The following is a 72,089-nucleotide window of genomic DNA, read 5'->3' on the forward strand; positions in this document are numbered from 1 at the left end:
TTATTTTTATATTTTATTTTTAAAGTTTTGATAACACTTTTTCATTAAAATATTATGGATAATACTTGAAAATGTGATTTACTTACATTAGCGCGTGCAGGTTTGGTACACGGATCCATAGTATAGGCAGTAGTAGTAGTAGTAGTAGTTTTTTGTTGTTGTAGTTGTAGTGGTAGTAAGAACGGTTGGAAGCCCCACAGGGCTCGTTTTCTTCCGCCTTGACTGCCATGATATTAAATTAACCTCAGCTGTTTCTTCAATTTTCTTCTTCTTTAATTCCAACAAAGTGACAATTTTCTTCTATTAATATAATACACAATACATACACCAGAAGGTTTGGACAATCGCAAATTGCAAAGATCAGAAACTTGTATTTAGTTCCTATGGCTAGGGACGAGGGCGAAAAAAATATACTGTTCAGAAGACACTGTCCACAGTGCAGGAACTAGAGTGGGTCGGTAGATCAGAGTGAGATATGGTGGATTGTGGGTCGCAACGGGTATTGTGCTATTGACCTACGATCCACTAACCCCATCAGAGAACTCGACGCACTTCACCCATTTACCCACCAACCCACTCCAACTCTCATCTGATGGTGGGATACTTGGTTCGTTCCCAAGACTAGTAGGCTTGAGGTGGACAACATCGTGCTCGTTGGTTTTCTCGGGACACTCCAATTTCTTCACAATTACTCATTCCACTTATTCGTCCATCATAATTCACTTGCTTTAATCGTGGTCTCCTTTAACATAACAGGCATAATCGTGGAACATTAAACGCAAAGATCTCGAAAAAACAAAAGTGTTAATAACAGTATGTCTGAAGTGCCTAAAGGATATGAATAGTTGTAATGAAACTTTCTGTATTGACAAAACTCAAAGAAAAATGAATACGTGTTTTTTTTATTTTCTGCGGAAAAATCGGTTTTAGGAAAAAAAACACCCAAAAGTTTGAAATTTGACAACCGAAAAAAAAGGACCGAAGCGAACGAAAGTGTGCAAAGGTATTCTAGACCCGAAATAAGGGAATATGTATTTCATATTTTCCTGGAGAAAGCGGTTGAGTGAGCACGGACTCCGCAAAACGTTTGATCATCAAATATTAAAATTGCTAATAGCAGTATGTCAGAAGTGCCTAAAGGTCATGAAGAGTTGAAACGAAACTTTTTGTAGAGCCAATACGGAAACAGGAAACGAATATTTATTTCTTTTTTTCATTTTCTGTGGAAATATATTTATATTGCAAAAGCACCCAATAAAAATTGTGAAAGTTGATGCCGTAAAGGCAAGAAGATGTGGGTTGAAGTGAATGTAATTGTGCACTGATATTGTATACACAAAATGAAGGAATATGTGTTTCGTATTTTCATTAAAAAACAGTTGGGTGGGGCGCAAACCCTTCCAAACCTTTGATTACGAATTAGTAAGAGGGTTAGTAAATATACGTCAGAAGTGCTTAAAGGATATGGAGAATTACAAGGAAACTTTTGTATGTGCAATACGTAAAATGTAAGCGAACATGTATTTTTGTTTGTGTGGAGAAGCAGTGTTTGTGTGGAGAAGCAATTGTCCGTTTTTCCAATGTTAGAGTGCGCAATATTCAGTCTTTGAACTTGAACTTTTAAAGGTAGAAGCATGACCTACACACAAAATTCACTGTATTAATACTATCTTTTAGGCCATCTATCTATTGGTAAAAGTTTACTGTTTTAACACTAGCAGTTTCGTACCTATGGCGTACTTTATAGTATTTCAGGGGGCACGTTTAACCCTTACCATATTCCTTTGCATAAACAAAAACACGTGTCGATTTCTGTTTACTCTTGGTGTCAGATTGGAAGCAAATCGAAAGGGGACCATTGAAGAACACGAATTGCCTTATTTTACTTATACAAAATCTACACAAAATATCATTCGCTTCGATCCACTCCTTCCTGTACTTCTACGATTATATTTACATTTTTCGGAGGAGGTCTTGGCCCCAACACTGCTTCTCCACACAAAATAGAAACACATGTTCGCTTATTTTTTGCGTATTGTTCCTACAAATGTTTCATTGCAATTCTCGATATCCTTTAGGCACTTCTGAAGTATAGTTATTAGCACTTTTGATAATTGGTACTCAAAGGTTTGGAAAGGTTTGTGCCCCACCCAACTTTTTTTTTCACTTCAGTCCAACTCTTCTTGTCTTTAGGGATCAACTTTCACAATTTTTGGTGGGGGCTTTTGCACTCTAAAAGAGTTTTTCCGCGGAAAACTAAAACAAAAAAAGAAACAATATTCGTTTCCCTTTTGCGTATAGGAACTAAATACATGTTTCTGATGTTTAGCAGTTTGCGATTGTCAAAACATTCTGGCGTATGTATTATATATTATAGTAATAGGACAAAATTGCCACTTTGTTGGAATTAAAGAAGAAAATTGAAGAAGCAGCTGAGGTTAAATTAATATCATGGCAGTGAAGGTGGAACAAAACGAGCCATTCAGGGCTTCTAACCGATTCCTACTACTACTACTACTACTACTACTACTACTACTCTTACCACTACTACTACTCTTACTTCTACTACTACTATTACTGCTTATACTATGGATTCGTGTAGCAAAACTGCAAGCGTAAAGTAAGTAAACCACTTTTCTGAGTATTATTTATCTTATTTAAAGGAAAAAAGTCTTATGAAAATTTAAAAAAATAAAAAAAATAAATAAATAAATGTAAAAGTAAAAGAAATTCCTTGACAAAGTTTGAACCTTCATCAACAGCAATTATAATTTCTACCCCTTTGTGCAAGTACAATGGACCGCGAAAACCGCCAAAATCAGCACCTGGATTTCTGCTGTATTTCTGCAACGTGGCGAGAAACGGATAATTAAATAGAACCGCGTATTTAGCTAATATGAGTAGGGTCGATCGTGAATTATACATATCCTTCTGAACACTGGTGAATTTGTCTACGTTTTACTTTCAAGGCCTTCATTACCCTTCCTTTTTCATTTGTTTCATTTTACTTATCTCAGATGAGTATCTCTAGGTGAAAAAGAACTGTAGGCGTCTTTTGAATATTGATATTTGTAATTGCAATAATAGCAATAGGACTTATACTACTACTTGGCTTTCAAGCAGACACCAGACCCCCCCCCCCCTTCTTTCGAGGCTAGAAAAGAAAAAAATAAGGAAGGATGAAACAGAATAAAATGAGAAAAAGAAGGTACAGCATCAAAAATACTACAAGAAGCATTGAATTACTCTTTCTTATGAGGAGATTTGTATTTTTTGCAATATATGTTGGCGAGGTGAGCGAGATATCCTGAAAGTGTCAGGGAATTTGAAATTTCTAGACAAGTTCCCAGGAATTCTCAGAATTTCTGCTACTAGTCAGGGAGATTTCAAGCTTCCGAAAGCATACTGACCTCTCTTTTATCAAATTCTGGCTACGTGCCTGTTTTAAGACACACAGTCTATTATGTTTCAGACCCCATCAGGATTCTGCCGCCTACAGTCGCAGATTTGTCCAGGCCGGCCAGATGCCGACCAGGATTTCCGGCGCCGGACGCCGGCGTCTTTCAGCGTGATTTTTGAACGCGACGAATACCTCGCTTGCCGAGCAGTAGGCAAACAGCCGGACCACAGTTCAGGATAGGTGCAGATAGATTTAAGCTGAGTAGCACTTTGCATAAAATTGTTGTTATTTTTTTTCTCATAGTTTATTCTTGTTGCTCTTTGTTTTTTGTTTGTTTTGTTCTTGTGCTGTGTTTTTTTTTGTTCTTTCCTTTTTCCCTTTTCCTTTTCACCTTTTTTCTTTCAAACATGGATACCCAATAAAGATAAGAAAATAAATAAATAAATGGCAATGATGATAACCCGTTCCGGTCAAAAGTTTCAGATGCCGGATCTGAAAGACGGGCCTGAGCAAAAAAAAAAAAAAAAATAGCCGGAAATGAGCATTAAATGCCCCGGCGCCGCCGTCGGAAGGTTGCCTTGCCGAGCTGACGGCAAACAGCCGTAAATTCACAGTAAATGCTCCGGCGCCACCGTCGAAGAGAGGCCGGCATAAGGAGTCGGCAGAGGGTGTGAAAAAGGCCTTTCCAACTGTTTTGATGACTTGACGGTCGGCAACAGTCAGCAAAGAGCCTGCAAAGGGATTTTATTTTACCATTTTCGACCGCTTGCAGCCTCGGCAAAAGGTCGGCAACTATGAACAAGTAGATCGTCGTGCAGGTGCGGGCGGGTGCCCTCTTTCCGACCTAATATCAGTGTCGGAGTCGGCGTACATTTGCAAACGTCACCGACAATATCGGTGGAAGCCCCAACATTATCGTGGCCGGTGATATGCGAAGTAAGCGAAACACATAATATATTCTGCACTATGTTCCTAAAAGTCTTCTCCATATATTAAAACAAATAAAAGTAATAATAACAGGGAAAATAATTTTTTAAAACAAGGACTACAAAAACCGTTCTGAAGAGGTGTGGAGAACGGTACAAAACTTAGAAAAAACAGGCCTATGCCTAAACATGTCTAAATTTAACAGTGCCATTTTAAATAGATGTCGTAAACATATTATTTTCGTTTCGATGAGAATTGATGCTGCTGTACAGTGCAAACTATATTAGTTTTAATTTTGGTTGAAACACTGTTACATATTGTATGTATATTATTTTGTTTTCCATGCAATTAACACTAATTTCATAGTAGGTTAAATGATAAGATTCGAATTAGTAATTTTGTTTTACATTGCTCCATACATACACTGGCACAAATCCCGGGGGGATGAAAGGGACATGTCCCCTACAATCCTAGAACTGGTGGGACACTTCCCCCAATAATCCGATTTGAAATGTGTTTTGGGGGGAGAAATTTGATTATTTGTGTCCGGTCGCCACAAAGGAAAGTGAGATGAAATTAATGTCCACTCAGAATAAGCCTCAAATCTGTCCACCTCCCAATGTTGCAGACAACTCTGCTCCCCTGATTCTCCACAGCATTGTTTTCGACTACAGAAATATTTTGCACATCGCTATATATATAAAATATGGGAACGATCTTACCCGTCTCCCCCAATGTTGAAGACAGATTTGCACTGTTGCATACATACCTGTCTTTTCTCGTTTCTTTTTGTCCATCAACTCAAAATCCTGGACAAGGCTTGCATAAACTTCTCGCCATTCTTTTTGCTTTTCAATTCTGTCCTTGAGAGAGTCTGTTATCTTATCCCATATGCAAGGTCTACATTCCACAAATTCAATAAGGGTTAAAATATCGAATGGAAAAATTCTTGCCATCTCTAAAAATCTAAGGAAAACTAGAAAGGTAAGAATACAATAATACGCAACCTTTTCATCCAGTCACTGTCGGTGGCGTGCGCAAGCTACGATTTGAGTACATTGAAGCCGGTTTCACCGCCGACATTATCGGCGCTTCCACCGATATTATTGTTGCCGTGTGCAAACGCACTTAGGAATCTTCCCCCTTGGTAAAACCTGCCGGAATTGGAAGCAATATCAAAGAAACACTGCTTCGAAAAGAGAGGGAGCAAACATGCATAAATAGATAGTCAGAGTCGAATTTAGGTTTAGTGGGGCCCCAAGCTGTTGAAGGTAATGGGGCCCTTTATGTTTCCAGATCATCATAGGCACCCTACATACAGAAATGAAGAAACTAAAACAGATAATTTAGGAAGCAGACTAGCAGAAGGAGCTCCATTAATTACATGAACGTAGGCTACACAGCAGGAAGCACTGTTGCTATATATATATAAATTTTATTTTTTTTAATTTTCTTATATTTTAGAAATGTATATCCAGTTTTTCTTTAGATTTTGGGGCCCCCAAGAGAGCGGGGCCCTAAGCTATAGCTTCTTTAGCTTATACGTAAATCCGGCACTGTAAATAGTATACATATACAGGCGCGGATCCAAGGGTGGCTATAGAGGCTATAGCCCCCCCCCCTCCCTTGACGCTCAGGTATACACTGGATAAAATGGGCTTCACTCCTGTTTACTCTGGATAAAGAGGCAAACTATGGTTTAGCTCCTCCCTCGATCATATCCTGGATCCGCCACTATATATATATGTAATATAATATGTGTTGTACGATGGAAGCTGATGAATCAGCTTTATATTATTCTTTTGACAGGTAAACAAAGAATATTTCGGGGATTAATTTACCCTAAAGATTGTAATAATGTATCTTATCTTTTCTCTTGCATGTACACCTTGTCTCAAAAAGGTTGAGCGCATTCTTTATTGCTGTTTCGAGGCAAAAATTTTCTAAGTCCAACTTCGGGTATCTTCGGGAAAAAGTAAACCAGGTTCGAACCTCGAAGCCAACCTTTGCAATCGGGAAAAATCTTGCAGATGTGTTTTTCTTCTTTTAAATATAATAAGACTTGTTACCAATTATATATAAAAAAGCAACATTGATTGAAATACTTAATGATACAATATTTCGAAACTGTATTAATGCCAGCACATGCTTGTTTGTCATTTTGCTCTCCATATTTAATGGAATATTTAGATACGTAAACGAATCTTTCCATATGTAAAAGAATGGTTAAAGTTAAGACATAGAACATTATTTTCTCCTGAGTACTAAAATAAAAGTCAAGGTAGAACAAAAACAGCATTTGCAGTGGATATGAATGTAATTATTATCTTAAATACCGCTATATGTCGCTAGAAGTATTATTCGTGGAGCGCTTGTGATAGCTCAGTGGTACGCCGTTGGATTTCGTAAGGTGGAGGGTTCTATTCTCATCTGAGTCAATTTTTTTTATGAAATTCTATTTTCCGCAATGCATGAAAAATTATATAAAATAATTACATTAAAATACGTCAGTTGTATATATATATAACATACAATAATTGCAGAACAAAGTGATTATTATGTTTAAAATATAACAGGTGTTCACAGTACGTTGGTATTCTATGATATATGTGAATGTTAAATACAAATTAAGAAAATAATATCATCGCAATGAATAAATTATGTAGTGTATTTATTTGGAGCTATTTGTCATCGGAAGTTACTTCTGAATTTTCTCATTACAGCAAGTGATTTACGCTTTCTGAAAGGTAAAGAGACTATTCGGGTATAAACAGAAATTCTTATACAAACTCCAATCTTCGTTACAGACACAAAACTCCAGATCCCCAAAACTATGTAAACAGGAAATTTACGAACACGAAGTCATGTCTAAGAGACTTATTTATACTCGAGAAAGAAGGCAGAATAGGATTTCTTTCCAAAGGATTTCAGTTCAATAATCTGCAAGGCTTTTGTATATGGATGTGGTCCCTTTCTCTCCGCCAATATATATAAAGTAAAAGCGATCGATATTAGTGTCGAATCCATAGTTCTTGTTGTTGCAGAAATTAATAATTACAACTCCGAAAGCGTTAAAGTCCAAATTTAACTCTCATCGTAAAGCTCCTTTGTGGTTAAGCGTATAGCGTACACGCTTTCGGTGTGGGAGACCCAGATTCGGCCCCCAGCGAGAGCTCATGTAGTTCGCGTTAATTAGTAGGTCTACGTCTCATATAGCCTCACTGCTGACGGGACGTTAAACTCAAAATCAATTCAATTGATTCAAAACCCATTATTATGACGGGCGATAAAGGATGAAAAATAAAATGTCTCAAGTGACTGAGATTAGTGTCAAATCCATAGTTTGAGTTCGTGACACTGTTACAAACACAATGTTATTTAATGCCACGTTTTGGTATGAGCGACTATGCCTCCTGGATTTTGAATTTACAGGAGCAACATCAAAAGCATTGCTCACACAGCTCTAAATGTTTTGATGTATGTATACGTGTATATTCCAGCGAAACTCCGGAATGTCTGGAGCAAATTTTACCTACCATGGGAGACATATTACTTTCAATCTAAGGAAAAAAATATTGTGAAATTCAGATACCTCAAGGGATTGAAGTTGGAAGAGTGGCATGTAAAAATAGTGTAAAATGACTGATTGTAGAGTGTTATCCATTGTTTTCTCGGTCGTTGAGATGAGTAGTGAGGCACTCAATGGCGTTATATCCAAATTCATCCCCATCTTTACAGGATGAGGGGCTTGGAGATATGATTAATAAAATGTAAAAACTTACTTAAATATTTGTCGAAGTAATAGTTTTCTGGGGTCGCGAAAGCGTTTCTAATAACTTTGGAATGTAGTTTGTAACCACTTCAAGATGGGCTCTTTAATCAGATCAATTTCTCACCTTAAGAAGAAATTACCATCTCAACTAGCATATGTATCAAGCTAGCCTTTGCAATCGAGAAAAAATTGTGTAGATGTATGTTTCGTCTTTTAAATGATATACTAAATGTAAAATCAGAGATTGAGTTGGTCGGTGGGTCAAATGGGTCAAGATTCATGAGTGGGTCAGTGGATCGTAGGTCAGCAAGGCGTGACCCACTGCGAAACACCATCACTGTGACTCACACTGACCCATTGAGCCACCAACCCATTCTGCTCAGTGCCTTCTAGATAGCATTTTCTGAACACTGGCAACTTTGTCTACGTTTTACTTTCAAGACCTCCATTTTTCTTCTTTTTTCATTTGGTTGTAATGAAGAAAGAAGTTCAGGCTCTTTTGGATTTTGATATTTCCAGTTGTAACAATGGCAATAGGACTTACTGCTTGGCTTTTGAGATGCAGGCTATGAGTTTTTAGAGGAGCTAACTACTGGAAAAAATTGGTTTATTACAAATATAACCTCTTAAGTCAGTAGAGAAAATGGCGTGGATAATGGATCAAACTTAATAACGATGTATTTTAGTGGGTCGGAGTTGGTCACAATGGTTCAGAATTGTTTATAGTTGGTGGTGGGTCAGAGTGGGTCATGGTGGGTGAATGGGTCACGTTGGGTGTTGAGTCATTGTGGGTCACGATGTGTAGTGGGTCAGTATTTTGTGGATCAAGGTTTCATTGACCCACACCATCTCTTGTCAACATTGCACTAAAGAGGAGAGTTTCCGAAGGTGCGCGTCGGCGATTTTCTCAAATTTTGCACATAGATAGTACCCCACCAGAAAGCAATAAATCTCGAAACGGTTCACAGTACCATCTCACAGAACTCGAGATAGAGGGATTTGTTTGAATGGCTAAAATAAGACCTCAATAATTTATCCTTCTACAAGCGAGATTTTCTTCATCGATTCCGTGGCGAAGTCAGAAGAATATGCGGCAAGTAAATTTAAGGTTGAAGGTTCGTGCCCACCTTGGGATACTTGCTTTTTTCCCCTAGTGTTTTTTACACTCACCTGAATATAAACAAATCAAGAATATGGGCGATTTAACATATTTTGGGGGAGATATTTTGTGGTTCGTTGGCGTTTCGTTGAGTCTCTGCCGCTGGTGGTATAATTTTCAAAACTGAAGTGGGGCCACCACGGATCGTAGCTGCGGGATCACCAACTTTTGGCGAAATGTCGCCAGTTGCGCATCGGTGATCCACTGACGCTTACGACATGGGGGCTTGTATCTGAAAACTAAGAGAATAAAGAAGCATGGTATCCATGAAGCCCGTTGACACTAATAAAAGTCTGAAACGATGAAACAGATGTCAACACCGGAAAACATGTATTTTATAATTTCAAAGGTACCCCGTGTCGAGGAAAAAGATTTGCCCCAAGGTTCCCCGGTGGGTCTCAGGAGGGGTGCAACTCAAAATTTGAAAATGGTAAGGGGAATCAAGTAGTATGTCATTTAAAAGTATTACTAAATTTTTTTAAAAAATGGTAAGAGTCCCGAGTCTTTATGCTAACTTGTGCAAAATAGCGAGCGTTCAAGATGGTAATAAATCCTTCATTGAAAACTCCTTGACCACCTCTACAAATGTGAAACTGTGAAACTACCCAGAAGAGGTAAACACTTGTCTTACCATTGCAAAAGTATAATACACCAAGGTAAAACAAGAAGCGACCCATTATGGGTTTATTACATCACTAATATTAAATTCTACGTTCCACGATTGTGTCTTGAAGCTAAAGGACAGGGTGATTGCGAATTATGAAATTAATGGTAGAATATAGAATTGACCCACAACCAACTATGAACAACTCTGAACCATTGTGACCAACTCCGACCCACCAACGTAATCAACTCTGACCCATGATCCACGTCCTACTCTCCATTGACTAAAGAGGTTACACTTGAAATAAAACAAGACTGTGAAATTTTCACTTATCGGAGTTTGAATTCCTACCGTCAATCGCTCAAGCACCGCTCTGTTACAAAACTGGTGGATCTGACCTTTACGATATACAATGGTAAAGTGTTTCTCATCTTCCAAATTAAGATGAATTTAAATTTATCATATATAATTATTTCTTTCTTGGCTTACATATACATTTCAGTAGAAAACAGGATGAAATTTGAAAGTATCAAATCAAGATAAAGTAGACCAACGTAAGAAGAAAAGAAAGAAAAACTAGTTTTCCATATAATTAAGCATGCCGTACTAATTTAAAATGCTCATGGAATTAAGCTTGGAATACAAATGTTATGTCTATTTTTCTCACAACTTTATGGTTTGATTGCCTTATGCTCTGAACGATCCATATATTAAACACCAGCTTCAGCAATTATTATATTAGAAAGCAGTGGGTATAAAATGCAAAGGACTGTAGTTTTCATTCCTCAATTAGTTTCTTAACTAATATCAATCGTTTTCGATAATTTTTACAAATCAACCCACCACCATTTTCCAATATATAGAAAATCCCCCCCCCGCGCTCATAAAATACATTTTTAAGAATGCCAGGACACGTTCTGTTTATTTTTAGTAAAGAGTTGTATACTGAATTTAAGCTCTCTAAGTTGAACGGCTTGTAAGATACTTAGTTTTTCGCAAAAATTCGGACATCTACTCCCCACTAAGGATATGTGTTATAATGAAAGTGATATGCGTATGATAACTTTCCAGTTGGGATTGGGGCCTGATTATATACCAAATGTCATTTCATTTGACTTTGCAATTTGACGGTGATAATCACGCAGACATAGTTACTTTCAGTTTTTTATACTAGGTATAATAATTCATATATTACAGGTGATTCAAATTTTTTTTCCAGCAGTTAGCTCCTCTAAAAGCTCATAAGCTGTATCTCAAAATTGAACTCCTATTGCTATTGCCACTCTTACAATTGCAAATATCAAAATCCAAAAATACCTGAGCTTTTTTCATTAGAAATGAAGATTCAGAAGAAGAAAAATGGAGATATTGAATGTAAAACGTACAAAAGCTCACCAGTGTTCAGAAGATGCTGTCTACAATGCGCAGAACAGAATGGGACGGTGGGTAGTTGAGGGTCGTTTCGTCCAAAGGATTTTCGTCCAGAGACATTTAGCCCAAACACATTTGGTCCAGGGACATTTGGTCCAAAGGGCAATTTCTCCAAAGAACATTTTGTCCAAAAGACAATTGGTCCGAAGGACATTTCGTCCAAAAGACATTTGGTCCAAAGGACATTTCGTCCAAAACACAATTGGTTTAAAGAACATTTCGTCCAAAAGCCAATTGGTCCAAAGGACATTTCGTCCAAAAGCCAATTGGTCCAAAGAACATTTCGTCCAAAGGATTTTCGTCCAGAGACATTTAGTCCAAACACATTTGGTCCAGGGACATTTCGTCCAAAACACAATTGGTGCTAAAGACAATTGGTCCAAAGAACATTTCGTCCAAAACACAATTGGTCCAAAAGATATTTGGTCCAAAGGGCATTTCGTCCAAAAGACAATTGGTCCAAGGGACATTTCGTCCAGGGATGTTTAGTTCAAAGCACATTTCGTCCAAAGAACATTTGGTCCGGTAACGCTTGGGGGTCAAGGGTTTGCTTCTATTAGAAGAGTAAAAGTGATGCATATAACATTATGACTCACAAGTAATACCTCCCAAGTGTAGCACTCCGATTTTGAAAAAATAGGCAGGTAGATACTACACACAAAATAAACGAATACGTGTTTTTCTGCGGAAAAGTGGTTTTAGGGGGGCAAAAGCCCCTACTCAAAATTTTGAAAGTTGACGCCCGAAAGGCAAGAAGAGGTGGACCGAAGTGAACGAAATTGTGCACATATATTGCAGACGTAAAACGAGGGAATACGTGTTTCGTATTTTACTGGAAAAAATGGTTACGTGGGGCACAGACCCCTCCAAACCTTCGATCACGAAATATCAAAAGTACTAATAACAGTATGTCAGATGTGTGTAAAGAACATGAAGAATTGCAACGAAACTTTGAGTAGGGACAATACGAAAAAAATAAATAAATACGTTTTTTTATTTTCTGCGAAAGAACGGTTTTAGGGGGCAAAAGCCCCCATCCAAAAGTTTGAAACTTGAGGCCCGAAAGGTCACAAGAAATGAACCAAAGTGAATGAAATTATGCAGAGATATTGTAGACATAAAATCAGGGAATACTGGTTTCGTATTTTCCTGAAAAAAAGAAAAAGGTTTGGGTTGGACACAGACCCCTACAAAACTTTGATCGTGAAACATCAAAAGTGGGAATAACAGTATGTCAGAAGTGCTTAAAGGACATGAAGAATTGGAACGACATATTGTGTAGGGACAATACGCAAAAAATAAACTAATGCGAGTTTATTTTCTGAGGAAAAACGGTTTTAAGGGACAAAATCCCTCACCAAAAATTTTGAAATTTGTGGCCTAAAAGGCAAGAAGAAGTGTACAGAATTGAATGAAACTGTGCACAGATATTGTAGACGTAAATTGAGGTAATTAGGTTTCGTATTTTCCTTTAAGAAAAAGCGGTTGCGTATATCACGGACCTTTTAAACTGTTGATTACGAAATGTCAAAAGTGCAAATAATTATACGTCAGAGGTTCTTAAAGAGTATGGAGAATTGCAACGAAACCTCTTATAGGGACAATTCGCAAAACAATAAACGAAACGTGTTTTAATTTGTGCGGAAAATAGTGTTGGGGCCTAGGCCTTCTCCGCAAAAAAGTAAATATTACCGTAATAGCGCAGGAAGTAGTGGACCAAAGCAAATGAAATTGTGGGTAGACATTTTAGAGACCCTATGTAAAATAAGGTCTTTCGTGTTTCTGAAGTATCCCTATCCGTTTTGCTTCAAATTTTGCACATCAACAGCAAACAGGAAATTAATCGACACGTGTTTTTGTTTATGCGGAAAAACATTATAAGGGTTAAAGGTGCCTCCTGAAATGCTATAAAATACACTATACTGTTTGTGCTTGTTGTTGATCTGCCAAATTTGAAGAAATCAGATGGAGAAACTTGTGAAACACGAAAGGCCTTATTTTATGTATCCAATATCTACATACAATTTCATTCACTTCGGTCCACTTCTTCTTGGCTTTCGGGCTTCAACTTTCAAAACTTTGGGTGGGAGTTTTTTGCACCCTATAACCCTTTTTTCGAAGAAAATAAAAAAACCCGTGTTCATTTATTTTTTGCATATTGTCCATACACAAAGTTTCGTTGCAATTCTTCATGTAAATTTAGGCACTTCTGACATACTGTTACTAGCACTTTTGATATTTCATGAGCAAAGGTTTGGAGGGGTCCGCGCCACACCCAATCATTCTTTCTAGAAAAACACGAAACCCGTATTTCCTCATTTTTCGTCTACAATATTTGTGCACGATTTCACTCATTTCGGTCCACTTCTTCTTGCCTTTCGGGCGACAACTTTCAAAATTTTGGGTGGGGCTTTTGCCCCCTAAAACCGTTTTTCCGCAGAAAATAAAAAAAAGTATTTACTTATTTTATGTGTAGTATCTGCCTGCCAAATTTTTATCAAAATTGGAGTGTTACACTTGGGAAGTGTTACTTGTGTAGCTTCTTATTTCTAAAGGAAATTTTGAAATAGAGATTTATTCCGCAATTTTCTTTTCGAAAAAACAAATATATATTGAGATATTCAGAAAAAACGTAAACTCCTGAAAACTAAATGGCCACCTTTCTTTGCTTTAATTACTAATTTTACAAAAATACAGTTTTAGCTTCGCAGAAATACAGTTGTAGCTTCGTTGGTTAAGGAATTCACCTCCCAAAATGATAAACAACCCTTTGAAGAGCATACTCCCTCTTCATTTGCGGACAACATTGCCTCCGCATGGTCATGTGAATCTTGTATTTGGTTTGAGACTTTGCAATGGATATCTTAAATGTACTGTGCTGTACCGAGAAAATTAATATGAAAGCAAAAGTATATACTATATTTGCATAAGGAGTAACACTGAAATAAAAATACAAGACAAGTTAACAATTCTGGTTTGTCATACAACTCACTAATTATGTAGAAACGTCTGCCGAAGTTACACACTATCAATAGTCTACAAATAGAAACCAGACTTGTGGTTAACCTGGAAAGATACGTATATTCTAAACGAAATGTTCCAACTTTCAACTTATATTTGTCAATCACTTTTCACAATGTTGCAGCCAAGAATGTGACTGCTTAAGAGTATTATCTTTGGACACTAAGAATATATTTCACATATGTGTATTTTTCTATTCTCAGTATTTCTTCAAAGATACTTGACACATAATTTTTCACTTTTCTAACACAAGGGTTTGAATACCTAATATTTAACTTACTCAAATTTAAACTCCATTAATTTTAGTTACCGGTACTTATTTTAAAACTATTTCATTCACAACATGAAAATTTTAGATGTCATGTTAGCAGTTATTACAGCAACATACTTCACACTACAACCTTTCCCTCACTCCTGTTGTTCGGCCATGTTGTTTTCAGGCATTTACGTTTTTCTGAATATCTCAGCATTATTTGTTCTATCAAAATGAAAATTGCGGAATAAATCTCTATTTCAAATTTCCTTTAGAAATAAGAAGCTACTGAGTCATAATGTTATATGAATCACTTTTACTCTTCTAATAGAAACAAACCCTTGACACCCAAGCGTTACCGGACCAAATGTTCCTTGGACGAAATGTGCTTTGAACTAAACATCCCTGGACGAAATGTCCTTTGGACCAATTCTCCTTTGGACGAAATGTCCTTTGGACCAATTGTATTTTGGATGAAATGTCATTTGGACGAATTGTCCTTTGGACCAAATGTCTTTGGATTAAATGTCTCTGGACGAAACGTTCTTTGGACGAAATATCTTTGGACTAAAAGGGTGGCCACCGGGTGGGCCTGTGTGAGTCACGGTGAGTGGTGTTTCGCAGTAGGTCACGTCCTTTTGACCCACGATCCACTGATCCACTCACAAATCCCATTTCACCCACTTACCAACCGACCCACTGACCCACTCCAACTTTGATTTTAACATGTCTTGTTTCATTTAAAAGACGAAACATACATCCACATAATTTTTTCATCAATTGCGAAGGTTGGCTTAATATATTAATTTTAATGGTAATTTCTTCTTAAGGTGAGAAATTGATATGATTAAAAAGCCCATCTTGACGTGGGTACAAATTACCTTCCAAAGTTATTAGAAACGCTTTCTCACCCCGAAAACTATGAATTCGACAAATATTTACGTAATTTTTTAGATTTTATTTTTAGCTCTCCCAGGCCATCATCCTGTGAAGATGGGGATGAATTTGGATGTAACCTCCATTGGGAGCATCACTATCCATCTCAACGACCGAAAAAATTATGGATAAAACACTAAGATCAGTCGTTTTACATTATTTTTACATGTCACACCTCCCAACTTCCATAACTTCATACTACTACAATATTTTCTTCTTAGATTGAAAGTAATATGTCCCCCAAGTTTGGTAAAGGTTGTCCCAGACATTCCAGAACTACGCTCTCCTTATTAGATGTGCTGGGGGATCTTACTCTTACTGGAAGTTGAACTTAAACTTAAAGGTCATCAGAACTGCTCCCAATGAACTTGGCGACCACGAAAGATATGGATTGTATACTAACATTGGTTATTTTCAATTATTTCTACATGTCACAAATTTCACAAACTCATTCATTGTGTTAATGAGGGCTTAACTTACATGGCATCTGAAGTTCCAATCTTTACCTAAGAGACCCCCAAAATTATAGATTCGACACTAATGTAGGTCTTTTTTTATAATTTTGATGTCAGTCCCTTTCATTCCTCCTAGGACAGCAAACGGATACTGCCACTGCTAGGACTAAATTTGATCTTAAATGGCATTAAAATTGCTACCAATTAATTTAGCGAACAGTGCTGCATTTAGAAGCTCGGCGTCCCTATGCACTTTTGTTCTCGGCGCCCCCAATAACTGCACATTTCTCCGTCCCTTGATCCCTAACTTACAAATAAAACTTAATTCGAATATGCTTAATTAGTGAATTTATTGCACTTAAATACCACTCACCAGATGCTACAGCTACAATTACATAACAAACAATAAACGGGAAACATGTTCTAAATTATTTTCAGATTTCTTACGCTATCATTAAATATATTAGAATAGTAAAAGAGGACTGCTCATGAAATAGTATATTTGCTCTCGATTTTTTAAACTTTTTCATACGAAAAAAATTAAAATTTTAAACTTTGCGCTCTTCAAATATGTTGCCCTCTAGGCACGGGCCTAGTTGGACTAATGGGAAATGCGGCACTGAAAACTTACGTTTCGACTCTAATATTGGTTGATTTCGATATTTTTTTGTCGCTACGTAACCACCCTGGGTGCTAATGGGAGCTTGATTGGACTTGAATTAAAAGTATAACTGTTTACCTAAGCGACCACGAAACTATGGATTCGATACAAATATCGATCCTTTTCTAGCATTTTTGATATATATCCCGACAGTACTTTTTTCCAGATTGTAAGAAATATGGTTAAAATTGCTCTAGACATATCAGAATTATGTCGAAACACACACATACATCCACTTTCATATATATAAATACAGAGTAAGCGAGCGAGAAAGTGAGAGAGAGCGACCAAAGGCATCACCACTTCCACATTGCAAAAGCACATATCAGGTATTGAATTGAAAATCTATGTAAAGACCTTCTGCTGTGGCATGCTTCATAAGAACAATTCCAGTCTGCTCACGTGACCTTTGGGGTTCATGAATTTCTTGCGAGCGTTCCGACTTTGGATTCTCTGTTTATACCCTCTTTTTATGCCTCGGATAATTTTTCAAGAATATCAATGACATGCTGTAATACGAATGTTCAGAAGAAACCCCTATATGACAAATAGCTGCAAATAAATACACTACATAATTTATTTATTGCGATGATATTATTTTCTTAATTTGTATTTAACATTCACATATATCATAGAATACCAACGTACTGTGAACACCTGTTATATTTTAAACATAATAATCACTATGTTCTGCAATGATTATATGTTATATATATACAACTGACGTATTTTAATGTAATTATTTTATATAACTTTTCATGCATTGCGGAAAATAGAATTTCATAAAAAATCATTGACTCAGATGAGAATTGAACCATCGACCTTACGATTTGAAATCCAACGGCGTACCACTGAGCTAACACAAGCACTCCTCATATAATACTTCTAGCGATATATAACGGTATTTAAGATAATAATTACATTCATTCCACTGCAAACGCTGTTTTTCTTCTACTTTGACTTTTATTTTAGTACTCAGGAGAGAATAATTTTCTATGTCTTAACTTTAACCATTCTTTTACATATGGAAAGATTCGTTTACGTATCTAAATATTCCATTAACACTGCAGTGGTCGCGCGTTCTACTATTGTAGAACAGGTGTTTTATTTTTAGAACCCTGGGCAATTGGCAACACACTCGGTCATGAGCGGCTATGTACCTTTCTCACCCAACATTCTGCACATTCTAGTCTAGTTTCAGCGCTTGTTCTTGCACTTGGTCCGATTTGTTACATGATTTTCATTAGTGTTCTACTATTGTAGATCGCGCGACTATTGGCGTACTAGTTTGTTTCGTATTAGTGATTTATTTCGTTTTACATTTTCACGTTATTTTTGCGGAATACGTCCATGTATATATTTGAAATGTCAGAGTATGACAGAGAACAGGTGCGTCTTTGGTTAGAAGAGGCAGAAAGTGACGGTGAAAGTGTAATCGGGATTGAAGACATGGATAAGCTCGAGGAAGATTTTGTTGAAGAAACAGTTGAGTACAGTGATACCGAAAATGTACGAGACAATATACCGGAAGAAGAAGAAAATATTCCAGTGCAAGCCAGTCTTGAAGTCATGGGTCCTGATACACCACCTTCTCTCGAGACACGTGCGTTTTCTATCGTAGAGATAGAAATGTAGAACATCCTCACTGGTGTGTAGATTCCATAATGCCAAGAAACTCACGAACTCCCAATTTGAATACCAACTTTTCTTAGGCTTGTTCCACATAATTTTGCCATAATTTTTATGCCTAATTGGTGATGAACTGATGGTGAACATAGCTGGTTTAATGCTCTTAATATATTTAGTGAAATAAGAACGATGAGAATATCAGACGTTATAATTTCCTACAGGATGTAGCTTTTGAGTTGCCAAAACAAGCAATAAACGAACGTTTAGCCATGGAATCCTTGCCAAAAGAGCATCGATGCAGAAGAAGACTTTCTGCTGGGCTTCAGCGAAGCTGTTTCATTACCACAAGACAGAGCTTCCGTGGTAGGAAAATGTTACCATTGTGGCTGTTATCCCAACAAGTCAACAAGAAAAAAACTTATTGAAAACTATGGGTGTGTCCAGACTAGTGTTGTAAATAGAAAAAAAACGGTTCGTATTTTTTCAGAAATGTACGTTTTTTTAAGAAAAAAAACATTGCCTCTCGTTTTTTTTCTAAATTTCGTTTTTTTTCAAACAGTCATTTGTAATGCATCTTACGTATATTTAAGTATGAAATATTTTTATGTAGGTGTAATCACCGTAAAATGCAACATAAATTAAACGCTAGATACTGATACGCTACAAATATTTTACAATTTACATGAATAGCATACCTATTAACAATTCGGGTTTCAGCAGTTTTCATCAATATCAACTAAGAAATAAAAGTAGAAATGAAATTTTGTTTTTTCGTGAAAGCAGGCCTTTAATAAGTACGAAAATAATGTCACGAACAGTATAAAATTCCAATAACCTGTCTAAAGGTAAAGAATAATACTAATTTGCCTAATAGTATTTTTCTAAATGTCATATATAAATAATTTGTCGACTAGATATATATGATATGCAGAGCCGGCTCTACCATATAGATTTTGTTTCGGGAGGGGCTTTGCTAACTTTCGGGGGGGAGGGCTTTGCCTGAAAATGTGAAAATTCTGCAAGATATTACATATACTTTACTATAGTAAGATTTCGGGGGGGGGCTTAAGCCCGGAAGTCCTCCTAAATACGCCACTGTATATATACAACACGTGCATTTGCGTGGAACGGCACGCTTGGATGGTCCGGCAAAATCTGTCATAAGTATATTATTTAAATTAAATATTTCTTGTTGGAAATAGACTTCATGATGATGGTAGTTACATTTACTAAGCTGACCTTCTATTTGAATACTACATTCATAAATTATGTTTAGGTTGCATTAGTTTAAGGCCACATGGACAATGCTAAAGCAAATGGGCGAATAAATCCGAGCACAAATTGCTTGATTGTTGTCAAATGCAAGAATTCAATTCTCGAATAGTAATGAATATCTGTTCCATTTAGTAAGTTATCACAGTTTTGATATGAAAGTAATCTTGTTTTTGTCTGAAGCAAGTTCCTTATCATTGAAGATAGAAACAAGTTTTTTAAAAAATGTTAGAAGATGTAGAAGAAAAATCAAGAAATAAAGATAAAAGAGCTAGTTGCACTGGAATTGCAAACTGATACATTGAGATTGAAGCTCAATAATGAATTCTATAGAAAGGTTACCATCTTTCCTCTGCAGGTGTGTTTGCTTTATCTTTCACTATCATAATAGATTAACATTTAAAGGAAAAAAAAAACAGACACAACGGAATTGCATTTTTAGTAAGTATTTAAGCCTTTCTAAGTACGGCTGCACTTACCCTCACCTTTGTTGTTCATGCTGGAGTAGCATACTTAAAATCATGACTTCTAAGATTTGTTCTTTTTGGAGAAAGGGGGAGGCGGCAAATTATGCCATTACACGAGGAGACAAATTGAGTAGGACCTGAATATAGGATGACTCAATTTGAAGTAATGCAGGGTGTTTCAAAATTAATATTAGGGTTTTGAAACTTTGTAGTATTTATTACAATTAACTTACAATTATAAATATTATATCAGATGAAAGAGCAACTCAAACAGTTTTGTACGCACGCATGTACATGCATTTTTCTTCTGTCTGCCGTCAGAAAGAGCAAGTAGCGATGATGGAGACTAGAGAGCAGAAAGCTTTTTGTGTTTTAATAAAGACTGACCTGTACAGTGCAACCGTCTGTGTGAAGAATATTAAGGAGACGCTTGCAACTACGTCTTTATTGTTTGCAGTTGCTACAGGTCTAAAACCTACAGACTACGTGCCAATTTCGCAAGTGAAATATTCCTGCATAACAATGAAGATTTTCTGGATCGTGTCGTCTACAGTGATAAATCGACTTTTCAAATAAGAGCTAATGTGAACACTCATAATGTTTGCATAAACGAAACTCCCCTAAATTGAATGTGTTTTGTGCCGTATGGCGGAAAGTTTATGGGCCTTTCTCGCCTATCGACTAGATGTGCGCCGTGTGATGAATGAATCTCACATTGAACACTTGTAAGAAAGACTGTTTGAGGTGCTCTTTTACTTGATGCATTGCTTATAATTATACGTAAAATGTAATAAGTACTACGAAGACTTAAAACCCCAAAATTTATTTTGAAACACCCTACATTTCTCACCAACAGTGTTGGAATTAAGATGTAAAAAGGAGAGAAAATTTTCCTTATAGAGTTATTGTTTACAACGATATTATTATTAGTTGAGACTATAACTACAACAACAACACGAGTTAGTAGTCAAAAAATGTAATCAAATGTGTACTCGGTAGCCCAGGTGGCCAAAGTGGCACACACAGGTGTGTCACTTGTTTAATCCGCTCCAGGGTGGACTCTAATTAAGATATCGGGATATTATTCTTGCTAAATGTGGTTGGACTATAGTTTATCATATTAATTTCTTTTTCTTCTGGTGTCGAATTTCCTTTACTTTTTTTCCCTGTAGCTTTCTTCGTTGTAGAAAGACATCCTTAAGACTTGCCAGGTAGATACCTCGAATGGATACCTAACTGTTGACATCAATTGGACGGGCCTGCGCGCAGTGTTCCTGTTAATTAATTAAAAATCTCCTATATTTGTCCTATATTAATTAAAAAATTAGAAACTTTTGTTTATAAATCCGTACCTATACGTCCGAGTGCAAGTCAACTTACGCCAATCGAACATTTGTCCTTACTTAACAAACAAAAGTACAGATCGTTACAATGGGGTAATTAGGGGACGCATGTAAAATTCGTATTTAGGTTCCAGCCCCTGATTTTTCTAATTTTTCCTTACTTTTCTGTTCACCGTAATATATTTTTGGTAATTAGAAGCTTTGTTCCTTAAATATCGCCATAATAGTAGTAGGATATATTAGTGGTGTACCAATGTTTAATTTAAGATAGTTTGCGTCTGTCTGGTTGCAGTGTTGCCAGCTACAGAATATTTTAATTCCAGATTTTAGGGGGAAATTTTGGAAAAATTATATGTTTTGTCTCTATTATTTCCATCTTGTTGGCTATATCGGAACAAACGTACCAGTATCTGGAAGTCTTGTCTTTACTCTACACAACGCACTATAGAAAGTTTCAATAGGATAAGTAAATTTGAGAGTTACAGTGGACCATGTTCTCTAATTGAAAAGATAACTTTTTAAAGGTAGAATGAGATATTTTTTTTTATTGACATGCTTACTTTATTAGATATTGTCACAAAACTTGTAGGATATATTAGAGGGATACCAAAGCTTATTTTAAGATAGTTTCTGTGTGTCTGATAGTAGTGTTGCTAGCTACAAAAAAAATTTAATTCCAGATTTTAGGGGCAAATTTTGGGAAAAATTCCCTTTTTATTTCTATTATTTCCTTCTTGTTGGCTACATTCGAACAAATGTACCAGTGTCTAACAGCCTCATCCTTAGCCTATACAGCGCACCATAAAAAGTTTTACTAGAATAATTAGTGAAAGTACAGTTGAGGTTTATAATAAACCATGTTCTGGAAATGGTAAGAAAATGGTGAATTTCTGAGGTAGAATGAGATTCTTTTTAAAATTTCATGCTTACTTTGTTATATATCGCCATGATACTTGTAGGATATATTCTTTTGAGTACTACGGTTTATTTTCAGATAGTTTTCGCCTGTCTGATGGCAGCGTTTCCATCCAAAACAATTAATTCCCGCTATTAGGTGAAAAATTCGGAAAATTTCCCTTTTCCCCTCTATTATTACCCTTTTACTGGCTACATTGAAACAAACGTACCACTACCTGAAAGCTTGCTCTTTGCCCTACAGAACGCGCCATAAAAAGTTTCAATAGGATAATTAGAGAAGTCTAACCCGGCATATTTGATTTTTGCCTCTGAGGCGTAAAAAGTGTCAAAATTTCATGTGTATGACAGAATTTTTTCTTTCCCTCTTTGAATGGAAGCCAGCGACTTCAGGATTTCACTGTACCTTGTCAACACACCAAAGATTTGTTTAGGTGACTTGAACCCATATAGCAGCAGTGGTGCTAGGTGCAAAAAAAGTTTGAAATTCGGTTAGGGAATTTTTTGTAAATTTTCACCCCTACATTTCCCTCAATAATTTCCCACCCGTTGGTAACACTGCAATGCAACTTACACCAAAAAATAGCCACATCAATTTTCTAAAAAACAAGGCCTTAACCATATCAATCGAATGAATAGTTTTTGAGCAATAAGTCACTAACTGGAAATGTAGGAAAACGCCAAAAATGGCCTGGGACCGAAAGGAAAAATCACACAATTGTGCTCGTATAGGTACAAAGAAACAAACGCTTTATAAGTTACGAGTGCTTCGACTCACGTTCTGTTGATTATTTCAATAATCTGCAACATAAATAAATAAATAATAGTTGCCAGAAAAAAAACAGACTTTTGAAAAAAAACATGAAAAAGAACGATGTTTTTTATTGAAAAAAAACTTCACAGAAAAAAAACCGTTTTTTTACAACACTAGTCCAGACCAATAGGAAAGCGTGTGTGACTATTCCTTGGAGTAGACAATCATTCAGAAAAACTACATCAATATACCTGTATGATCTATCATAGAAGAAGGTTTATGCTGTTATTTCAACACTTTCATCTAAACACTTATTCCGTCTTCTGTTCAACATTGGTATATTTTAAATAAGATGTACCAAATCTTTAGTTTTGTCTATATTATTGTGTTAATGAAACAAAATAATTTAAAACTACTTTAAAACATATATAATACTATAACTAACATACCCAAGACCGAATATTGCTAAAAATCATAGAAGTACAGAAAAATACTGATGTTCTACAATAGTAGAACGCGCGACCACTCACGTAAGTGTGGAGGGCGCGACCAACGCAGTGTTAAGTATGGAGAGCAAAATGACAAACAAGCATGTGCTGGCATTAATACAGTTTCGAAATATTGTATCATTAAGTATTTCAATCAATGTTGCTTTTTTATATATAATTGGTAACAAGTCTTATTATATTTAAAAGAAGAAAAACACATCTGCAAGATTTTTCCCGATTGCAAAGGTTGGCTTCAAGGTTCGAACCTGGTTTACTTTTTCCCGAAGATACCCGAAGTTGGACTTAGACAATTTTTGCCTCGAAACAGCAATAAAGAATGCGCTCAACCTTTTTGAGACAAGGTGTACATTCTCAGTCCTGCAGGAAGTTTTCATTTCTTTCTTGGAATACATAAACGAAGACTTTGGATCGGCTTCTCCTTCACAAATCTTTGTCAAAAGGTTGACTTCATCGATACAAACACAAATTACTTCTCATAGAAACCATCTACAAATACACTGTACTGCTGAAACAGAAACCATCAACTAAAGAGGTCATAAATTTTGCCATTCCTCGTGTTTGAAGTTCCCGTTCTTCACAATGATTTCCTTCCTCCCGCCCCTGTTATGAAGCTCAAAGTAGGTTTTCAAAAGGACTGGCTCCCGCTGAGAAGGAAAGTGGGATGAGGAATGACTATAGTGCCATCTAGCAGTTAGACGGCCAAGTACGTGAAGACGAAAAAATCTGATTACTGATTTCTGTAGATTCAATGATGGAGGATATAATTTCTCATCGATTGTGTAATGGATGTCTTTGGAAACAGCAAAAAGATAGTACAGTAACGCACAAATACAAAGATTGTGTTCCATTCTCAAAAAAGTCCGAAGTTGTTAGCTCTTTTCCTTACTGTAAAAAAAAAAAAAAAAAAACAGAAGAATTTTCCGTCTAATTTTGATCATTTTCTTATGGGAATTTGGATTGTAATTGTCTGTATTTATAAGAAGAAAATATCACGTACAGCGTTCAAATTGCACCTTTAAAATGAGATGCCTCATATTTAGTGAGCTACTGAGACACTTTTGCGAAAGAACGAAATGAAACCATGATTTGCCTAAAAAAATGGTTGATATCCATGTTAAATTGAAGACCAATATTCCGGTCGCTGTGGCGCACTCCTTCTCCCTCTTAAAGGTTTCTACTCACCGTACATATCGTAGGATGCGTAAGCTTATCAAGAGACGGCTTGGCAGAGTGAGAAGAATCATCGATTCAAGGACAAAGGATCTCGTTTTCGATTCTCGTTCAAGTCAAACCTTTCTTTCTTATTTTTTGCTTCAACCAACAAAGTAGGCATTTGTAACTATAAGTAAAACATTAATTCACCGTATGTTTATAACGAATAAAACAATAGATATTTTAAAATCACTTGTAAAATCTTTCAATGGTCCATGTTAACTAGCAAGAAAATTTAATCTATTCCGTAAATATACTGATATCACGAGTTGTATTATGGTTACGACACTCAACGGTGCCGATATCTCTGTAAATTTGGCTGCCCATTCATAAAAATACATACAACAATACATGTAACAATAAAAAATTCATATGTTAATACATACTCATAAAAATACATGGGGCCCACAGGAGTTTGGGGGCGAGCCCCCCATGATCGGCGCTCTTGACGACAATCGTTGTGTAATAAATGTTCTTGACTCTTCGTGTCTACATCTGTTGACAGTGTGCGATTTACAAAGGATTTGAGGGGGAAATCCCCTTTGCTAATACTGGATATTGCTATAATGAAAGCAGATTTCCCCCTCATTACCATTGTAATTGTCACACTGTCAACAGATGTAGACACGAAGCTTCAATAACATTTCTTACACACCGACTGCAGTAACAATAATATTTACGGAAGAGATTAAATTTTGTTCCTAGTTAATATGGAACATCAAAAGAATTTACAAGTGATTGAAAATTTCTATTGTTTTATTCATTATAAACATATAGTGAATTAATATTTACTTCTTGTTACAAATGCCTACTTTATTAATTGAAGCAAAAAACAAGAAAAATGGATTTGAATCAAACCCGAGACCATATTCATTTGAGTCGCTGACGCTTCGCATTCTGCCACACCGTCACTTGATAAGATACGGTTTTTCTCCGCCATGTTTGCCCATTGCGCTCTCCCAGTTTGTAATATTAACTATTTAAATGTGCACTACCACCTCGCAAAAAAAAAAAAAAACAATGAAGTTCATATACCAAAATGTGTCTTTTCCTTGTATGTATAATAGAGACAAGTTACGGAGATACTTTCGGTGAATCAGAAAAGAAAATTGTCTGAGGCATCAGATTCCAGTTAAGGAGTCGAATTACTCTTAAAACCAGTTACTCCTTCATATCCTTCATGTTTGTATGTCTATTTTTGTTTTCAAATTTAAATTTAAAGTCTCTCGACTATGGTATTTTACCATGATCGAAATCAGTGTGTTTCGTCGTTATCGTAAACGTGTGCAACTTCCTACATACGCGAAGGTTTTTTGAATTTTACTTAGCAGAGCAATCTTAGCGTAGTGGCGCGAGAAGTCGTTTCGTAATGCAGGAGTCCCGGGTTCGATTTTCGGTGCGGTAAGTTGTTTCTACCAAACTACAATATTCATACTTCAGATGTGTAATGAAATGAAAAATACTCAATTTCTTTCGGTCTTACAAGTTAGAGTGGAAACGGCTTTCTACGCAGAGGAAATAATATACTAGCAATATGACGTCATATGTCTGTCTACAACCTTGATTCGTTGGGTAAGAGAACGAAACGAGGTTAGCAAACAATTCATGAATACATAAGTATCATGCTTAGGGCCTATTATGGGTCATAATTGTTTCATAGCAATTATTCCGAACGTCTTCCACTGTTAGTCCTACTGCTAGAAATAATAATATTTTCGTTCGCCATTTCCAACACGTTCCATATATCCGTTCAACCAAAATTTGTAAATGGGAACTATTTTTTTTATATTCGTATATATATTAACAACCTTCCACCGTCGTGCCTATATAGCATGGGGATGAAATGTTAAATGACGGTTGAAGATCGCTGCTACTCACCATCTAGAATGAGTAGGTACAGGATGACGGAAAGAAACCACATTAATTGACTTTGAATTAAAACTTTGTATTTTCATTAAAGCTTGTGTACTATTGTGATTGATCGTCGACTGAATATAAACGCAAGATCACATATCTTTAAGCAGCTAGGAAATTAACCACGATGAACTCAAACATAGCTGAGATACACGTACCTTTATACAACTGATGACTGGAACTGCTGTCGATGTTCTAGACGATCTCTATATTGCTGCCAATAGTCTAGAATGGTCGACTATTGTGTACCATTATCCACTATAATGGTCTGCTGAACTATTAGATCTCCTGATCTAACACTGGACTTCGAATCACAGAGAAGTAACTACTGTGACATGAGTAACTATGTGAATACTCGATGTACGATGATCTCTTAGACTGAACTCTGTGACAAATCCTCGAGACTGCTCTCCAGAGACTGATCCTTGAGACTGATCCACAGAGACTGATCCCAATCTCTAAAAACTATAAGGTTTTATACGAATATTCCAGACATCTTGGAATTCATTGTCGTCGACTTTCTGTACATCTCAGCTATTGGTAAAACGTTGGTTTCACCCGAATTACATCGTGATCAAATTCTCAGACTTACAAATTTCTGCGAACTCAACGATTATATCACAGTCAATGTGTGTCAATGTTACAATGTGACAATCTGATGACAATTCAAAAACATTACAAATACAAATTACAATATCTTACGAACTGACGACCAAGCGTCTAGCCGCAGCGAAACATTCATTACTTACACACAACATTTATGTCAACACATAAACACACACACGTGTTTACGTTACGTGATAACATTTAGTTTCTTAACATTCAATTTTATTAAATATACTTCCTTTACGAAAAATAATATCTTTCTGAATAAAATCAATGACATGCCTCAACATGCCCCTCCTTCAAAATGAGAGAACTCCGTTCTAGACTCAATTTCATCCCTGAAATTGATCGTAAAATAATTACATATATTCAATATTACATAAAATAATCATATATATTCAACCATCACCCTGTATATATCTTTATATTCATTTATCAAAAGAAATCATAAAAACATTATTTATTTACAAACATTGTTTTCTTTTAAAAAAATAAATACTTGTCAAAAGTGCTCATAAAAATATGAGCTCCTGCCATCTATTGAGTTACATATATAACTACTTGAAATCGTGTTGCATTTCCTGTGCTCGGAACTGCACATACATATATTTTCTCGTTCTCGTTCTTGAAAAGTTTCCACTGAATTCAGTCGCAAAGTTCAACTCAGTGTTTATTGTCTCCGCATAGTTTCCACTAATATCAGTAACCATATGACTGATGCTTTCCATAAATATAATGCACTTCATTATACACTAGATATGTTGATATAAACCACTAATACACTAATCAACAACGTCTCTTGTCGTTGCTTGATTTTAGAACACAAAAATAAAATTTAAAAATATTATTCACTTCACTTATGGTAAGTTTGCTATCTATAGAGTTAGCAACTCTTGATGCACTTCCTTCCGAAAATGTTGTGTCAGCAACGTTTTGTGACACTGATCTTGAAAATCCTCCACGTCTTATCCTGTTTGCCGCGTTGCTTCGATGGATAAAGTTAACTTTGAATACGTGCTCCGCATTTTCGTGAAAATTTCGGCAAAAAGTTCACAGGACCACTACGTCGCATGGACGAATGTACAGTTTTTCGTGTTTCAAGTTTGTGACAAAATGTTTATCCGTTTTTTCCGCTTCAAAACCGGATAATTCGTGATTTGTGATACATCCCTCTTTGGTTTTGGTGCAGTGCATACCAACAATGTTCAAGTTACCTTGTGGTTCCTCTTTGTGCTTGAGATAGTGATCTGCATTTTGTTTTGTGCTAATAGTGTGCTTTTTAGTGTGGTTTTTATTTATTTCTGCATAGATTGGAAATAATCCGCAGTTTTCTACGTTACTAATATCGTCATACACCTTATTATTCTCTACTCTTCCTTCCTGTTTTTTCTTTCTACTAAATCTACGTAATTTAATAATTAAATAAATAATAATTATAGACGTTGCTAGTACTAAGGCTGTTAACGATGTTAAAGCAATAACAAGTACGGTAAACTTCTTTTCCATAATACCTGTAAATATAGATAACTAAGTATAAAATCGCGTTCTTATTTTTCTTAAAAACTAATATAACTATATCGCGGTCTATGACTCTCTTCTGAACAATATATTCACACTTTCAGCATAGGCCTAATATTCATGTTCATTAATCGTTCATTATTCTCTATAAAATGCATAATCGATGCATATTCTAAATAATGACTAGTGTTCTAATCGTTATGTAACCTATTCGGATACAAAAATGCTATCCTTGTTACATTTTCACTCGTTTGACGCTGTTATTGTCTTTTTTTTTAAAGTCGTAAAATCCTACATTCTCGTGCATATTTCAGCTCTTAAATACACTTTATTACTAGTTTTAACGTTGTTTGTAGGTGCAATTATCTTTATTGATGTTCAATCTATCTTATTTTAACATTCCAACACTCTCTGTACTTAGAAATCATTCATAAAACATCAAAAACAATGTAAATGAGAAACACTCATCCACAGTGGGAGTGGTTTCGTTGCTAAGACGGCGGCCATCTTCTCGTAAGTCACGCCCCCTAGCAACGCATCTTCTCTCGTCCGTACGAGCTGCAAGCAACAGGCTTCCGTCGGAACTTCCGCAAGTAGTATGTTTTAGAAAACAGAAAACTACTAAACGGAGTATTGTATCCTCATGAATATCAAAGATATTCATAAACTGAATACAATAACTTATTATTATACAAATAATCCATACGCCAATTGATCATTCGATAATAATAATAAATCAATAATTCTTCTCTCATTTTAAAAAAACGTGAATTTAGAAAATGAATTTTGATAAAAATAATGTGTTTACATACAAGTTAATGATGATTATTGATCTGATGCATTATGATTGTATTCTATTTCCAACTATTTCTCTTCTCTTATCTATGATTTTCATACTTTTCTATTGACACTATTTACTTCTTTTTAACGACTTTTATACTTTTTCGTACTTTTAACGACTTCTTATTGTAGATTTGTAAGCTTACTTGAACTAGTTTATAACACTAGCATCTACTTTATCTATGATTTGTCTGTTTATCTAGCTTTACTAATAGACAACTTTTCTATTTTCTTCTTTTCGCTTTTGTTTTCTATAGCTTGAAGCTAATGATTTCACTAATATTCTGATGTTATTTAACTTAGCTATTATCTATTTACATGCTTTTATCTATGCTTATCTATGATGATCTATTATCTACGCTTATTTTCTATTGCTTATTTTCAACCAAAACAAAGAGTTTTGCCGTATTAGTACTACGTAACCATTTATTATTCAACGATTTAATCGTTTTCACCGACTCAACTAGACCAATCCTAGTTTTATCTAGGATGACATACCCAAAGGCTTTTCAACTCACAACTACTTCCTGCTGTAGGTAAGTATGTCTACATATTACCAATTGCTTTAAATGTTAATCCGATATTTCTTTTCAGGTTTTTATTGCAACTTAGATTTTTTTTTCAAAATATACTCCATTCTTCTCTATATCCATAACTGTAAAACTTTTTTTTTTTCATAACCCAAGGCACATACGATATTAATTTACATACTACACTTACTTTATTATTACTTTTTGCTGATTATTATTATTATTATTATTATTATTATTATTATTATTATTATTATTATTATTATTACTATTATTATTATTCCTGATTTTAAATTTTATACTTCCGTATTGCTCTATAAAGCTTACAATACAGTACCAATAACAATATTGTTGTCAAAATTAAAGATATTATTACTCCAAAAATTACATACATGATATAGTCTGTTTTTAAATGTAGTTCTGGGATCGAAGTATCGACTTTCAATTTTAACAATTTTTCAGTTAAACTATTTAGCTCTTGCGTATGCAAGGTGAAATTTATTTGTCTCTCAGTCCAATTACCGATCAGTTTAATATGTTTATTCTGAATGTGAATTATCCGTTTGGATGGAATGACCAGCTCTCCAATTATTATGTTATCAAATTTATCATAGTTTATGAAATTTGATTTAGCTTTGGTTTGATTAAGTTTTGTTGAAGTAACTTCTTGATGTACACCCACTTTTGTCATGTACGCTTCTTCAATAGAAGAATACATCACACCAGCGTGTGTATATCTAAATATCACATTCCCCAAAAATTTTTCCGAATTCTGCTGGCATCCTTCTAGAGAATTATGTAAAACGATATTATTTAAACATTTCGATTCACAATCAATAGTTATGCTCTCACAAAAATATAGAAAACTTTTAAATTCGCATTTACTTTTATCCAATGAGTGAAATTTACCTTCAGCCAAATAGACTGCTTCCGGTAATTGATAAAATATTCTTGTATTATTTATTAAGTAGCCCATTGATGTTACGTCATACATTATTGAAATACTAGTATCATATATTATCGGAGTCTTTATTATTAAATCAACATTATTATCTTCGTAATGGTATTTTACTAGATATACGCTAGACATTTGGTAAAACATTCCAATGTCTGACCTATAAATAGTATTTTTCAAAACATCATGAAAATTAATTAACTTTTTAACATCAGCATTAGATAATATATGATATGTTAACTCATTATTTAAAATGCTATTTACTATTTTATTTACTCTCTCCTGTACAAGATGAACAAACAAATTTGCCATTATCCTGCGTTGGGATTGATGCAAATAACAGTATAGCTCTTGAATTTTATTTTTAAAATCATGCAACACCTGTTGTACTTTTACGACTATCCCGTGGACTACTGTTATCTCATTGTTAAATGATTCTTTTAGATTTTTAATTTCATTAGTTAATACATTCTCATGTTTACTTAACTTATCAATAGACTGAGATAATTGTTTATTATGGATTAAATTATACGTCGATAAACCAATGGACGACAATCTCAGTAACCACGAAAATATAAATCTTTTATTCCTGTGATTATTATTACATCTCGTTCTACCATTTTCATATACAAAATGGCATGGCAATAAATTTACTATATTCTGTCTAAACTCTCTCTCTTTTACTGCATAATCATTTAAAATCTCGTATGCGTCAGTACATTTGTCGTGTACTGGCACTGATTGTTGAAAATTTAAATGCATTTTAACGGTCGTAAACACCATGTTCGTCGCATGAACAGCATAAGCATTCTGTGTCAATGCTAGTCCAATATCTGATAACGTTATTTGTTGATGTTCTTCTTCAGCTACCCCAATACTAATCAATAGTACTAGACAAACGACAATCTTGAACATGATGCTAACTGTAACAATTAAAACTTAGAATTACTATTCTGAAATTACTTATTTATTTAATTATTTCTATATCTATTATTTATTTAATACTTATGTTTTCATTTATTTAGTTTACTTTGTATGTGTACCTTGGATTATTTTACCAATTTAAATATATTTACTAGATATCTCTCTAATAAAAAAAAATTCTCTAATTTCCTAGTTACTTTACGCTCTGTAAACAATATACTTTTACCAGTTAAGGGATTTTCAGATGGAAATCAACATTTACTTTGATTTCGGGACACGGACTTTTGTTGATAAACAGCGGTCCAACTCGCTGTTTCACTGACAAAAACATGTTGTTTACAGATACCTAACAAAAAAATATTAAACTTATCTACTAAAAAAAACTTATTCGTGTTTTCGTAGTTGCAAAACTTTTTTTTCTTCGTGATGTAGTCTTTTTGAAAAACTTTTTGGTTTTTCCCACGCGTGGTTTTTTTTTCCATTAGACATCACTGTCTAAATCCGACTCTTCCTCTGGTCTATCCGAATCTTCCTCATTTGCACTTACAAATGGTTTCAAACGTCTTATGTCAACAGAATCCGTCTTCTCTTGTCCTTTCTTATTCTCGTATTTCACTTTATATGAGTTATTATTCAACTTTTGCACTATTACTCCTCGAATGTTATATCGTTTTCCAAAACAAGCTGGAATGCCTGCTCTTGGCATTTCACGAATCCAAACTTTTTGTGCCACGTCGAAGTTTGGTTGAGAGAACTTCTTCTCAATTTGTTTCTTTTGGAATTTGAACCGCTTCTGCAAATTCTGATACGCGATCTTCCTTGCTTCCTTTACATTTCGTATTCGCTCTTCGTTTTCGACATACTCACAAGGTATGTCCAGATCCTGTTCCAAGAACGTTCTGGATTCACGCCCTGTAAGCAAATAGTAAGGCGAGTGTTTGGTCCCGTCATGAATCTGTGTATTCATGGTAAACACAATTGAAGGTAAGATCTCGTCCCAGTTTGTAAACTCCCGGTCTATATAGTGCTTCATAATTTGTTGAATTGACCCGATGGCTCTCTCCGATGTTCCAATATTATAATGGGCATCTGTATTAGCAAAATTCAACCGCATACCAAACCGTTCAGCCATCTCTTCCATCACTCGGCTCCGGTGTGTGCTATGCCGGTCCATCGCAAGAATTTCAGGAATCCCATGTTTTGTAATTAATTCTTCAAAAATTGCTTCTGCTATAATTTCAGAAGTTATAGCAGGAACTGCTCTTGCAATTACGTATCGAGTAGCGCTGTCAACAAATACAATAACATATTTATTCCTGTGATTTTTCGATCTTTTAAACGGCCCAATCTCATACATAGTTACATGCTGGAATGGCATATAACTCGGGTATGTTTGCGGATGCAGTGGTGTCCTACCAGCTTTACGTTTCTGAATTTGGCAACTGATGCACTGGCTGACCTTCTCTTGGAAAAATCTTTTCATGTTTGGGAAATAGATGGATTTCAATGCTCGATTATAACACTTCGTGTAGGAATAATGTCCTCCTCCGTATATCGAACAATGTAAGTTTTTGAAAACTTGTTCCCGCAAAGAAAAAGGAATGCATAATAGGAATTTCTTCCCATTAGCCATCTTTTGAGTTCTGAAAAGTTTTCCGTCCTTAATTTCATACCAGCGTGCCTGTTTTTCTGCTTTTTCATCTGCTTCTTCCGGATGTTCTATAGCCTTCATTATTGAACCGAAGAAAGGGTCTTTCCGTTGCAACTCAGCCACATCCACATCTTCGTCGAACGTGATGTTGACTTCAAGGTCTTCTGTCTTGACTGGTAATGCATCTAAATCGATGTCCTCATCAGTTGATTGGATGTTCGTGTTTCGTGATAATACATCGCTAGGATTTTTCTCTCCTGGACAATGTACTGGCGTGTACTGATACTGTGCCATCTCTAAACTATACCGTAACAGTTTCGGCGATAATTTTGGCGTTGTTTGAAGGTATTTTATACACCTGCAATCAGTGTATAGCTCAAATTCTTTATTGTACAAATAATAGTTAAACGCTTTAAAAGCACTAACTACGGCCAAAATTTCTAGTTCCACTATATGTCTTCGTGTTTCGTTTGGTCTCAATACCCTGCTATAATACGCTATAGGTGTCCACTCTCCATTCAATTGTTTCTGCATAAGTACAGCCCCAATTGATTTTGTAGATGCATCCGTATACACTCTAGTTTCCAGATTTTCACGGAAAGGTGCCAATAAAGGTGCACTCATTAACGCTTCCTTTAGATTTTCAAAACTAAGTTGGTGTTCTTCCGTCCACACAAATTTATGGTTTTTTCTTAATAATTGTTGGAAATTAGATGTCATTTCAGCGTAGTTTTTACAAAACTTCCTCACATAATTAGTCAAACCAAGAAATGATTTCAACTCTTTCGCGCTTGTAGGTGGCTTACAAGCTTTTATTGCTTGAATTACTTTAGGACTGATTTCGTAACCAGCTTCGCTCACAATGTGACCTAAAGCCATTACCTTCTCTTCCATGAAGTGACATTTCTCTACTGATAACTTTAAACCATATTTCCTTAACCTTTGAAAAACTGAGTGTAACACAGATACCATTTTCTCCTGATTGTTTACATATAAAAATATATCATCCATGTAAAATGACACCGCCTCCGGATGAACGTTAGCTAATGTCATTGCCATGATTTTTGTATATATAGCGGGCGATTGAATGTACCCCATGGGTAATTTCGAGTATTGATACGCTCCTACGCCTGGAATATTGAATGCTGTATACTTCCTAGAATCCTTAGAAATTGATACCGTATGATAGGCACTCTTAATGTCCAACACACTAAAGAATTTGTAACCACCCATACTTGTAAGAATCTGATGGATAGGCGGCAACGCCACGGAATGGAACCGTACGTGCCGATTCAGCAATCTACAATCCAAGCAGGCCCTAATCGATCCGTTTGGCTTCTTTACGAATAACATAGGTGAGTTATACGAGCTACTACTTTCCTCGATGATGTTTAGTTCGAGTAAAATGTTTATCTGTTCTTTAACTTTATCTTTCATAGCTATCGGTATTGGATACTGTTGACGTCGAAACGGAACTTCCGTTTCCAACTCTATCTTATGTTCTACTCCCTTGACTCTTCCTAATTCGTTTTCTCGCCACGCAAAAACATCTGCGTAATCGTAGCACAATTTCTCTAATTTCTTTTTGATTTCTGGTTTAGTATTATTGCCAAATTTTAACCGTGATTTATCATAGTTTTTTCTCGCCTCTAACACCTCTTCAATTTCATCCTCTGATAATCCTTCTTTTCTTAATTCCGATTCATTCATGCATGCTTCTGCATCTCCAATTTTTAAATTTTTCGTCAACATGATCGTCTTATTCGACGGATTAATTACTTCTAAACACCTATTTTCATTCGACAATATTACTCTAGGTACAAATATGTTATATTGAGACTATAATAGTTTATCTGGCTCTAATAGAAATTCATTGTTCTCCCAAGAATTAACTAGGATAACCTCAACAGTTGTCCTAGTTCTTGGTAACAACTTCACCCTATGACCAAGAACCCATTTTGGCTTTAAACTTGATTTTATACTAATTGCAACATTATCAGAAACTGTTCTGGTTTCCTGATCGTTTCTACAATGTTTAATTGGTTTCCCAAATCTTTGAACAATAATTTTACTAGTTCCATAATCAATTCTACAATTTTGTGTTTGCAAAAAATCATTCCCAATCAACATTTGATATGGAAGTCTTTTATTATCCTAAAAGCCTGATGAAACGTTTGATTTAAAATTTTGAACTTAATTATGGCTAATTTGTTAATTACCAGCGTGTTCTGCGTGATCCCTTTGATCTTAGTTTGTTGTGGGATTATTTTTGCACTCGGTGGCACTAATTTCTCGTTAATTATTGAAATTTGCGACCCACTATCGAGTAACGCCTTGATCTGTCTATCATCGATTTCTAATGGTAAATATACCATGTTATTGTCTAAATTAACTGAGGCAATTATTTCTCTTATTCGGACATTTCGATTGCCTGTAAATGCGCCTCTCCCATTTACAGATGTGTTCCGTTTAAATTACACGAGCCTGGAGTTTGATAGTAAGTAGTACCATTTACTTGTGCTGGTACCACTTGCACAAATCTCTGCTGATTCGGGTTTTCGAAATTATAAGACTGGTGACAACACGAATTCTGACAATTCCCTTGCCAGTTTCCTTGCTGACCACGTCCTCTATTGTTTCTCCAAAAATTTCCTCGATTACCTCGCTTATTGTAATAACCATTATTACCTCTATTGTTGTTTTGACTTTTGTTACTATTACTGTACCAATTCTTATTTTTATTTCCATTTCCACGGTAATTATTTCGATAACCACCTCTATTCTGCTTATTATTCCTATAATACTGATTTTTCCCTTGCTTTCTCACGTTATTCTCTTGTTTCTCTTCGTCTTGTGATTTTGCCGACAATGCTAACTGTAACTTGTCTATTTTCTTTTCTAATTTCGCGATTTGTGTAATACTCGGAGGTTCTTGTTTAATCTTACTTTCTTCTTTATGATTTCTTACAACTAAGTGATCTGAATCAGATCCACTCTCGTCATCTTCTACTTGCTCTCTGATTTTCTTTACAAGATCTTTAATTGTAACTTTGCCGGAATCCTTTTTCACACGTTTTGCTATTTTACACTTATTCTTTTCTATCTTCTGCAAATCCTCCACGAATTTGTCTAAGCTAGAATATTCACGCGTTCCTACCTTTTCCATATAGTATGGATGTAGACCTCCAACTATAATACCTATCTTCTTAATATCATTCATTTTTGAATCTAGTCGTTCACAAAGAACGAGCATGTCGTAAACGTAATTAATTACTGCTTCGTCTTCATGCTGTAACCGTTCCTTAATTTTATCTTCAATATCTATTGTTACATTAGATTTCGTAAACTCGTCTACTATTTCCGACTGCAACTCTTTATACTGTATTTCTGCCGTGTTTCTCCGTTTCAGGAACAACTTAATCCATTGCCTCCCTACTCCTTTGAAAATATTGGGCAGTAATTCCTTTCGTTTGCTTTCGGCGATGCCTGCCATTTGACAAGCATCGTCAAATTCATCGAAAAACGACACGATGTCATTATCGTTCTTGAGATCGAATTTAGGCAATTTATTAATATCTGCATAAAACGTAATGTTAGATGCCATCGTAAAATTCTTATTTTCACTATCTATTAATTTCGGATCTAAAGTTATGATTGAAGGAAAGTCTTCCGATACAGACTTCGTCACCGGACTACTTGGGAAATTAAAAACTGGTTTTCTACTCAAAACAATTTTAGGACTCGCGACCTTATCGTGACTACAAGAAGTATTTTGTCTTTCCGGTGTCCTCACACCAAATAAATTATTCACATCAATATTTATTCCCTTACTCGCTTTCTGTGCTCTAGTCAACACAGTTCTTTCATTCATTTAACTTAATACTTAATTTAACTTTTAATTACGAAGTGCGGGTGGGTGGTGAGGGTTAACGTATTACTTATTCTACTTGAGTCAATTGCCTTAGTCATTCGAGATCCGAACCATATCTCGTCTTTGAGTGGTGAACGATTATAATACAAACTCTTAACATACTAAATTACTTAAATATAAACAGAACTTAACCATAACCTAATAAAATATATTCTTAACACTAAACTTATTCCGCTTCGGGATTCGAGTCATAGCTATTTTTCACCATAAGATTGGTGCGACCTACTTTTAGCACTGTTCGGGAATCGAACCAAAATATCTCCACCATAAAACTAGCCCTAGGATCGCTACAAAAACCAGCATCTCCACCATAACAACCTTCCACCGTCGTGCCTATATAGCATGGGGATGAAATGTTAAATGACGGTTGAAGATCGCTGCTACTCACCATCTAGAATGAGTAGGTACAGGATGACGGAAAGAAACCACATTAATTGACTTTGAATTAAAACTTTGTATTTTCATTAAAGCTTGTGTACTATTGTGATTGATCGTCGACTGAATATAAACGCAAGATCACATATCTTTAAGCAGCTAGGAAATTAACCACGATGAACTCAAACATAGCTGAGATACACGTACCTTTATACAACTGATGACTGGAACTGCTGTCGATGTTCTAGACGATCTCTATATTGCTGCCAATAGTCTAGAATGGTCGACTATTGTGTACCATTATCCACTATAATGGTCTGCTGAACTATTAGATCTCCTGATCTAACACTGGACTTCGAATCACAGAGAAGTAACTACTGTGACATGAGTAACTATGTGAATACTCGATGTACGATGATCTCTTAGACTGAACTCTGAGACAAATCCTCGAGACTGCTCTCCAGAGACTGATCCTTGAGACTGATCCACAGAGACTGATCCCAATCTCTAAAAACTATAAGGTTTTATACGAATATTCCAGACATCTTGGAATTCATTGTCGTCGACTTTCTGTACATCTCAGCTATTGGTAAAACGTTGGTTTCACCCGAATTACATCGTGATCAAATTCTCAGACTTACAAATTTCTGCGAACTCAACGATTATATCACAGTCAATGTGTGTCAATGTTACAATGTGACAATCTGATGACAATTCAAAAACATTACAAATACAAATTACAATATCTTACGAACTGACGACCAAGCGTCTAGCCGCAGCGAAACATTCATTACTTACACACAACATTTATGTCAACACATAAACACACACACGTGTTTACGTTACGTGATAACATTTAGTTTCTTAACATTCAATTTTATTAAATATACTTCCTTTACCAAAAATAATATCTTTCTGAATAAAATCAATGACATGCCTCAACAATATATATATATATATATATATATATATATATATATATATATATATATATATATATATATATTGTTAAAATATCAATATAATCCATACATAATCAAAAGTCTTTTGTCCAAAGAAAGCGTCTTACTATGTATTTGTATTATCATTTTTAAAGTTGCCCTAAAATTAGACAAAACTTACAGATAAGTCGGGATTTCGGGAGTTTGTCCGGACCTCCGGGACTCCCCTTTGCAACTACGAAAATTTTGAACGAAAGTGTTCCACTATAGTTTCATGTAGAAGGTATTCTATTGTACGTTTTAAGCAAAATATCTGCAATAAAAATAACTGAATAAAACTGAACAGTAAGGCATATATTAACTAACTTTTAGTATCTGCAGAAGTAATTATAATCGCTTTGCTACAAAAATATCTACACAGAACATAATAAATTTTATGAGTTCCGAAATAAAGTAACAAAATAGCCTATAAGATTCAGTCTAAAAAGCAATTGTTACTTAAAGAATGGACATAAACTATTCCGAGAATAGAAATAAAACGTGAAATGTTTACATTTTCGTCTAGTCTCAATTCTCATCTCCAAAGCTAGACGATAATTTGTATTAGCCTTGTACCATCTCGAATGTAAAATGTTAATTGTCGTCTCAATTTTCTTTGTTTTGTTTTAGAAAAGAGATGAGAAATTCCTCTTTTCGTGGGGAACACTAATCAAAACCGAAATGTTCCTGATAAATATCACGTTTCTGGGTGTAATGTTATGCCCTGAGTGATATTAAATTAATATTATAAGTTTATTATTATTATTATTATTATTATTATTATTATTATTATTATTATTATTATTATTATTATTATTATTATTACTATTGTTATTTCTAAAAATTTGATAGTTCAAGTATTGAAACATCCAAGTATTCAAATATCTGAAGATAATAGAACATGTATCATCGCTGATCAATCGCCACCGAAATTTCTAAAGTAAAAAAGTGTAATATTCGTTCGTGGAGAAGAGTTGATTACCTTCGGATCATTGGTCAAGCGCCTTGACCACTGCGCCACAATTAATACGCAGTAATTGATTCGTCTTTAGTTCGTTTACGAGTATAATATACGCGCCGTATTTCATTCAAAATGAAGAAGTTTTGTATTTTGTTTTTAAAAAATCTCAAATGTAATAATTTAGTGAATACAGTGATATAATACCCTCCTAGTTGTCAATTACATATTCCTGTGTTTTGAATTTGACTATTAACAAGCTACTGTTTTGAGCAAACAGAAAAGGCTCTTTATTTAATCATGCCCAAATAACTAACGCTTAAGCTGAGTGGTTAGCATTGTGGTTTTCTAAACTGGTGATCCAAGTTCAAGTCTCCCTTTCGCAACAACTTTTTATAATGTTTCATTTACAAGGCTGAGCTCCAGTTGGATGTTGTTAAATGAAAGATAATCTCCAGTGGAGAAAGTCAGTGATGACGTAATCCTGAAAATTAAAAGAAATAAAATGAATGGAGAAAACGAGTTACAGAGTTAATTGTGTTAATGGTTCTATATTTGATATTAACAGTTAATTTCGTGCATTTTTAATTTTTGTTTATTGGCAGTATATTCTCCGTTTTTCTCCTCTTGTCTCAATGTGTAAATTTTCATTATTATTCAAATTAAGAAACTTCAGTTTTATTTACAACACAAGGGGAAATACGCATAGCACGGATAGGTTCTCCAACTCGTTTGAGTGTTATCGAATTTTGCATTTTTAACATTTACAAGTAAATTACTGCATATCAATACTTAGCAGTTTCAGGAGTCATTTAACGAAGAATGATATCGGACAAGTTATTCTCTAGAAGTAATATTACGTGCCGGATCCTAGGAGCTCAGGTCCTGTTAGACACCCAAAAGTTTCATTGGAGGCTGGGCTCTTACCCCGAATGGTCGAACCATATTTTAATTGATTTACAGGTAGGACTATTGCTAATAATTTCAAAACTCAGCGCAAGGCGTTGTGTTTAATTAAAAAATAACGTACTACATAACGCATAATCTATCAGTATATTATTTATACGTATATAAGCATAGTCATTTGAAGTAAGTTAACTTGTTTATAATTCGTCATTTGAGTTAATTACAAGATTATTTAAGTCCCCGACTCTTATCTTCTCATCGGTGCCTCTGATGTCCTTATATTTTTTTCTGGTAGTGTGTTGTGTATTGTGAGTATAAGTATCCTAAACCTCCCTTCTGTTATTTCGTCAGCCAGCGTTTCTCCTCACTCGTGCACAAAAACACACTTTACGATTTGTTCTTTTAACTGGTGTGGTAACTTAGTGCTATTGTTCTAGCTACTCTACCAGTTGTAATTAATCTTGGAGCACTTGTAAGTTGGGCTACCTATCTCACGGACTTTGTACATCAAGAATTTCTGTGGCCCACTGTACACGGTAGTGGGAATTTCACCCAAGTGTTCGGGAATTTTTACTGCCTGGGGATTATGCCGCCCACAGCTAATTCGGTTGCAATACTTCCCGGCAAATGCTTCGGACTCAACTGCTGGAGCAGTCTTGCCGTAAATTTCCATATGGGTATACCATTCAGAAGTGTCCCTTACTGTATAACATTGATTACTGCAACAAAGATGATGCTTTTTAGTGCGGGGTGCACGCTCATGAATTCTATGTTTCCTGGCCGAAAATACTTGAGCCTCCAGTAATATTATTCATGTATTAGTCCAGTAAAGTTAGATCACATGTGGTTAAAAGTGGAAATTTGGAATAACAAACTGATGTTTGCAGTTTCAATTTCACTATACTTATGAATAATCATAATAAAAGTCACAAGGAATCCCACTTGGCGAAACAGATATGCTGTCATCAATATGGCTGCCAGCGGAACTCCAATCTTGAATTTGAAATTGTTATAACTATTATATATTTGAGATGGCAACATATTCTTGTGTCGCTTTTAAGAGAACATATCAGAAACTACTTTCTAGAATAAACTGGTTCCAAATGTTGCCATCATTTTTAATATTGTGCAAGAAAGTGATAAAATGGGCTATTTCCAAGTATATTTTTATGCTTAAGCTCAAATATCTTCGTAACCGCTATGAATACCGACAATTCCAAACAATCATTAATGGGTACTTCAAAAACTTTCTAATGAAGAATGCATTAGACATTTTTCTTTAAAACTTTTTTAGACAGTAGATGATATGTAATGGTAGATATGATGCAAAATTTTTGAGGTCGTCGTTAATGATAGAGTGATCGCTTTAATAATATAGAAATTACAAGGAATTTTGCAGCAATGTACTGGATAGTCTGTTCTACTATACATCAGATATGACAAAATATTTAGTTCTGTTACAGTGACAGTACATTAATGAAAACCTTCATCTTCCGGTAGGCGTTCTTCTTTAAACATTTACACATCAGTTAGAAATTATATTGACCGTTTTATTTACTCTTAAAATACTCAATGAATATTCACTTCAATAATAGAAAAGGATACTTGAAAATTAAAGAAACTATCAAATTTTTAATTACTTAAAAAGTACATAATATCTTAATTGAAATTGGAATTTGAACGTAAAAGTTCTGTGCTTTACTTAATTTTGTGACGGTGATATGATGGTTCAACATGTTCATTTTCACCTGCTTCTTCTTCGCCATCAGAGGCAGGAACACTAACTAAGACTTTCTCTTGTACTACACAAAAAGTACTCCATCTATAGCCAGTATAATGATCACAAAAATTGCTGAAAGTTACTGTCTTATCTCTGGTATATTGATGTTAAACTCAAACCGTCTTTAAACTATATCAAATCAACCTCAAAAGATCTCATGCCGATCGGCCCTAAATTTTGAAGAAAAGTCCCAAAGAAAAATGTAGTTAAGTAGAGAAAAAGAATAAATGAGGGTCGATAGAAAAGGCAAGGAAGATTTCAGATTAATAATGGGAGTGAGAATTACATACATATCTGCCATTATATCTGTCAGCGAAGCTAACATAGCGGAACTGCTAATGAAAATCTTCGTTTAACTCTGAGTTTACAATGTTATCATAACAAAGCGTGTACGCAGTCTGAGACGCGAGATACGACTTTAATAATGAATAATAGATGCATCAAGAATAAGCAATATAGTATGATTAAGTCTATTGGGACAAAATATCCCAGAAGTAATGCAATTATACGCACATGCAGTGGTGTATTTACGATTTTGTTTCGGGGGAATTTGCTAACTTTCGGTGAGGGCTTTGCCTGGAAATTTGAAAATTCTGCAAGATATTTCATTTACTTTACTATAGTGAGTAAGATATCGGGGGTGGCTTAAGATCGGAAGTCCCCCTTGAATACGCCACTGCGCACATGAGACCTTGGAAGCCTTAAATGACTATGAAAGTAAAATATTTCATACTTCAATTAATAAGGCAGCTAAGTACAGGTGAACTATAATGTCAATTCAAAAGAGCGGATAACAGGGGAAATATAGTGTTTAGGGAAAAATTGTGTTTTCTTATGTAGGCTTTGGTATCCTAGACAATAAGCTTCTATTGGGAATCAAGTTCGGAACAACTAATGTAAAAGCGAGCATATTAGTTATTATCATTACACATTACACAATCCTCTTATATGTAGAGCGATTTTGCGATTGAGTGAAAATGTAAATAACCAGAGATTGAACCACTACTAAGCAGAGATTGAACAAACATTTTTGTCCTCAAGGGAGCCATACTCGCCTTCACTCACTGTAATTTTGGTAGAGAGAGTGAGAGCAAGTGAGAGTGAGTGCGAGGGAGTTAATTGGCGGTGAGTGAGGGTGAGGGCATCAACAGTAATTTGAGTATGAGGATGGGTGCGTGTGAGCGTGAGGGAGTTGATTGAGTGTGAGAGCGAGTGAATGAGAAAGAGTCAATTGAGGATGATGGCGAGTGAGTGTGAGTTTGAGGGAGTCGAATGAGGGTTAACTTAAATACCCATCATCAAAATGAATTTCCAAAAGATGTCTGTTTGAGAAGTTATTACGTTTGGAAAATGTTTGAAATACAACATCTGAGAATAAACTTCGGTGAAGGATCCCGTAAATAGAAAGTAGATACAATATGAATGAAACTTACCTTACTGTTCTTCGAAGTGATCCATTCTCGCAGCTATGCAACAATGAGCACGGCTGTACATGTCCTGGAAACTTTTTGAGAAGTCTTCTTTCAGCATAGTGCTCAGATGCCTCGTCATATTTCGTTGGATGTCTGGAATATTGTCAAATCACTTTCATTTCAACGCAAGTTTGAGTCGTGGGAATAGGAAGAAGTCGGAATGATTCAGATCTGGCGAGAATGATGGATGGTCAATTTGCACCACTCCATTATGGGACATGAATTGTCTGATGATATTGGCTCTGTGAAAGTGAGCATTGTCGTGAACCAGAAACGATGCACCTTGTTCTTAGTATTGGTATCGTACCCTTTGTACTTATTTCATGAAAGGTCTCAAAATTTCAACATACTTATCAGATTCGAATGTTGTTGCATGAGGTAGAAATTCCTTGTGGATTACGGCATTGCTATCAAAAAAGTTGATTAGCATCATTTTGATCCATTCCGTGCTTTGGCGTTTTGTTTCCGGATCGTATCTTACACACCAGGATTCATCCTCAGCAACAATACTGTTGAAGAAATTTTGATTTTCATCCGCCGTAACGATAAAAATCTTGTGAGGCAAGAACACGTGCGTGCTTTTGGTCAGCAGTCAAGTAATGTGGCACGAGTCGACAACACGTTTTCCTTTCCCTATGTCGTTGGTGAGGATAATTCTCGCATATTCAAGGCTAATATTCAATTCCTCAGCTATCATTCGCACAGTTAATAGACGATCGTTCGTGATTGATGTCCTCACCTTTTCAATGTTTTTGCCTGTGCTACGCTTGACGGCCTTCCGCTATGGGCTTATCAGAAACACTATCTCGCCCTTCTTGAAAACGGCCGAACCACTCATAAACACACTTTAAGGACACTGCTTCATCTATATAATGTTGTACCAGCATATAATGGGTTTATTTCAGTGTATTGCCAACTTTAAAACAAAACTTCAAATTGATACTTTGTTCGTTCATTTTACTGTTATCAGTTTGGAACCGGACACACTAACATTTAGGTTAACGCGTCTTACACAGACCACAGTTGATTCAAACTGAACAACGGTGGGCCCACAGTGGCGGCACGTGTCGTTACCAGGGTTGAATTCAGGGGGTAGCCCGGTGGGAATCTCCCCCCGAACAAAATTCATTCCCCCCCGGAGAAACTCAAAAAATGTCAGTCACAAAATGTAGAAATTACTTCACCCAATTATCTGCTTTCTTTCTGTGCACGTGCAGACGAAATCCGATCTATCAATATACATATAAATGACGCAGACTCATTCTATATAAATATTAAACATGTAACATCTAAGATAGAATACCAAATAGTCAATAAAACTTGTATTTCTTAACGCTATGACCGAGTTTGGCAGAACATGAAATTGTTGACTGTTGAAGAAAGGTTTGTATTTTAGTAAGTACTATACTCTCGCCGTATACTATATATTAGTAGGTAGCACTAGCACAGATTGAGATAGGAAAGGAAAGATAGGGAACATCTTTCGATCATTTCATATGATCTCTTATGTCAACAGACTTCAGTTCTTGAAAATGTACAGTTCTTGCATTATTTGAAATAGGGTCCTAAATCCCATTTCTCGCATCGGAAGTAACAGTCGTAAATGTGTTTTACGATTGTTAAAGTAAACACACCTTTCTTTAATTAAAAATAATTCAGTTAAAGGGTGAGATTCAGAGGGTGCCATTTAGAGGGATGAGGGAGGAACAGTTATTCCTCCTGTATTAGAGACTTATGTAGAATTTATCAATATGATATTAGTATATATGTGAAAGATTGCTATGGAAGGTGATCAAGATCCTGCTCAGTGCCGTGCCATGGGGGAGGGGCAAGCGGGGCGACGGTCCCGGGCGCCGAAGTAAGGGGTACAAAATTCGGGAGGGAAAAAGAAAAGAAAAGAAGGAAAGAAAAACAGAGGAATGAAACACACGTGCACATATATAAAACGAAAGGAAAAAAGTAATGAAAAGTGCTCAAAATCAAGGAAAAGCGGGGTTTACTTTTTAAAATTTTCTCACCTTTCGCGGCTGGTCTGTCGACCTCACTCATATATACGGGGGTGCCGTCGTATACTCTCGCGCAAAGCGCTGATTTTCTACGACACGGCATTAATCCTACTGAAGATTTCGTAAACTAAACTATTGATGTGTATGCAGTGAAGAAACCAAGGCAAAATATGCTTGATTTAGAATCAGAAGTGTGAGAAAGAATGATAACTTTTTGTTAAGATATTCCTATGTATGTTTGTTTTAGGACAAAAAATATTTGAGTTAATTTAAATCTTTTTATAAACTTCTACATTAGTAACAAACAGTAATTACTGAATATAGGAAATAATAACAAAAATAGCTACTGTAAATAGCAGTTAAAGTTTAGTGTAAAATATTTTTGCCAGTCTTTATTTAATGTTTTAGATGATATCAAACGATTGGTTTTTCTAAATTATAATTTCACATTGTATATTTGTCAACAATTAGTCTCAATATTAGGTAGGATGTGTATGTGAATGGAATTGTTAAATATGCTGCTTTCTTGAAAAAAATACAGAAAAAAACCCTCCCCCGAGGAGTTGACATTCCTCCCCGGGTGAAAATGTCTGAATTCAACACTGGTCGTTACTCGTGCGTAGTCCTTCGTTGCAACAATATTGCCAGGTCGAGCACAGCGACTTCATTCACCGAACTTTATTGTTAGTGTTGTAATGCAGAGCCTGGTTCACACAGAGACCGTAATTTGATCGTAAACCATCAGCTACTTCAGTGTACGAAATGGAGAAGGTAAAAATTATATACCCTGTGACAAAAATTTGTTCCTCCTAGAGAACATTCTCAATCCTGACAGGAAAAATTTCACTCCTCTAGAATCCTTTTTCAAATGGTCATGTAGATATACAAGAGGACAAATTATTTTATGCAACAAAACTAAAATAGCACGTTTATCTGACTTAGAAAAGGTTATGGAACATTTGCCTTCTCAATCGTTTTGCAGTCGCTAGCAGGGGCGGATCCAAAGATGAAACTCCCTTATTTTATATATAAATAAAACTCATTTCTGAGCTTGGAACCTTTAAAAGTAGTTCTAAGTATCAGTATTAGAACGGACCGCCCCCTAGGAATCCGTCCTAGATCCGCCCCTGGTCGCTAGAGACACACGCTCTGCTTCTTGAAATATTTATTTATTCATGCGGGAAATGTATTTATTTTGTCAGGAGCAAGCTAAAGATACTCGAAGGAGATGGAAACAGACAAAGAATACATATATTTTGTTTGTGTCCAAAGGTCACCAAATAATTAAGTCTTCAATTCTTTGAAAAGCATCCATGTGTACATTGTCAACGTCACAAGTCCTCATAAGATTCGTTCAGCGGATGATATAGTTAGAAACGTATTTGCCTCTGTTCCTGTTAAGCACTATCAATATTCCATTTTCACCAGTGAACTGAAATAATTTTAAATTTAATTCATAATGTTAAAATTTTGAATGTACAGTACACATCATGTTTTGTCACTCCCTTATATGTAGAAAGAATATAATGGTTAGTTCAAATTTAACTGATACCATGTTGAGCTACTGTTTTCATTTTTTCTAACTTCCTCGTTATTTGTCTAGTGGTGATCGCGTGCGCCAGTGTTAAACAGGGTCACGGACTCAATTCTCAGAGATAGAAACAATGACATAATTTTATCATTATTCATTTTCATTAATTACGCATCTCCTTTAGCAGAAAGGGTATAGTAGTAGAACATTAAACTAACAAATTTCATTTTATATTCAAAGAGCTTGGTTTACAAGAACTCCATCATATATTTACTTTGTGTATAGGGATCTTGAAGGATCACCACCTAATTTGGTCCGAATATAGAGGGTCAAAAGTTAGGAATCAAGTTTGTGGTTGGAGTTCAAGGAGGTCTACCGGGGATGGCAATAATAAGATCTTACAGATCAAAAAGGAATAGATGAGACGTGGGATTCTCGAATCGATCAAGGATCCTAAAATACCTTTTATCTCCATCTTTAACACTCTACTAAACCCGGAAATGTAGAAAATCACCACAACTTCCAGTTTCAATATTGATATATAGAGTAAACACAGATCAGATTGCGAGAATCATTTTTGAAACCGACTTCACTTACTAAAATGATTCGTGTACACTCATAACTATTCAAACCGAAAGTGACAGAAATCAAACCCTTCCGGTTTTAACGTTGATGGCTATAGAGTAGAAATGATAGTTGGTAGATTCAATCAGTTTTCTGCAAGCATTTAATCCTTCGAAGAATAAATTCAAAAGTGCATTCTAATATCTCTAGTAAAACCAAAAGTGATATAAATCTACTACAATTTCGGGTTTAAATAACAATCAAGATATATCACACCATTCAGTCTACACTTCTTCATGTTGTGTACACATGGCATTTGTTGTTATTTACTTAGTATTAAAATAGAAGTATCATTTCTTCACACTATAGGACTTAAGCGCAAAATTTAGATCAGACGGAAAACTATAGCTAACAGAACATGAATATGACATATTCAAAGATGCTCACTTTGGACTAAAGTCACTCAAACACACGCTTATTATGTCATTTCGACCTCACACTTAATAAATCATTTCCACATCACACTTACTCCACCTCACACTCTTATCGTCAACCAAACGTCCTCCTCACTCGACCTCATGCTCACTATATCTTTTATATCTCACGTCCACTCACTATTACGTTGATATCACTAGTCCGATATCACACTCACTCAACCTCACGCTCACACCATTAGTCTGACATCACACTTATTCGCATTCAATTCAACTCAGCCTCAAGTTGATCTCATTTCGACCTCACCTTCACTTAACCTTTCGTACACATAATCACTCAAACTTCTATCTTCTCGAAATCATTTTCACGCCTTTAAACTTCAATGGAGAGGATAGCTCATTTTAACGAATGATTACTTTATTTTTAAATTTGAATTTTGGGAAGATTATGTCAACTAGATTAGAATTGTTTTGGAGGCTGACATTATTTTAGTTACATATATTTCTTTACTTTATTGAATGGAGTGCAAAAAGGTTGTGTTTCATTTCTTTTAAGTTTGCATTACTTATTAAATAATTTTGATTTCAAGCGTAAACTACACTATGTAGAATTTACAAGTTAATGTTACAGTTATAATTTGAAATGATCTTACGAATGAATTTATTTCCGAAGTTTTCCTTTCTTGTTCATTTATGTGTCTTTGTGTGGTCAATCACCCTTTGGTTCAGCAGGGAAAGGAAAGGAGCAAAGAAGTGACAAAGCGAAAGCCAAACAACTCAGCCTATGCTTCTGTAATTCTACTCTAGTGTATTTCGCAGAATGTTACATAGTTTTTGAGTGGCAAAACTGAGAAAAGAAAGAAAAAACAACAATTAGGAGGTAGGGATGATGACTGAAAAACAAAAGCAACGCATATGATCTTTAAAAGTAGAATATTATTTTATTTTCACGTTTTTGTCAATAATTCATTTCACGGAAAATTGAAAATAGTTATTAATTAAATGATTCCTATTACTATTCTGAATACATCATGAATTTTTAAATTCATACCTCCCTAAATATTGACCGGACAATAACCTAGGTAGCCCGGATGGTTCCGCAGCCTCTGGCATGTCAGTATATGCTATTATCTTACATCATTATACATATCCTGTATATATAGTATTAGTAAAAACTTAACAGGGGTTATCACTGGCAAAATCGTTGAAGATTCAGAATATTCATTCGGAAGATCATGAGACAGTTTTATTTTATATTATTAGGTTTCAATTGTATGTATTATAGGCCAAATGAAGTAAAAGGTTCCTATTTCTGCGTTACTTTACTTAAAGTAGCTATAATATATTCTTAACATGTAAGGAGCCAATTTGTAGGTATTATTATATTTCTAAGATTTTTTTGTCTCTTACTTTTCGAAAAAACAAAATAGCATATTATTTTTAAGACTGCTTTACAGAGAACTTACTTCTTGAAATGGTATTCCTGTCCTTTACTAATTTCCATGCTTACATTCATGGTAACAAGAATTTAAGACACTTTTGGTTGGATTCTAATAGTAATGAGAAAAATAAGGGAAGGATTAATTCATGTTTATTTTCGATTAAAAAGAAGTCATTACTAACACAATAATTAAATTAACAAATTTACATGATGCCTGTGTTTTGAAACGAAGTATTACTAAACACAATTTTTATAACTATATTCGGTGGTATTCTATAACTTTTCCTTAATGATACAGGTATTTTGACCCTTTCCTTTTAACCTTTAACAAAATAAGAAGTAACATATTAATAAACTCTCTATCGCCCAAATCCGTGTTTTTTGATAATTGGTGAATACAGTCGGTGGTATATAACGGTTAAGAATCGTAAACATAATTGAAATATCTTGATTTACCGAAAACGTATTGGAATTTATATAAAATAATGACAATCATGCATGTACGAGCTTCTAGGAAATTATTTAACATTCTTACAGTACTACATAGAGTCTAGAAGTACGTATAGTATAATACGTATTACTATGTATTTTTATGTCAAATTTTATTGTAAAGATTACTTTGCACCTGACTCGATTATGGTATTTCCTTTTCCCTCCCGATATCTCTTTCTACTCTGGTTACACGAAAGCACCTACCACCTCGTCTTCAGTGGTATTTCCCGGCCTCCCCCTCTTACGCAACCATACCATGAACTTATATTAAAAGCGTTATATTCTAAACGTAAAGAATTCTTAATTTTGAAAATATGTCCTAACAACAGCCGCAAATACCATTGCCACGTCCCAGTAAAGAGTTGAGTATGTAAACTCAGTGGTCTAACCCAGTTACGATAATGATAACTGATAACTAATCATACTAGGTAATAATTAGGGACAGCTCCATAGCGGATTCCTAAAACTCCTTTGTGAAGGAAAAGCTTTCGTAGGAGCTAAATTAATCACCCTATGGACTTGTAATGTGTTTTGAGTTTTACGCCCTGTTCAGTAGCGAGGTTATATGAGATGTGGATCTTCTGCTTAACGTGGAATCCTAACCACATGAGCTCGCGCCGGGAGTTGAACGCGGATCTCCTAAGCCAAACGCGCGTACGCTAACCGCTTAGCCACGAAGGGGTTTTGCTGTGGACTTGTGTAAGAAACTTTATTAAACTTGAACATGTGAGAAACATTCTACCACAACAGAATGTAAGTAAATACATTTTTTCCAGATGGCAGAGAGTACACAGTTCACAATGGACTATTTGCATTCTACATAGCCTTTAAAACTGTTCAGGCTGAACCAGAACTTTATCAATAGCAAGTGTGCTACATGGAAGCACGCTTCTGAACTTGAAGTTTCTACCCGCAGTGTTAGAAAAATCCTCCACAGAGCTCTAAAAATGCATCCCTATAAGATGTAGATGGTGCAAGAGTTAAGTAAAAGAAGAGAGACTGAAATATGAAGAAATTTATGTAGCGATATTCTGCATAATACCCCATCCACTTAGCTTTTAATCTGAAGTGATGATGCTCATTTTCACTTGTCCAATACTGTAAATAAACAAATATACACTACTGAGCCGCAAATAACATTCAGAATTTTTATCTGCAGTTCTGGAGTGGCGGTGTGGTTCTCTGTTTCCGATTGTGGTGTTCGAGGCCCCTACTTCTTTGAAAAACATGAAGTTATTACAGCAACTTTTGTTCAATATTATCGCGGGCCTGAACCTTTCTTGTAGCGAAGTTGGATCCAACGTATTTTAAGATCATGACCTACAAAGTATCTTCCTCCAACAAGATGGTACTACAACCTAAATCTCTTGTCGTTGAATGGAAATTCTAAGACAAATGTTTTCTGATCATTTTGTCTGTTTGTGAGGTAAGGGTAGGAACATGTCAAAGATACATCGCGATCGAGGACGAGGTTTAAGTCGCAGTTGCACCCTCGATACTGGCACAAACCCATGCATTTAAATGAGTAAGAGGAAGCCGAAGATGTATGCTTCATCGCTACCTAGAGGTCGACCGCGAGGGTGAATTAGTGGTCGCTATGATAAACAAATGAGGTTGTTTTTACATTGATGTTCAGCGGAAGCTCACCCCGAAGCGGCTCTAGGGAATAAAGTCTTCAATTGTTTAGAATTTCGTCTGCAGAGGATTGATTGTGTCTATACACGAGAGGTTTCGCTGCACTATTATATTTGATTATGAAAGACATATTAATAGAACTAATGAGGAATGTTCCAGCAATATGAAATAAGAAACACAAACAACATTATAATATGCACGTTTTAAATAGATAATGAAAGAAAATAGCAACTGAAATGTGAATGTCAGATAAGTATTTATTTGAGAATTATATTGTAGTTTATTATTATATAAAGCAGTGGCAGTTTCAGAGAAGGAGCTTTCGGGGTTCGTAAATTGTAGAATTTTTAAAGACAAAAGAAGCTGCTGTTAATCATATCCATGCTTAAAAACTTCACGCCCCCCAATTCCGAGATTAAAGGTTTCTTCTAAATTCGTTACTGGTATAAGGTAAAGAAATACCTGTAAAGACAGGCATGTATCCATAGGGAGGAAACGTCGAATAATGAAATAGCAGTAACTAGTGTTGTGAAGGCCTGGGAAAAAAACGGAACTTTTGCCGTTTTTGCCGGTTTTTCCTGAGCTTGGAAAAACGGAAAATTTGGGAAAAATTGGAATTTTCGAATATTTTACTACATTATGTTATTAAATGAAAACTATTTTATATTTACTATTTTACAGTTAAGATCATTGAGTGCTTATGTGTCCTGTATTAGAATAGGGAAAATTTGTGTCAGGAAATATATATGCACCACTCCTTCCAAGTTATCAAAGTGATAGAATGGACTTATGACCACAAAAGATACTAAAATAAAATTAATTAAGATAGTCACGTTTAAATTATGTTAAGCAATCTTATAAAGGTTCCGCTTCATGTCACGGAAGTGTTAAAATAACGGGGCAGAAAGATTTTAGTTAACACCGGTATGTTAAAATCAAAAATATATTTTATGGAGATACGATCTTACTTCTGGAAATTTTGAACCCATTAAAAATACTCCTTCCGAAATATCGGCAAAAACGGGAAAATATAATTTAAAAACTATTTTTTCGCCTGATGTTAATCTTATTTGCTGTAACGTGTCTACAGCGTGTATATATAATGTATTTTACTAGCAGGAAAAGTACTTAGAGCAACAGGTTTTAATTTTATTTTTTGGTTTTCTTATTTCAGATAAAAATCCCTCTTTATTATTTGTATATTTTTCGAAGAACTCAGAAAGAGAGATGATCTTATTTACACATACATATACATCACACAAGTGTAAATTTGAGTAGCGAGAAATATATTAAAGAATTTAACATGTGAAATTTCCGTTCGTTACTATTAAATAGCAAAATACTCGTTCTTCGCACGGGGAGAATACGTTTCATTTAGGACACCAAAACTTAGGGCACCAAAACTTAGAGATTTCGAAAGCTATAAATTCGACACTAGTATCTGTCATTTTCAATTATTTTTATATGTCACCCTTCCCCTCTTGGAGTACTGATGGGAGCTGAATTTGGATTTAAACGGCATCGGAAGTGTCACTGTTCATCTTTATAACTCCAAAAGCTATCTCAGCTAATATTGGTCATTGTTGATCATTTTTATATACTAATCCTTCCCCTCAATGATGTTACGACGCCAAATTTGGATCTCGAAGGCATTGGAGGTGTTACTCTTTATATCAGCGCCCCCAAAACTATGAATTCGACACTAATATCGGTCATTTTCCATCATTTATATATATATATATATATATATATATATATATATACATGCTCTCCCCTTCTCCTAAGTTGCAGAGCTGAATTTTAATGTAAGCATCATCGGAAGTGTCACTATTTATTTCAACAACCTCGAAAACTATGTATTCGACACTAATATCGGTCATTTTCAATATATATCCCCCCTTCCTTCCTCCAAATTACAGCTTCAAAGTGAAACGATAAAAAAAACAACCTAGGTTCGAACCCCATCTATGTTGAAAATTTTAACGAGATCGGTCTAGTGGTTCAAAAGTTGTTAAGTTACAAATATAGTCACTTTTATTTATATATAATTTGTCACGCTAGAAACCAGGGATTTGTTTACATATACAATTTTGCATATAAAGTTTATAAAAAAGTCTTTATTAGAATATTAAATAATAGTAATTATATGTTTTAGTGCATGAGTATTAGTGAAATTTGCCTACTGCTCTCCCTTTTAAGCAATAATTTGATTAAAATTAACAATATTTCAGTAGATCAAAGAGCATATTAAGAACTCAGTTTCATTCAAGCCCTATTTGTTGCAGTAGAAACGCTTCATGATGGTAGATGTGTACACAGCTGTTAAAGTCGTGTAATTAATTCACAATCACGGACATTTCTTCACATAAAAATTGAATAATAGGTAAAAGTCTTTGATTTAGAATATTAATAGACATGAACAAGAGTTGAGACTGAAATATTTTTTCGAAACAAGAGACGAGACATTGGCATTTCTCATATCTCGTCTCGCTTTCATCTCTATTTATAAACTGTTCGGTCCTTTCAATTTCGAAATGTGGTTAGGCAGCGATTTTTATACACTGACGGATTTCACATGCGTCACAGCAATGTTTCTCCTTAAACTGAAAACTTAACAACGAGGATGCTACCTCCTCGCTATGTGCGCCTTCATGCATCAAGACCTAGACATCGAAGTAGCGACCTCAACTTAAATCTCGACCTCGATCGCGTTGTAACTTGGGTATGCATTTACCCTAATACGACTGGGTATCGTAGATGGCCTGATTTCTCACCATGCGATTTTTGTATGTGGGACTATCTCAACGGAAAGATGTACATACATCGTCTTCGAGCTATCGATGAACTGAAGTCTGAGTTTGCTGAAGAAATAAACTTTTTCCATGGAATATGACTCGTGATCATGACATGCTTGCGAAACAGGCTCAGTCAATATATTGAAATTGGAGGTGAGTATTTGAAAACTGTAATTTTTAAAACTCATTGAAACAAACTTGCGTTCTACGTACTGTCAAAAATAAAACAAATTTAACTGTTCCTAGCTTTATCATTGTTCCAGGCATTTTTAAAATCTCAATACGCCTTATTCTGTAATTTCGTATTGTGATGAATGAGTTTCTAAATAACTGAAATTTTAATAAAATGTACACTGTTCGTTAACAAAATGTTTGTCCTACAAGAATTTAGTTCAGTGACAGGTATCAAACAATGATAGAAATAAAATGTTACATCTAGCCGTGAATTTCCTAAATCTAAATAAATGACAATACACTATTTCCTGTGGTGTTTGGTAGGGCGTGAGATCGTGCAACTAAATTTATACATGAATCATCGAGCTACTAGTCGCAGACGGAGTACCAGTACGAGATAAAACTGCAAGATAAGAAATACCATGCTTAGCTCCTAAAATGTGTTGGAATACGAAATCAACCTGTACCTAACACAGTCAGCGAATCAAGTTGTGGTTGCTGGTTACAGCTTCAAAAGAGGAGAGTGGAATTTGAATACTTTTGTTATCTTGGTGTTTTTAAAATCAGTTTGGATGGCTGCTATCACTAACATGCAGAACGGGAAAGTTAAAATTGGATGTCTATTTCAGTAATACACTGAGAAAAAAAAATGTAGGTGGCATACTTAAAAACGTAGGTTACATTCGTAATTCCTGTAGTTTCTGGACTTAACGTACAGCCGTATATAACATCCTGCAGCAAACGTATAGCTGAAAAAGTATGTATTATACGTACTGTCTGCACAAGTGCAATGACGTCATTCGTGTGACGTTATCTGCAGTAACAAGTATATACGGAGGTAATATCTAGCTTTGTGACGTCAGGGTCGTATGTAGCATGTGGGTTAATAATGACGACATACACTGACTATCAGGACGGAGCATGATTTCAAGAAGTATGCAATATACGTTCTGTACGTATGTTTCTTGCGTTCAACCCCGAGACAGCATCTATATTGTACTTGTGCCCCATACGTACGACTAGATACAGTATACGTATTGTACGTATGTATTATACAGATTTTCCTTATGTCGCACACAGCTTGTCCAGATACAGCATACAGAATATCCGTATGCACCATACAGAGTGCATATATGTAGCTTACAGACTGTCTGCATGCAGCATATAGATTATACGTATGTCGCGTACAGGTTGGCCATATGTAATGTATAGATTGGATGTATATAGCTAATAGGTTGTCCATATGAAATATAGATATTTTACCTGTATCGAATACGTATTGCCTTCTTGTAATGTATGGATCGGACATATGCAGGATCTAGAGTGTACGTATAGTGCACCATTATTAAAGTGCTGCAACATACTGCAAAGTGCATGATACATTCTTACTGTAATGTTGTCAAATATTGTTTTACTCTGTATGAAAACAAAAATAGCTTAAAATATGGTTGATCTCCTTTGTGCCAATAATAATAAAATTAACAATACTACACTTTTCAAATCTTAGTTTGGAGCAGTGAAACTGTCCAAAGAAATGTATTTACCTGCAGGGTGTCCTATAAGTTTGGGCTTCCTGCTAATTCGTTGGAAAGCTACTGCAAAGTCAAGTGTTGAAAAGTGACACAAGCGTTAATTTTAAAATTATGGGCACAAAGCAGGGGCGGATCCAGGACGGACTTCTGGGGAAGGGGCGGTCGGCGGTAATACTGCTACTTTTAAGAGCTCCAAACTTGTTATGGATGGGTTTATTTATATATAAAATAAGAAAGTTTCCTCTTGTGGGGGGGGGCAATCGCCCCGATCGCCCCCCTCTGGATCCGCCCCTGGCACAAAGGAGGTTAACCATATATTAAACTATTTTCGTTTCCATACAGAGTAAATCAATATGTGATATATTACTGTAAGAATTTATCATATGGTTTGCAGTTAGTTAGTTGCAGCACCTCAATAATAATGCAAAATGCACAGCCTTATACAATCCTATATTCAAACTCAAACAAGATTTACGTACAATCATTTATTAAGCTGTTATCATCCATTGCTTGTACGATATAAAGATTATTTTACCTCATTCTTTTCCTTAATAGTATCTTCTACTAAAGTGCAGTTGTTACCACAAGAGGCCTGAATAGAATTTTCCAGAAATAACTTCTCTGTACATTTTAATTAACAGGTTTTTTTTTCTTTTTTTTTAATGTCGCAATAATTAAAAGTGTGGTGTCAGCCGGAAACGCATTCGCTTACAATATTATTCCTACTCAGTACTCGCCATTAAAAATGAAACACCAAGAAGGAGAGTGGGTAGATGCGCCAAAGTTCCCAGGCCGATACCTAATAGTAAGTGCAGAATACTCTTAAACGTTCGCTGTATTCGCTGTGTGACAACGTGGTGACAGCGGAGGCGTTGTGCAGCCATCGACTAAACATATTTATTCTTCCCTGCTATAGACATTCTGCAAATTTGGACTTTCCTGGATGCATCCTTCTTAGTGCAACATTTTAAGGAAAGAGCAATTTAACAGTCTCATACATTGCTTAAAGAAAGAGCAATGATTCTCAGAATAACTCGGAAGATATATATACACAATAATTTAAAACGGTTATTTCAAACTTTGCAATTCAAAGCACGAAAAGAACTATAGATAAAGGAACACTGATTTTAGCCAAATAGTAATTAGTAAACTCAATCACACTCAGTACCATTAGTTCCTTGGTGTTATCCGTAAGTCAGAGATCACGGTATCTCATTTCGTGTAGATTTTTGCATTTGTTTAACGCTAAAAATGTATTTTATCGCTAATTGAACCCAGTACCATATATATACCGACAGGACGTACCTTAGTCACAAGGTGACATGAGTGAAACACTAAACTATTCGATTGACACCTGCGGCCTTGTCAACACTAGAGAAAGTTACAAAGTGATTAAGTAAATACGGAACATAGTTCATACAAAGTAAGGCGATGTATGAAGTCTCCGTTTCATACGACTTGGATAAAGGATACATCTGAAATAGCAACAAAGAAATATATAATGATTTCTCTGGATAATTTGGATTAGTCCAGAATTCGAACACACACACGCTGGTAAGTCCAACATTTTTTTTTTTTTTTTTAACTTCTTTCTTCGGATTCCCAATAAAGTTGACTACTGAAAAGCTGAGTTATAGATTCTGTATTAAAACAACACCTTCGCTAGACATGTTCAGTATACACATTGTCTTACATACAGAACAATACACTAGTTATTAATGCATGTCTGAAATAATAGTGCTTCGTATAGAATTTTACTTCATCCAATCGCAATAGCACAAAGATAAAAAATATTGCTAGGGATAATGTTCTTATTACAGAGAAAAAGAATTAAAATGACTTAACATTAACAATCATTTTCTTTAAACAGAGATAATATTTTATTATAATTTATGGAAGAAAGAAATAATTTGTAGTACAGTATCTTTATTAGGGTTATATATTCGTACAAAATAATGTAAGTACAACTGAGTCTGTCTTCAGAAAGGGCGTACTTTTAGCCACAACCTACACTGCTTCTTTTGACTGTCTTTCAAGCAGAATCCTGGTTTGATGCACGAAATACCTGCAACAAAAATCAGAAAATATTTAAAATGTTATATTCAGTGTGCTTAATTTGGTTGTACTTAACAATACAAAGTATCTTAACATTTTTGAGATTAAATGGACAAAATCTGTTCGGTCAGGTATGGACTTTTGGGTTGCACGTAGAAAAACTATGAAGTGTTTATTGATGCTGAACAACAACTCAAAATGTATTACCATTCAAAAGTAAGTGGGTACCTCAATGGTGTTCGGGCTACCATGGGGTACCTAATGTCTGTATTTTTTAGATATATGAAAATATATGTCTCTAAAATGTAAGGAACTGACATCTGTTTACCGAAAACCTCAACTCGGTAAGCCTTATGGATATCGAGATATGGGAAAATAAAGAGCGACACTACAGAACTGTGGAGTTTGCGTACTAGATGGTGCAGTTTCGGAAACGTAATTACGAGGGCTTACAACAACCTCAAAAGTAGTTTCAATTAAATACACTACACACACGCCCTGATGGGGGTTTTCGGGTACCATGATATTCCCAGAACTCTCATTTCTAAATATTCTAAAATATGTCTTAATAACGTTTTAAAGAACGTTAGAGGTGTGTGTTTACCGAAACCGCAAGTCGGTACGCCTAACAGTTACCGAAATATGGTGAAATAAAAAGCGACACCATAGGTACGTGGAGCTTGCATATTAGACAGTACAATTTAGAAAATTAATTAAAATATGACTATCAAGATATTGTCAAATAAAGGGAGGATCCATATAGTTATGGGGTTTTCGTGTTAGGTGGTAAAATTTCCGAAACCGGTCATGTAAAGTTAATAAGCATCAGTAGCAATTTCATCTTAAAATAATTAGGTATTTCCATGGAGTTTAAGAACATCATGGGGTCTACCAAGATTAAATTTTAAAAGTTTTGTAAAATATATTTTGACATTTGTAAAGAGTATTAGAAATATGTATTTACCTAAAAGGTCCAGCTAGTACATCTAGCAGCTAGAGAGACACCATACAATAAAAGCGTATTAGTTCTTGAAATTTCAGAAAACAATTATTGATCCTAACAAAAGTTAAATAAGATGGTACTTATATGGGTTAAGTGAGAACCTCAGACTCGTCAGTACAATTTCGATCGAAAGATTAATTCAGCTCTAAATTTTCTTTGGACAATTCCAAGCGTTCATCGGGCTCTGAAATAAAGTGAACATTTTTTGTCAATATCTAATATAGCAAGCGAGATATAAGGAATTATGTATTTTATGACGTCGTAAAAATAGAGACCCACATGGATTTGTACTTTTGAGTATTTGCTGTAAGAAGAAGAAATTTCAGAAAACAACCGTATATACCTTAATAGACAATTAAATGGGCGGGGGCACAGTGGCTTAGTGGTAGAGTGCTTAGCTCTGGTGTATTGGGTTCTTGGTTCGATCCACGGCCAAGTCAGTTTGTAGTGGACATCGTATTCGTGGGTTTTCTCGGGGTACTCTCCTCCCACCTTTGCATTCCATCAATTCTGTCAACAACATTCACTTGCTTTAATCATAATCTCCCTGAGACTAAAATGCATAATCGTGGGTCGCTACACTGAAATATTTCCTTTTATTTAATTTTAAAATTAAATAGGGAGTTAAGTATGATCGTATTTCTATGGGTTAAGTGAATACTCCAATAGTTTCTGCAAAAAAAAAAAAAAAAAAAAGATTAGTTAAATACCCTACCACTAAGCTACTGTGTCCCCGTCCACTGAATTGTCTATTAAGGTATATACAGTAGTTTTCTGAATTTTTTTCTTTTAGGAAAGACCCAAAAGTACAAATCCATAAAGATCTCTATTTTCACGTCATAAAATATATAATTCCTTATATCTTATTTACTATCTTAGATATTGACAGCGAATTTTCATTCTTTTGCACAGCTCGATGAACCCTTGGAATTGCCTGAAGAAAACCTAGGACTGAACTAATCTTTCGATCGAAATTGTACTTAGGTACTGATTTAACCCATAGAAGTACCATCTTATTTAATTTTGTTGCGACCAATAATTGTTTCCGAAATTTCAAGCTTTTATTTCACAGTGTTTCTCCAGATGTTAGATGTACTAGCTGGAAGTTTTGGGTAAATACATATGTCAAATACTGTTTACAAATGTCAGATTATATTTTCAAAAGCTTTTAAAATTTAATTTTGGTAGACTCCATGATGTTCTAACACCCCATGAAGATATCTAATTACTTTAAGATGAAATTGCTACTGGTGTTTATTAACTTTCCATGACCGATTTCGGAAATTTTAGCATCTAACACGAAAACCCCTTAACTGTGTTGGTCCTCCCTTTATTTGACAACATCTTGATAGCCGTTAGTCATATTTTAATACAATTTCCGAATTGTAGCGTCAAGTATGCAAGCCCCACATACCTATAGTTTATTCCCCCCCCTAAAAAAATCAGTTCTTTACATTTTAGAGACATGTATTTCCATATATCTAAAATGCAGAAATTAGGTACCGCATTGGAACCCCATTGGAGTACTCACTTACTTTTGCATAGCAAGGTAAAAACGCCAGTGGTTCTCACTTTAAGTTTGAAAACATACTATTTTGTCTCTTCTCTGAGCATCGTGAATCTGTCGGAGCTGTACCATAGTTGGAAAGACTCACTGATCCTTCCTATAGTGACCATGTAGTCAGAATTCAAAAAGGAGTAGCCCTTGAAGGAAAAACAATATTTTAAAATCCTTGCACCAGTAGTCGTCACCTTAAAATCAAAATGTTCCAGTAGTAGTCAGGATTTTCTACCAGTGTTCATCACTCAAATAACTTGACAATTTATTCAAAAACGCACTGTGTATCAGTTTAGGGTTGAGAATAGAATATAAAGTAGTAAGCTTAATAACTTTGCCTCACTTTTAGCACTCAAGAAAGAAAATAAAAACGTTTTTACATACTTTTTAAAGCAATTTCAGAAAGAAAAATGTTAACTGAATACAAAAGTTAACTGTATATCACTTCCACGTTAAGAGTACAATATTAAATACTATGTTTAATAACTATACGTCACTTTAAACTCTCGAGAATGAACATAAACAATTGTACATACATTTTAAAAACAATCTGAGAAACAAAATAAGTTAACTGAATTCAAAATTTAATTATACATCACCTTAAGCTTAAGAATACACTATAAAATGCTGAGATTAATAAAAAATGAAATCTTTAAGTTTAACGTCCCACGGTTATGCCGGTTAGGATAAGGAGACGGTGATAATGAGAAATGAGTGAAATGGTGGAATGAACAAAGTGGGAGGAAACGGGAGAACCCCGAGAAAACCCACGAGCAAGGTGTTTGTCCACCACAAAGTCCACACGGCGCGAGTTGGGATCGAACCAGGGACCCCAAGCACCGGAGGTGAACGCTCTACCACTGAGCCACCGCCCCCCCCTGAGATTAATAACAATGCATTACTGAAGAATGAAAACAAAAATGTTTTAGCTACCTATATTGTATTTACATGTTATTTCTCATTAACATTTTTTTTTTTTGATAACTCATGATCAAGTCTAGGGATGCGCAAGAGAAAAGATTTGAGGTTGTCTCCTCTCGAAAAGGTGCCGCGAAAGTTGTCTCGTCTCGAAAACTGGATCCGTTTCTATTGGAAAAGCTCTATCTTGTCTCGAATTTCGTAACAAAAATTGTCTCGTCTTGTCTCGTGCGCATCCCTAATCAGGTCCATAGCCAAAAACTTCATTTCGGAGGGTGCTCAATAGGGCTTTGGGATATCCGAATTTAGATATAGATAATCGATGTCGACAAACTATCGAAACTTGTTCGAAATATCGAAAAATACAGCAATATCGAAATATAAACAATATCAAAAATCGAAAATATAGAAATATGAAAGAGATCAAAAATATGGATATATCGAACAAAAATGGATATATGATCTTGGAATACGATTTGGTGGAATAATGAGGGAGAAAAATAATCATTGATTAAATATTAAATTGAAAAGAAATAAGAGCCTGACGCTCAAATACTTATCTATCCGGCACCCATCTTGATCCCCATAAAATATCATGAAGTGCTTCATTGATTCTAAACCCAATAATAGTAATTTAACAATAAACACAATATATAATTTACTACGCACCTTGAAATGTAGAAATTAATGATTGTAATCCCCAGCTTTCCAATAGACCTTTGATTTCTCCAAATGAAGATTCGGATATCTTGTTTCTTCTCAAGCAATAATGGGTTACAATAATCAGTTGCAGTCCAAAGCCAAGTCACTAAGTTAAGCATAAAAATAAAAGAACTCATTAGTTAGATGCATACAAAATCCTACGCATGTAAATCCGAATCTACTTGTATTAAATTGTAAATTTAAACAAACTAAATTATACTACAGTTATAGTGACATCAAACATACATTAAATAAGGTATACAGGGTGTCTCAAAAGTCCCCTGACATAGGGTAACTCTGTTATTATCAGAGTTACAACAGAATGTAGGAGGGAAAAGCATATCCAATTATGATGTTTTCAATCTAAAGTGAAGGAATTTTTAAAATCGGATGACCCGTTTGCGCTGTACACTCTCTATGCGCCCAATGTGAAATGAAAATGCAACGTTGCCATTTACCTGGACCCACAACAGAAGTGAGTGAAGTTACTGTCTTTTACGCTAACATGTCGATGGCCAGCCCCCGTTTCAAACAGTAACTTCATTCACTTATGTCGTGGGTCCAGGTAAATGACAACGTTGCATTTTCATTTAAAATTGGGTGCATAAAGAGTATACAGCACATTCATCTTGTCCGATTTTTTAAAAAAGTGTTCACTTTAGATTGAAAACGTCATATTTCGAGATGTTTTTCCTCTTACATTTTGTCGTAACTCTGATAATAACAGAGTTACCCTATGTCAGGGAACGTTTGAGACATCCTGTATACATCATAAGAGGTTCCTTTCTTAATTCTACACGGATGTGGTTTCATTGAATGTGAGGTGGGTGATACACATTAGGCCTTTTGGGAGTACGTCACACGGACGACCGTAATTTTGTGTTCAAAATTTTTATGAACTGGTGGGATATGTGATACATATGGCCACGGGCTAGAATTTTCTCAGTATGTCAAATATGCAATCAGATTTCATGCAGCTTAATTTGGTGAAAAGCTATTGCCAATTGAACGTTACATTTACCTCTTTCTTGCAGATGTTGAACCATGCCGTTAGCACGTGAGGAATGGATCGAAATAATCAAACTGTGGGGCGGGAGGAGTATATGTGCAGTGGTTGCCGATTGCAGAGTCATCCACAATGTGACTCTGTGTCACATGTTTCAGTGTCACAGTAATTAACTAAATTTGAGAAGACGGTCACATTCGTGAACATACATCGTAGCGGTTCAAACTCGCGGGACCTTGTTCCTTCCCCATTTTGAACCGGTACATGAAAATGCCATTTACTCCATGTTTGCCTGCGCCGATTTTGAAAATTCCTTCACTAATCGATTTCTCCCGTTGAGTACTACAAGAACCAGTTAAAATCTCGCGGGCCCTTTATTCTTCCCCATTTCGAACCGGTACATGAAAGTGCGTTTTTTTTTCATGCTTGCCTGCGCCGATTTTGAAAATTCCTTCACTAGTCGATTTCTCTCGACGAGTACTACAAGAATCAGTTAAAATCTCGCGGTCCTTTTTTCTTCCCATTTTGAACCGGTACCTGAAAATGCGATTTTCTTCATGTTTGCCTGTGCCGATTTTGAAAATTCTTTCAGTAATCTATTTCTGTCTTCGAGTACTACAAGAATCAGTTAAAATCTCGCGGGCCCTTTTTTCTTCCCCATTTCGAACCGGTACATGAAAATGCGATTTTCTTCATGCTTGCCTGCGCCGATTTTGAACATTCCTTCACTAGTCGATTTCTCTCGACGAGTACTACAAGAATCAGTTAAAATCTCGCGGGCCCTTTTTTCTTCCCATTTTGAACCGGTACCTCAAAATGCGATTTTCTTCATGTTTGCCTGTGCCGATTTTGAAAATTCTTTCAGTAATCTATTTCTGTCGTCGAGTACTACAAGAATCAGTTAAAATCTCGCGGGCCCTTTTTTCTTCCCCATTTTGAACCGGTATATGAAAGTGGGATTTTTTTTTCATGCTTGCCTGCGCCGATTTTGAACATTCCTTCACTAATCGATTTCTCTCGTCGAGTACTACAAGAATCAGTTAAAATCTCGCGGTCCTTTTTTCTTCTCATTTTGAACCGGTACCTGAAAATGCGATTTTCTTCATGTTTGCCTGTGCCGATTTTGAAAATTCTTTCAGTAATCTATTTCTGTCGTCGAGTACTACAAGAATCAGTTAAAATCTCGCGGGCCCTTTTTTCTTCCCCAAGCCAATATTTTTTTGTATATTTTTAATGTATTCAAGTATGGAACAAAAGTATTATATAATTCCCTTAGTAGGCTTCTCAACTTAATATTTTTCAACTTAAATTTTATTTATTTTAATTATTTATTTTCTTGTGACTCAATATTTAATTGCAATCGTTCATTCGGGAGAAGGGTGGCCATTCTCAAATATATAAATATAGTATTCTTAAAATTTATGTGTTCTCGTACTATTAGTTTCTTCCACTAGACCTGGAAATTGCAAAATTAATACCTGGAAAACCTGCAAAATTCAGGGAAATTGAGTTCCATATTTATGTATGAACACTGCTATTTACATTTTTTTTTTCGAATAGGGAGAACTGTACGAAAGGGTGGTTTGAGAATAGTATAACAGTAGGTTTCTGGGAGTGTTGTTCGAAATGAAATCTTTAAGTTTTACGTCCCACTATTATGCTGGCTAGGCTCAAGATGACGGGATGTTGTTCGGTGGGGGTCAATGTTGCCAATTTTGGGTAAAGTCGCTAAATAAGGGGAATTCGACCTCAACGATAGCGCAGGGTGACCATAAAATTTTCAGTTAAAAACGGGCCAGGTTCTTGCAACACTAGACTTTTAGATCTACCTTTGTTCTTATCAGTGCCTTGATATCAGAGTTCCCCCTCTCTCTCTTCGTTACAGAGCGGGTACTTATGAAAAAGGAAAGACACGTTGAAGTTTGTTTAACACACAAACAACTGCTAAAACCTCTGCTGCCTTTCGAGCAGTACTGCGAACTATAGAGTATGTTTAATATAGGGATTTTCAGTTCAATTTTTGCCGCTTTGTTATTATTAATACTTTTAAAAGGAGTAAAGGTACTGGGTTTGTTATTTACTTCTTTCATTTACATAAAACGGGACGAATACTACTTTTTTCCATCTACTGACGGGACGGCCGCGACACGCCCCTAAAACGGGACTGTCCCGGTCAAAACGGGACGTATGGTCGCCCTACGATAACGACAAAAAAAAATTCCGATTGGAGACTTTTTTGGGTGATTTTTAAATAACGATTTACCTACTTACACATTTAGTGACTTTTTGCTGCAAACAAAATGTTCATCTGTAGAGAAGCATTATTAGTTCAAAACAGTTTTTACGTTCTTTTTTTCTGTTTGTTTGTTTTAATCAGCGCAAGTGATGAAGAGTTTGGAAATACAGCGTACTCACTACTCCACAATCCTGCATTGTTATGTTACCCTTGCCCTCTAACGAAGAATAACTACAAACTTGATGTCCTTTAGTTCGCAGAGTTTCCGTTGAGAGACACACGTAATACATCATTACCGATAGCAACAAGATTAGCTATAGATGCGTGAAAAAAGGCGAAGAAGGTGTTTGTTATATTTGTCCTCTGGGGTCTTTTAATTATTCTGCACTTTTTCTTTTACAAAAAATTGCTTAACGTAAGTACTGTAGTGTTAATTATTTCGGAACTATTTTGACTCCACAATATGAACAAAAGTACCCGAAACAACCTGAAATGATCCCTGAATTAAAGGATTGGTTGCGCCCTGTTTACAAAGATGTGAATAGAACCAGCGACGCAAATCTGTCTTCAACATTGGGGGGGAGGGGGGGTAAGACCGTTACCATACTTTTTTTGGCGATGTCCAAAATACTTATGAAGTTGAAAAACAATGTTGTGGAGGATCAGAGTTGTCTTTAGCGTTAGGAGGCTGCAGATTTGAGGCTTATTCTGGGGGACATCTCACGTTCCTTTGTAGCAATCGGACAAAAATCATCAAATTTCTCCCAAAAAACACATTTCAAATCGGATTATTTGGGAGAAGTCCCCCTCAGTTCCAAGATTGGAGGGGACATGTATCCGTCATCCCCCCCCTGGATTTGCGCCAGTGAGTAGAACATATTGTTTAGTTTACATCTACAACTTTTACAATGCTTATAGACAATGAATTTCTCGATTATTTCTTATAGCGACTTTTCACCCAAAATTGGAGTCGTCACCTCTCGTTTCGCAAACTTATTGCCAACATTTTAGAAACTGGTTGCGGGGAGAGCTACAATGGATGATTCAAGTTATTTCGTCGCTTCCGCTGTGAACCTAAGTACAAGATTCCAAAAGTCACATTTTTTTGGTTTCAAACAATATGTCTGCTGGGTGAAAGCATAGACTGGAATGTGTTGCCTTTCCTACCTTATCTTTAATCCCATAGTAGCTCCTTTCCCAAAGTTAAAAAAATGCAATTCTTCCTTTCTTAATAGTACTTATGACCCAAAGTATTACGTAAGCATTGTATGTTACTTATGTAGCTCACAGAGCCGCAGCTATGGGCGAGCAAGCAAAGCACGTGTCCCGGGCGCGTGGTTGGAGGGGCGCCTAAAAGAGAGGTTATATATTAGTACTTTTCCTGGCGGTATTTAATACTTTTCATCAGAGTGCGAAATCATGAAATCAAAGTGAGAGGAAAAAATGAAATGAAATCTTTGAGTTTTACGTCCCACGATTATGCCGGTTAGGCTAAAGGAGACGGTGATTATGAGAAATGAATGAAATGGTGGAATGAAGTAAGTGGGAGGAAATGGGAGAACCCCGAGAAAATCCACGCACACGGTGTTTGTCCACCACAAGGTTCACTTGGCGGGGCTAGGATCGAATCCGTGATCCCAAGCACCAGAGGTGAACGCTCTACCACTGAGCCACCGCGGCCCTAAAAGTGAGAGGAGACTGGAGGAGTGAAGAGAGAGAGAGAGAGAGAGAGAGAGAGAGAGAAGAAAACGCTCGCACTTTTACACTTCAAAGTAAATTAAGTCATTTATTTTTTCTGTCCCCCTCCTCCCCCTCCCCTAAGTTCTGTCAAAGTAAATAGCTAAAAACACTCCCAGGCCAGAACCGCATCTACGTTGGAAATTTGATCGAGATCGGTCGGTCGGTGCAAGAGATTAAGTAAAAATGAAATGAAACCTTTGAGTTTTACGTCCCACAGTTATGCCGGTTAGGCTAAGGGAGACGCTGATGATGAGCAATGAATTAAATGGTGGAATGAAGTAAGTGGGAGGAAATGGGAGAACCCCGAGAAAACCCACGCACACGGTGTTTGTCCACCACAAGGTTCACTTGGCGGGGCTAGGATCGAATCCGGGACCCCAAGCACCAGAGGTGAACGCTCTACCACTGAGCCACCGCGGCCCCCGGCCGGGAATCGAACCCGGGTGTCCCACGCCAAAGGCGTGTTCATTAACCACTTAGCCACGAGGGAGCTCATCTGTGAGGCAGTGTAAACCCCCCAAAAAAGAAAGAAAATAAACGCACACTGGATGTTTGCGCAATTGAGGATCAAAACATTCTCAATGGAGTATGAGAAATAGTAAACGTCAATCAATGTGTGCTTTTGCTTATTCATTACTTCGTTAATACTTAATTCCTTCTAGAAATAGTGAAACAATACTATGAAGAAACACTAATTAAACTAATAACAATTACGTTGTATTTCTTACCATACCGTTTTTACCACCCATAGAATTTCAATCTAGCACTATACTGCATTAGTCACGCCGTAACGAAAGCTGAAATTCAAAGACCTGGCACTCGTTAACTGTTGAAGCTGTGTTGTAGCTACCTGTATATCACGCGGCGTGCGTTGGTACTCCTCAACATAAATACGTCACAGCCCAAAGCCAGGAAACATCACAAACAGAAGACAGGGGCACAAGCAGTGCCTGACACTTCACGAACTCAAACCCACCAAGACTCAACTCAACATGACCTTCAATTACGTTCTAGAAACCAAACCAGTGCTAAGGCACAACCTCACCAACTTCCTATATGAAAACACAAGAAAAAAATCTAACGTTTTGGTTCCAAAGTGATGACATAACAATAATACTAAAAAGGTTTTAATTTTCAGTAACCCAAACATTAATTAACTAGGGAACATAACAAAGCAAAAATAAATAAATAAAAATAAATTAAATTAAAAAATAAAAACCTGACAAGTAAGCTCTCCCTGACTACTTTTTTTTTAAATTTCAGTGAGGCAGTAAAATATGTCAATATCTTCGTTATATATATATATATATATATATATATATATATATATATATATATATATATATATATATATCATTGTAAACAAGTTCTTTAAACAAAAGAAAGCTCTGAGAGCGCTTACCTCTGACGCGGTAGGTCCCTGGTTCGATTCCTGCTCCCCACAAATAGGCTTTTGGTGAACACTGTAGTTGTGGTAATTCTTAAGACTTTCCAGTTTCCTTACATTTTCTTGATTCCACCATTATCATGTATCTCATCGTCAACTTCTCTCTTACATTGATGTACAATCATGGGGCGTTAAACTAAAAGAAAAAAAAAATCTTGCCAATATCCTAGTAAAAATGAGTTTTCTAAACTACACTAGTGGCCCCGCGTAGCGTATTCGCTAACGCTCTCGCCTTCGGTGCGAACGGTCTCGGGTTCGATCCCGGTGGGGGAACTCGGTCGAAAAAGTATTAAAAGATTTTAAGTCCAGCCATCCTGAATGAGGTTTCCTTGGCTTTTCCTCATTCACAGCAGGCAAATGCCGGAGTGGTACCTAACATATAGGTCCCAGGCCGTTTTCTTCCTTTAGTTATGCAATTATGTTAAGCAGCCCTGTAGTAAAACTGCTCCAAGTAATAAATCGTCACATATAAAACGGAATGAATAAACACATAACATTCATTTTGCTACCTTGAAATGTAAAATGTTTCAAAACATTAATATTCAAAGATTTCTCAAAATTCAGATTCACCCATTCCATTGTCCTCAATCATTACCGAGTTTTACAATAGTAAGAATTGTATTCATAAACTACATTACTTACTTAGTACTATATTAAAGCAAGTTACACTAAAAGAATATATAATTAATGGAATATTTAACTAAAGTAATAGTTAACTAGTGTACTTACCCAAGCACTTGTTTCCTTCCTCTCTTCTTTTCCGTTTGTAAACAACCTCGTTTCGCAAGCAAAAGACGGTAGTTCAATGACGTCAGCCATTTCGAAAGAAAGAGTGTCTATAGGCGGTCTGGATCTCACACACAGATGGACGTATATAACATATAGCTGAAGTATTTAACATACGTATTCGTATGTAAAATACGGAAGATTGTGAGATGTCAGACATCCTGCAGCGACATGATGTAATATCTAAGCGAGTAAAAGGCAGTACCTATGTAGTATATGGATAAAGTACGCTCCGTACAGATTTCCTTAGTAAACGTAACGAATCCTTGTATTTGTACAATATACCGCTGTGCGGATAATGGATTTTTCTCAGTGTACAAGCTTTGGTTACCTCATGAGAAGAGAATGGAATATTGCATTTCAGGGGTTGCCAAATGGCGGCCCGCAAACCAGATTCGGCCCGCTAATGAAATTTAATAATGTATGATTTGTTCACCTTTTAACTAAAGGCGTAAGAGGCAGAGTGTAGCTGACCATCAACATATATCTCTATCGCGACTTGATTTTTAATTGTGAAAATATTTTCGTAACATTTCAGTTTTCAAGGGAATGCCGAAAGATGGCACTGGTCAGATTGTTTGAAAAAAGGAAGTCTCATATAGGTACTTTCAAATGTTCGTTCTTTAGGCTGTAGTTGGCTTACCCCCCCCAAAAAAAAAGAAAAAGAAAAGAACAGTGAACATTCAGAAAATGTACAATTTACAAACGTTTAGTAACCTCTGGCTTCAGGGTGGAAAGAAAGTGGAAAAGGGTCCCCAAGTTTGTTTCCTATTATGTCCTGACCCATGGTGCGTTAGAAACTAGCCATCATTGTTCTATATAAATGAAAATATGGATGAATAGGTCTCGCTTTGTGTGTGTATAATCCAGCATAGATTTGAAGCACCTGAAGCAATTTTAACCAACTTTGGTGTACATATAACTTAAATCTGAAAAACAATATTGTAGAAATGAAAGTCAAATGTTTTCCATAAATCTATTTAGCTGAAAACGACTAAATATAAAAACGGACATTTTATGTGGTAATATAATAAATGCTTATTTTTCATAATATCTCACACAAGGGAGTATTTAAACCCTGATAAATCCCTGACGTACTCCTTTGCATAGACAAACAGTTTCTGTATTATAACCCGCACCTTTCTCGTCGTTGTGTGTGAAGATAAACCAAAGGAAAACATGTAAGGATAACCTAGTGCGGGAATCGATCGACAGTACCTTCTATTGTGAAACGAGAATGCTGACAGTAGGAATAATGTACTTGGGTCGGGCGTGGGAAAATTTTCAAAAATTTACCATGGGAACGTTCCCTGGACGCTGTTGCTAAGCTGGTATACGTATGGTCATAGTCTTGGATGCCTACCAGATGTAGAAACAAGATGAAACATGACTTTTTTCGTCTCCTCATCTTATATTGTCTAGTTATTTGAACCCCCGTCACTCCCTACTCCTCCTGGAAAGCCAAAGAGCATAAGCGATTTAGCCCCTTGGTCCTATTCCCACGAAATTGTCTGTAGATTATGAACTGAAAGCATGATATTCAAATGATCGAAGCTTCTCAGCAGATTGTATGAAATTGGTCTTAGTTGCTAAGGTAAATATTATATTTCATGATTTTTTTAAAATGTTGGATTAGACACAATATATGAGTCTCATAACGAAACACATACCCATGCAAAATCGTGTTGCTTAGCCCCTTGGCCCTATTCCCACAAAGTGTCTGTAGATTATGAACCGAAGACGTGATATTCAAATGATCAAAGCTTCTCACGAAATTGACTTAGTTGCTAAGGTAAATATTGTATTTCACGATTTTTTTAAGACGTGAGACAAGAAACAATATATGAGTCTCATAACGAAACACATACCTATACACTCCTCCCCCAGACCTCTTGCAAATGGATTCCAATGATTGAGCATATTCTAATAGCGGAAGCTTCTCATAGCATATCATATTGTTTGAAAACGTAGGAT

General features: G+C 35.7%; 1 protein-coding gene across 1 annotated transcript; it reads right to left on the bottom strand.

Annotated features, from left to right (window-relative positions):
- Positions 1-32,488: 32,488 nt before the first annotated feature.
- Positions 32,489-34,630, bottom strand: LOC145682140 (uncharacterized). Its single transcript, XM_081753729.1, has 3 exons — positions 34,155-34,630; positions 33,681-34,016; positions 32,489-33,293 (listed from the first exon to the last, which is right to left on the bottom strand). The coding sequence occupies exons 1-3, from the start codon at positions 34,628-34,630 to the stop codon at positions 32,489-32,491; spliced, it is 1,617 nt and encodes a 538-aa protein (XP_081609855.1).
- Positions 34,631-72,089: the final 37,459 nt, after the last annotated feature.

The sequence above is a fragment of the Thermobia domestica genome, chromosome 3, assembly GCF_964235325.1.
Source record: "Thermobia domestica chromosome 3, izTheDome1.hap1.1, whole genome shotgun sequence".
Taxonomy (NCBI): Eukaryota; Metazoa; Arthropoda; class Insecta; order Zygentoma; family Lepismatidae; genus Thermobia; species Thermobia domestica.

Excerpts from the sequence above, each read along its gene's own strand:
- LOC145682140 (XM_081753729.1), bottom strand. The coding sequence starts at position 34,630 with ATGGTATCTGTGTTACACTCAGTTTTTCAAAGGTTAAGGAAATATGGT. Across the intron at positions 34,017-34,154 it reads GGAGAGTGGACACCTATAGC|GTGTATAAAATACCTTCAAA; the intron begins GTATTATAGCAG and ends CACTGATTGCAG. Across the intron at positions 33,294-33,680 it reads GCAGAAAAACAGGCACGCTG|CGCTACTCGATACGTAATTG; the intron begins GTATGAAATTAA and ends ATTTGTTGACAG.